The sequence below is a fragment of the Setaria viridis genome, chromosome 5 (genome assembly GCF_005286985.2).
Source record: "Setaria viridis chromosome 5, Setaria_viridis_v4.0, whole genome shotgun sequence".
Classification (NCBI taxonomy): Eukaryota; Viridiplantae; Streptophyta; class Magnoliopsida; order Poales; family Poaceae; genus Setaria; species Setaria viridis.
In genome coordinates, this window is record NC_048267.2 from 8,436,622 (window position 1) to 8,506,802 (window position 70,181).

The 70,181-nt window shown below is 46.7% G+C and overlaps 7 protein-coding genes and 1 pseudogene across 7 annotated transcripts; 7 read left to right on the top strand and 1 right to left on the bottom strand.

Annotated features, from left to right (window-relative positions):
- Positions 1-2,839: 2,839 nt before the first annotated feature.
- Positions 2,840-2,928, top strand: LOC117859392 (small nucleolar RNA Z247; annotated as a pseudogene).
- A 9,568-nt stretch (positions 2,929-12,496) lies between these two features.
- Positions 12,497-16,418, top strand: LOC117858815 (phosphatidylinositol/phosphatidylcholine transfer protein SFH12). The gene is made up of 14 exons (XM_034741949.2): positions 12,497-12,542; positions 12,811-13,090; positions 13,174-13,273; positions 13,398-13,664; positions 13,742-13,819; positions 13,931-14,032; positions 14,127-14,176; positions 14,260-14,353; positions 14,462-14,560; positions 14,661-14,798; positions 15,002-15,110; positions 15,211-15,590; positions 15,798-15,869; positions 16,157-16,418. Exons 1-14 carry the CDS (start codon positions 12,497-12,499, stop codon positions 16,172-16,174), a joined length of 1,833 nt encoding a protein of 610 aa, XP_034597840.1. The 3' UTR covers positions 16,175-16,418.
- Positions 16,419-23,748: 7,330 nt separating this feature from the next.
- On the top strand, positions 23,749-29,277 carry LOC117855452 (phosphatidylinositol/phosphatidylcholine transfer protein SFH3). The gene is made up of 15 exons (XM_034737809.2): positions 23,749-23,902; positions 25,277-25,343; positions 25,611-25,890; positions 25,974-26,073; positions 26,196-26,462; positions 26,541-26,618; positions 26,731-26,832; positions 26,927-26,976; positions 27,060-27,153; positions 27,263-27,352; positions 27,478-27,615; positions 27,795-27,903; positions 28,000-28,382; positions 28,585-28,659; positions 28,917-29,277. The coding sequence occupies exons 2-15, from the start codon at positions 25,298-25,300 to the stop codon at positions 28,932-28,934; spliced, it is 1,830 nt and encodes a 609-aa protein (XP_034593700.1). The 5' UTR covers positions 23,749-23,902; positions 25,277-25,297; the 3' UTR covers positions 28,935-29,277.
- A 2,691-nt stretch (positions 29,278-31,968) lies between these two features.
- LOC140222943 (uncharacterized) lies at positions 31,969-32,908 on the top strand. The gene has a single exon (XM_072294144.1). The coding sequence runs from the start codon at positions 32,037-32,039 to the stop codon at positions 32,625-32,627; it is 591 nt and encodes a 196-aa protein (XP_072150245.1). The 5' UTR covers positions 31,969-32,036; the 3' UTR covers positions 32,628-32,908.
- A 2,756-nt stretch (positions 32,909-35,664) lies between these two features.
- LOC140222770 (uncharacterized) lies at positions 35,665-36,431 on the bottom strand. Its single transcript, XM_072293906.1, has one exon. The coding sequence runs from the start codon at positions 36,320-36,322 to the stop codon at positions 35,708-35,710; it is 615 nt and encodes a 204-aa protein (XP_072150007.1). The 5' UTR covers positions 36,323-36,431; the 3' UTR covers positions 35,665-35,707.
- Positions 36,432-36,666: 235 nt separating this feature from the next.
- On the top strand, positions 36,667-37,277 carry LOC140222771 (uncharacterized). The gene has a single exon (XM_072293907.1). The coding sequence runs from the start codon at positions 36,667-36,669 to the stop codon at positions 37,216-37,218; it is 552 nt and encodes a 183-aa protein (XP_072150008.1). The 3' UTR covers positions 37,219-37,277.
- Positions 37,278-41,684: 4,407 nt separating this feature from the next.
- Positions 41,685-49,381, top strand: LOC117855537 (uncharacterized). Its single transcript, XM_034737916.2, has 6 exons — positions 41,685-41,895; positions 41,979-42,098; positions 44,882-45,535; positions 45,623-45,701; positions 48,237-48,922; positions 49,033-49,381. Exons 3-6 carry the CDS (start codon positions 44,906-44,908, stop codon positions 49,108-49,110), a joined length of 1,473 nt encoding a protein of 490 aa, XP_034593807.2. The 5' UTR covers positions 41,685-41,895; positions 41,979-42,098; positions 44,882-44,905; the 3' UTR covers positions 49,111-49,381.
- Positions 49,382-64,676: 15,295 nt separating this feature from the next.
- Positions 64,677-66,180, top strand: LOC117858643 (uncharacterized). Its single transcript, XM_034741752.2, has 2 exons — positions 64,677-65,513; positions 65,630-66,180. The coding sequence occupies exons 1-2, from the start codon at positions 64,965-64,967 to the stop codon at positions 65,753-65,755; spliced, it is 675 nt and encodes a 224-aa protein (XP_034597643.1). The 5' UTR covers positions 64,677-64,964; the 3' UTR covers positions 65,756-66,180.
- Positions 66,181-70,181: the final 4,001 nt, after the last annotated feature.

A 70,181-nucleotide genomic window follows, 5' to 3' on the forward strand; every position in this document is an offset into this window, starting at 1 on the left:
CCGAAGTCCTGCTCCACCGCCCTCGTCGCTCAATCGCCGCCCAGGCAGAGCACTCCATTGCTTCTTCCCCGGCCTTCGCGCCGCTCCCCTTCTCACTCCCGCGCCGCTTCCCTTCTCCCTTCCCAGCCGCTATAAAAGGGAATGCGCGAACCCCGCCAGAGTTCCCTTCGCCATTGCTGCCTTTCCGCCTTTCCGCTTGCTCCCTGCTCGAGCTCCCAGCGCCACACACTAAGTTCCTGAGGAACTCTCCTCTCCGCTCCACTCCGTTTTCCCCAAGCCATCCAGCCGCTTGCTCCTCCGTGCTGCGTAAGAGCTCACTTCTGATCCACAAGAAGCACTGCCGCCGCCGGAGTACTGCAGGACCTAGCCGTTGTTCAAAACCTTAGCCCCTCCGCCCAGGCCTGTTTCTTCCCGACCCCAAGCTTTCCTTGTAGGAAGAAGGTAAGCTGCCGACCCCTGGTCCGCCTCGTCCGACCCTTGTCCGCTTCGCCCGACCCCTCTTATCCGCCCGACCCCGGTTCCGTCTCACCCGACCCTGTCTGTTCCGCCGACCCTTCTCCGCCTCGCCCGAGGGCTCGGCTGTAACCTTTTTCTTCAAACCGAGGGTGCATGTGTAAAACTTGGGAACCCTTCAGCGTTGAGTTTGAGGATCCCTAGCACACCAACCCTCTAGTTTAAGGGTCAGATCACAAGTTCCTTTCCTCGGACCCTTACCTCTTGATCTCCACCAGCTCCCTTGAACCTTCCCACCCTCCTGCTTTTTGTCACGAGTTTCTGGGCTCAGACTTGCAAGTGTTGCTGTTGAAATAACCGTCTATGCTAACTAATGCATTGCATTCGTGTAGAGCTGCGCCTCGCCGACGGCTTCTACGAGCTGCACCCGGCGCCAGAAGACGACGGTGTAGCTGAGCTCCTGCCCTCTGAATCCGAAGCCGCCCCAGAAGTCGAGCAGTTCTCTTCCTCCTTGCTCGAAGGCAAGCCCCGGTTGCATGAAAACCCTGTGTTGTTTTACCAAACTTGCGCATGCCTTCTTTAACATGCTTGTGCATTTACGTATAGGAGTTGTTTGGAACCCTAGACGCATATCGTAGCTTCCCTGATCTGAACACTAGCTGTTGGACCGAGTAGCTGCTTGCTTAAATAGGAAGCGGTAAAAGTCGAGTGATTTCCTGTCACTCGCGAGTTGTAGGAGTTGGTTGTCTACCCTTCTGTTACAACTGTAAGGACGATGGACGCGGCAGGGTTTGGGTAACTCTTTGGTGGTCGGTTGATCGCCCCATCTATCTATGAAACTTGACTAAGGCCCGACAGTGGTGGTGTTCGTGATCAAGTGTTTGAAAGTACTAACCTCATACTTAGTATGGGATGAGGAAGCCTAGTACCGGATTGAACCTAAACGTGAGCGGTCGCCCCATTGTTCTTGGAACAGAGTTTCCCCTGCTGGATGTCGCACGTGGTGGCATGCGTGGTCACAGAACGGCAGAGGCCGGGTCTGTGGAACCTTGCACCAAAGGAAATGGGCCCGACACGGGTTAGGGGATTGATGGGGAAGGCCGACACAGGAAGCGACCTCCGGGTGCACGGATGTCGTGAGGTTAGGTTCACCATGCATGGTTAAAGAACTCGAATCGATTCGTCTGCCTCTCATAGTTTGAGACTGCTTGATCGCTATGTCACCCTGAGTAAATGAGGAATCTGATGATGACATGGTTTTGTTGATATATATACATACCTTGGTTGGTTCTATGATTGTTTAGCATAGTTGCAAAACCTAGACCGGATAATGAACTTAGAACCTGAGCTAAAACTTGAAACTAAAGTTCTATTTAGTGCTTTTGGCAAACAAAACCTTCAGCCAAAAAGCCTTGCATGTCTAGAAGTGTGGAGTAGCTTTACTCCTGTCGGTTAAGTCTTGTTGAGCTTAGTAGCTCAGCCTACTTGTGGCTCCTGTTTTTCAGGTGAATTTGCTGCTCCTGACTCTTCTCCCGCTGGCACTTGGCCGCCCCAGCTCCCTCCGGGTTGGACGGTCGAGTGGGATCCCTCCTCGGACGGCGAGGAGAGGGATCAGTGATGTCCCGGCTGGCCTCACCAGGGACGTCCGACCCCGACGTTTTGCTTCCGCTAGTGGTTTTATCTTCTGTTGTCTTTCTTGAAAACCTTGTAAAACTCTGATGTTTATTTCCTAACCAAAATAAGTGGTTAAGTTGTTAACTCGGCGGACTTGTTGTATTCTCTAGAACCGCTCACCTTCGTGTGGGTCTGCTAAAATGGTCCTGTTCAAGTGGTTAAATCGGAGGAAATCCGATGGCACTTCGTGTTTACTCGGCTTAGGCATGAGCGTCGCGTATCAGGCGGCTAAATCATGTTTAACCAAGTAGATTCGAAGTGGATCCGCCACACTCCTGTTGCGGAGAAGTTTACACGGGAGAACTACGTCTTATGGAAGGCACAATTCCTTCCTGCTGTGCGTGGTGCGTAGCTCTTGGGGATCTTAGATGGATCCATCAAGGAGCCGGCCAAGACCATGGAATTGGTGAAGGCCGACGACAAGAAAGAAATAGTTGCCAACTCGGAGTATGATCTATTGGTGGCCAAGGATCAACAATTGCTAAGCTACCTACTCAACTCTATCATCAAAGAAGTCCTGGCGCAAGTGGCAGCTGAGACGACTTCGGCAGGAGGATGGAGTGCACTACAGACTATGTTTGCAGCCCAGTCAAGAGCTCGTGTGACGAATTTATGCATGCGGCTATCTACTCTCAAGAAGGGTAACATGTCCTCGTCAACTTACTTCACAAAGATGGTGGCCATCAAGGATGAATTGGCCGCAGTTGGAATACTCATCGATGATGGTGAGATGGCATCTCATATTCTCAATGGGCTTGATTTTGAATATAATCCTTTTGTCTCATCGATGCTTGGTCGATCGGATCCCCTTCCTCTCTCCGAGCTATACTCTCTCTCACTTGATGTCTTACAAGATGCATCTTGAGGCTTACAACGAAGGGGGTCAGTATACGTCTTCAGCAAATTCAGCATATCGTGGAGGATTTCGAGGATGAGGCAATGGAGGCCGCAGTCATGGGCGCAATAATGGTGGCCGTGGTGGACAGAACCATGGCAACACCAATCAGCCAAATCATCCCAAGAAAACTGTGTGCCAGATTTGCAAGAAAATCGGTCATGAAGCACTGAGATGCTGGTATAGATACGAGGACGATGATCAAGAAAACACCAAGATGGCCGGTGCTACAGCCACTGGTTTTGGTTATGATACTAATTGGTATGCGGACAGTGGCGCCACCGACCACATCACTGCAGAGCTTGACAAGCTGACTGTCAAAGACAAGTACAATGGCCGAGAACAAGTCCAAACTGCCAACATATTAGGTATGAAAATTAGTAATATTGGTCATTCAACTTTACATGACCCTAGTAGAAAATTGCATCTCAAAAATATTCTCCATGTTCCTAGTGGTCACAAGAATCTTGTTTCGGTCCATAAACTAGCATTAGACAATAATACCTTTCTTGAATTTCATCCTAAATTCTTCTTTATTAAGGATCAGGAAACGAGGAAAATCCTTCATCAAGGTAGATGCAAAGGAGGTCTTTATCCGCTTGAGTCTATCTCTTCAGATGAGACCAGCAGCAAGGAAGCTTATAGCGCCATTAAACCATCCACCTCTAAGTGGCATAGTCTGTGCAGTTATAGATCTTATCTAGGTTTGCCTACCTCTCAGCATCAACCACATCCCTAGGAACCCAAATAGAAATGTCTTCCTCATCTGAATCAGACCTGTATAGAAATGCAATGCATACAACAACAAGAGCAGCAGCTTGAGAAGCCATCCTGGCACGGTACTAATGCAAGTCCATCTACATCATTGCATGGAAATAAATAAATTTTTGAACTTGTTTACTGAAACAGAACTGAAGACATCCTACGATGTGGCAGTATACACAAACATGGCAACAAAAGGATCATTGCCTTGGCTGCTACCAAAGTTGCCTCCCGGAGCCTCCTCCTGAACACATCATCGACCAAGAACCACCCAACAAACAAGTCCACAAGTCCAACAGGTATCACTACCATGGCTGCTACCAAAGTAGCCTCCCAAGGCTCCTCCTCAACACGTTATGGATAAAAACAGCCAACATACAAATAAACTTAACCAACAGGTATCATTGCCACAGCTGCTACAAAAAGTAGCCTCCCAAAGGTTCCTTCTCAACATCATCCAACAAAGAAAATCTCATAACAGCGTCATTGCCATGGCTGCTACCCAAGGTAGCCTCCAAGAGGCTCAATAGGCATCACACAACAACTATATTAGTCACTTCATGCGCCGCCTCAGCCACCGGGCCGCCTCCTCATCGACCGTGGCCCACCGCGGGCGACGTCCTCAACTGCCGCGTAGCGCCGGCGCAAGTGGTCACCGAGCCGCCTCCTCGCTGGGCCGTGGCCCTCGCGCGCGATGTCCTCAACCGCCGCGCCACTCCGACGCCGGCCAACACTTTGCCACACGCGTGCACAGGACGCCCGCCGCCCCGCCGAGCCAGCAAAGCGCCACCTTCCTTGTCGAAGTCGCCAAGCCCCCCCCCCCCCCCCAAACACCCCGTCGGCAGCTGCTCCGCGTAGATCCGGCCTCGGGGGCATCGAATCCGGTCCCCAGAATGCCGGATTTGCCGCCCCGGGCCGCCGCCGTCGCCTCCATAGCCGGTGCTGCCGCATCGTTGACCAAGGGCGGAAGCGGCCCGGGCCGACGGTAGGAGCCCTGCCGCCGCCTTCCTAGTAGACACACAGGCTTTCGGTGCCCTGCTCCGGCGGCGGCGAGGTGGAGAGGGGGGCCGTGAGGGGGTGGCGGTGGCGGAGGGTGGGGCGCCGCCCGAGTCGCCCCTAGGGAATTGCAAATCCATAGCCAGTTCGATTATTTCAAAAAAATGATAGCCAGTTCTCTTCAGAAAACACCATCATTTCAGAACGGACCTTTCACAAAACTGACGAGCAAAACGAATCAGAGAGTGCTTGCTGAACAGTCTACATGACCCTAAGCTGCTGAACAGGAGATCGCCTTGAACAGATTAAGAAGCTTCAGCACACCGTGAGAATTACATTTGCATCATGCATCAGAATTCTGAATCAAACTGAAGTTCAGAAGAAGCAGAGATCCCTACGAGCTATGAATCTGACTGATCAATCCTGAGCTTGTCTATACTAGTACCATGTATACTCCAGCCAAAACTTGGAATTTCAAATCAACTCATAAGAACTGTGGGTACTGGTAACCAAAATCTGACCCAGAGGGTTTATCTGAAATCTGAACAAAATAATAGCCTGTTTTCTTCGGAAAATATCTTCATTCAGAACGGTCGTTTCACAGAGCTGACCATCAAAACGAATAAGAGAATGCATGTACAGACAAAGATGATGTTTGGAAACAAAAAAAAAATGACACAAGTATACAGCTATTCTGCGTTAGCCTACGCTGTTGAACCGGTGATCGACTAGAACAGATTAAGAAGATCCCTACAAACTGAATTCTGCGTTGCTGAACAAACTGACAAAATCGTTTGCATCTGAATTCTGAATGAAACTAAAGTTCAGAAGAAGAGGTGATTCCCTACAAACTATCTAATGGATCAATCCTGAGCTTAGCTCACTTATTTTACCGTTCATGGCAATCAACAGAGCACATGTTCATCCGCAGCAGAAAACGAAACTCTGACGACGCTCAGAAACATTCGATCGACAAAGCTACAAGGTCAGATATGAGTTGAGACTTATCGAGTTGGCTGTTCGCCACTTCGCCCTCGCAGCGCGTGCTTCGAGACGCCACTCGCCTAGACATCCTCTTCGGCAACCAGACTCCTCGCCTCGCCGTGCTCCACCGAGATGGCCAAGCCCATCTTGCTCGCCTCCCCCTCCGCCGCCGCGACCTCGATCCTGGCGTAGCACGCGAGCTGCTCCGCCGCGAGCATCGACGTGATCCAGCCAGCGCTCATGCGAGGGTACGCGGCGGCCCTGTCGACGGCCCTGACGCTCGCCTTGAACAGCTCCAGGGCGTGACGCAGCCGCTGGATGGCCTCGGCCACGTGCGCGGCGGTGGCGTCGTGGCACATGCGCCACGCCTCCCACCACGGCGAGCTCCTCCGGAGGTTCGGGCAGCGCACGGCGCCGTAGAGGAAGAGGACGGTGGCGGCCCCGGCGTGGACCCCGGCCGCGTACGCCAGGCTGTGGAGGGCGCCCTGGAGGTACACGCCGGCGCTGATCCCCACCGTGCGCACGTCGATCTCGGCGAGGTCTATCTGGTCGGGCGGAACCCCGTCGAGGAGCCTGCGCAGCACTAGCCTGAGCGTGAGGAGCCTCCGTTGGGCGTCGCCGATGCGGAACCGGATGACCGTCGTGTGGCGGACCGCCGCGAGGGCGTGCTGCGCGAACAGCGCCGCCTGCCTCGACGACGGGTCCATTGGCGTCCGCGCGCCGAGGCTCCCGAGGAGTTCCAGCGCGATCTGCCTCCACGGATCCATTGCGGCTCGAGCGCTCTCTCTTTCTCTCCCTCTTGCCTCGGTCCCTCCCTCCCTCGCTCGCTCGCTCTCTGGTTTGTTGGCGAACGCGTGACGGGGTCGATGAACTTACGAAGAAGACGAAGACGGGGAGGGATTTTATAGGGCGTGGCGTGGGAGGTGTGACGGTAAGAAATGCGGGTTTTTACCGTGGCTTGTGGGAGAAGCCGCAAGGATTCACCCGCTTGCCTCTCTCGCTGGCCACATGTATCGTGCTGTTCTACCGCAGGGTCACACCATTTCCACTGAATAGTTCGTTACGCCCTTGGGGTCCACTTTCTCGGGGATCCAGGCTGGCTTATTCACGGCACGCCTCGTTGCGATGCCAAGCCCAAGCCTTCTTTCAGAATGCTCTGAGCTCGTGGGTATCTGGAAGGTTCTGAATCGTTAAGCGTGTGGTATCTCTGTTCGTCTCTGCAGCACTTTGAATTCAAATCGATCGGATGTGCTGCTAGTGTGACGCATTTCAGTGGAATTGTTGGGATCTCAATTGAAGGTTCTTTTCACCAATTTGGTGGCGCATGCCTCTGCTCTTCTTCTAGAACTTGATTAGCTTAGTCTGAATTCTGTGTGATTAGCAATCGCTTTCAAACAGTTTAGGCTGAACATGGAATTCCATCAATTTTATGTTGAACGAGAGTTGAACAGCACCAACAAGCATACGACTATCTGAATGTGACACGTTTGAGGAGTTGAGCGTCCTCGAACTTCATTCCAGGTGTTGGGAACAGATGAATGGCTACTGAAATTTCCTGCGTGGTGGTTATGCAGTAATGCAGGTCATCATCTTGCCAGGAAAAGCAACAAGTTCAGTCGCTGAATGCAGTCTCGGCAGCAAATGAACTGAACGAGCCCATATGAAGGCATCTGGTTCAACGTTGCTGCTCATGAAGGCCTGGCCCATATGACGATGTTGCTGCAAGCACAAGGAGTAGTGAGTGGGCCAGCGTTGTGGGTTGGGCCACGCAATACTTATGGGCGGTTGATCTCGGCCGCTGAGCATGGATCGGACGGGCCTCAGAGCTACCCAGGGGGGCGGACGGTAAATGAAATACCGTCCACCCCGGACGGTGAATCAAATACCGACCGCCCCCGCCTGGGCCCTGGGGTCGTGGCGCGCCGCCGCAGAGAGCCCGGACGCGGTGACCGCCGAGGGGAGCTGCATGAGCTGCATGCCCTCTACAGTATAGCAGCGGCGCCGCCACCAAGCGGGCAGAGAGGTGGATCAACTCCGGGTCCGGCGCCGGGGTCGATCCACTACGCGGCGAGGACAGGTAGCAGAGGCAACGCAGAGCGCGTCGGCCGCCATGGTCGACAGCGCCGCCTTGCTGGCCTGTGGATGGCGCGTGGCGGGTCCTCTTCGACGATCGAGGAGCTCGACCGCATCCATGCTGGTTGCTGTACGCACACATGGCCAGGTCGCTGGACGCGTCCTCAAGCTTGCCCTCCGCGAGCGTGATTCGGCTGACCCCGCCCTTTGCGACGCCCGCCCTTACCTTTTCCCGCTGACCTGCCGCAGTTGAAACAGAAGAGATCTTCTTGCCCGGTGGCTTCCCGTGCAAACTACCCACGCATCCAGGCACCCTACCAATCCTCACCTGCCTTCTTCCACACCACGTAGGATCAAAACCCCGCGCGCGACCAGCCATGGCCAATTGGCCAGTGTGTACTCTCGCCTGCTACAAGGATACAACCCGAAGAAGCGAGGGAGGGAGAAGTTCTCGGAGCCGTGGAGGCAGCTGGCGCGCACGGCTCCCGGCACCCTCCGCGCGTGGTCACCACGGAGTGGCAGGGAGTCAGCAAGTGCCTCAAGTCCACTCACTCCGCGGCTACAGCGTACGTCGCCGACATGCATGCTCTGGACGAGAGACGTTGGGAACCGGTTCCGAACCCCACGCGGCGGGACCCTCGACGCGACGCCTCCCAGCGCAAAGTCAACCGCCTCCCGCCTCGTCGCGCTCCACGACACGCCGCGCGCCTCGGTCTGCCCACGGCGGCAGCAGGTGTAGCGACGCCGACGCCGGGGCGCGGAGGCAGGCGTGGGAGGAGCGCCGCCCCATCGCCGCCCGCCGCGCCGACGAGGCGCTGCGGGGGACTGAGCTCCGCCCTAACGGACCTCACGGCGAGCGTGCGTATCCTTCACGTGGTCTCTGGGAAGCCGCCGGGGTTCTGGGCCAGGGTGGCGTGGGCGTCGGAGGACGACCGGCTCGTGCGGCGCGCCACGAACGAGGTCGCCGCGGTGTGGCGGATGCGCCGTGCCGTCGTGCTGGTCTGCTGGTCTGTCCGGATCTTTTTTTTCAAAAAATGGGCAAGGTGGTGTGGTAACGATGTCTTAAAAAAAAGCTAGCTGCACGTAAAACGTAAAAAAGAAAAGTTCAGGTGATTCAGTGAATGTCGTCGTAGCTGGTCTCCAATTGTTACGTGACCATGCATAATGTTGGACCAACCACCAGTCGTCAACTCGTCATCAGTGTGCATGCGATGGGTTCAAAGGTGGCCTGTTGTTTTAGTTCTTTTGCCATGAGATCATCAGTTGCCTTGACTGCAACGGGCTCCATCCCTACTGTACGGAAGACAGAAGGGATCGGAGTTACTGTGCAGGACCAGGCCACGCCTGTTTCTGCTCAGGCTCGGCCACGCGCTGCGCGACACGTCGCGGGCGTTGGGGCCGACGCGGCATCTCGCTTTCGCTCCGTCGATCGCTCGCACTGCAGCTGCGTGGCCGGCTACATAAGCAGGTCCAGGGAGCAGCGAGTTCTTTCTGCTCTGCAATTGCTCAAGCCTAGCTACAGCTCTCTATCCCCATCGGAATATTCTTAGAAAAAAATAGCATCTAAATGTTAAATACAACTAGTCCACCAACCCGTGCTCCCACACGGGCTAATGTTTTTAGAAACTATTGTATTTAAAAATTATTTAGAAATTGTTTAACTCTCTCATTTTTTTAATACTTCAACATAATACTTATATAGATATATACCTATCTTTGTCTAGTTGTGATTATTTTTAATTAATAATTACTCTATGAACTTTTTCATCCATATTCATACTTTTTTTCATTTTGTATTGCACCTGCAATCCTCCATACATTATGTTTAGCATACAAATCAATATTTTTCATCGATTTCTCACATACATGTATAAATGGTCTACATGGTGGGATTCATCATGTGTATATACTTTAACTTATTATTTTTATATTAACAATGATATAAATAAGTAATTTAGAATCATATATTAATTTACTTTTGGACATATGATGCACATGTTTAGGTTATTTTTAATAACGACGTATATGGGTAACATAGATAAAATTTTAGAATGACATTTTAAGTTATGCTTTATAATGATTTATAATGATAAGTATTAGTAAATTGGATGAAGATTATGGGGTTACTTTAGATTATTTTTTATAATAGCTGAGCTCGATAATTTAGATATAGGTTTAGAGCTCATTTTTTAATATTTTCACAATGATAGTGGTGGGTAATTTTTTAGAAAATGTAATAGATCAATGGCTATGATTATTAGAGTTTACAGGATTGGTGTTTGATGTTTTTAATTTTTATGGCAATTTGTCTCTTTTTTCTAGCTTGTCTCATGGGAACTAATAGGGAGCCTCCAATGGAAAAAAATGAGACTACATTGCTACAAAACTATTACCATAAGCTACCTCTCGTTTGTTAAATATTCGAACACAATACTTATATAGATATATACTTGATATCTTCATCCAATTGTAATAGATTTTAGTTAGTAATTACTCTATAATATTTCATCCACATTTATAATCTTTAACTTTTCACTTTGCATCGCAGGTATGCGCTTGAATTTGTTTAATGAACCCTAAGTTTAAGATACAATTTTAACATAGAAATCTATATTCACATCACTTTAGATCTTTATAAATGGTGACACACATCATGCATATAGACCTTAATTATTATATCGTATACCAATAGTGCAAGATATATATGATTTAGAATCATATATTGATGTGTATTTTTAATTAAGGTTATTTGATTCAAATATAGGGTTACCTTATGTTATTTTTAATAATAGCATGCGTGGGTAATATAGATGCAAATTTAGGGGTTCCTTTAAGTTTTTTAAGTAATAGTGGTGGGCAATTCAGTTGCAAATTAGGGGGTTATTTTAAATATTGTTTATAATGGCATAAGTGGGTAATTTTGAGGAAGATTAGGGGTTGCTTTAGTTTATTTTATATAATGGCATAGGTGGGTAATTTATATATAGATTTAGGGGGTTACTTTAGGCTATTTTCATAATGGTATAGGTGGGTAATTTTTTAGAAAATATAATAGATCCAATGGCTATGATGATTTGAATCTATCAATTGATGGTCAGATGTTTTGCTTTTTTGTGAGAATTTCTAGGATTTCTCTCTTTTTCTAGAGTGTCCACCTAGGAATCTTAGGTGGCTTCACCTGGAGGCTTCAAAAGGAGCCTCCAATTAGTAATAGTAAGATAAGATGTTGCAACCATAGTTTAGTTTGGATACTCGGTTCGGTACTTATGGCCTTTTTTAGATTCAAGCATTCTTGCATGCGGGTGATATCATAAACTTCTTTTACTGCATGCATGCATGCATCAATGCATGTATCGGGCTTTCTCATCTTTCCCATCCACCGTAAACTGCTTGGATGGTTAGGCCCGAATGATGCGGTCCAAAAAACTATTTCTGGCTTTCTTCAGGGGACAACATAATTTTCCATGGCATTCGGTGACTTGCAAGTGCGCCCAAGAAGTTGGGCTAACAATCGGCATAGACGCTGCGGTCCGAAGGTCTACGGAGCTCATGCACAAGGAAGGCCCAGAACTTAGACTTGTGCAAATTGAACCGAAATACCGGCGACTGTCTATGTTTGGTGGGTGCACGTGGCCTCACCAAAGCCAAAAAAGAAACAATCGGGTTCAAACCACCCATACAACCATTGTCCAGCAGCTATCTGTCACCAGCTAGGTGCCGTGCATGCCTCTCAAAATTTTAGCCCCCTTCCTCGCGAGACCGCGATGAGCGCGCCCCCACCCCTGCCTCTATTTTTTAAGCACCATCGTAGCCATCTGCTCCATTTCTCTCCAGCACCGCCCCCTCCTCCACCTCAAGGCTCTCCTCTCGGAGGTACGTGGGCTCATCCTTCCTCCTCTTCATCCACCTCCTCCATTGATGCATGCCATCTTCTCGTACTGTTCATGTGTGTCCCATCTAATTTGGTGTTGTACACCAGGGGAAAGAGATCACCAAAGATTAGTTGATGGATTAGCTTTGGTACATTGGCTGCCAGCCGCTAATTGCATTATTTTTCGTTCTTTGTGCTCTGCTCCTTCTAGGATTGTAGCTAGCAGGCGTTCTATCATGTAGCCATTGAGATGTTGTACATGTGTGCATGTATAATGTCTGAATATCTGATAAATACCTATTGATTCATTTTTATCTATTCTTGTAACACAAAAACACTTAGAGTACTAGCCAAGAAACAATCGTGTGATATTTAAGATAACTTCCATATTTTCTTTGATTGAGTACAAGAAGCTGGATTTTTGGCAATATCATCAATACGTGGACATTTGGATACAAAGATGATTAGGAGCACAATGCTCTAATCGAATTATTATGGAGCAATATACTTTTTCATAAAATAAGGGAATGCTTGTCTTGTGCTAACAATTACTACTGCACGCTCAAAGTAAAACTATCCCTGAAATATGAAGATTTTTTATCCTAAATTTTAATTGTATCAGATTGTTTAAGGCTTACCATCACCTCATTGAAGTATTTACTACATTGGCGTTCAGTTTTGATTGTACTTCACACATAGCATTGATCTGAGAGCAAGGAATAATACTTTTGTGCTTTTTGTTCAGAGACCTCTTCTTTCTTTATCAGCTCTGATAGGGTGACCCATTAATGGCAGATGTCCTGTCACGACCTCATGAGCACCGTCTAAGCTCTGGTGAGTATGCATGTAATTGAATGCCATAAGCATGTTATTGTTCACTGAACCGGAATATTATACAGTAGTATTATCTTCCGTTGTCCTAATAAAGAACTTATTCTATTGTATTTCATAATATCAGAATGTGCACAGAGTGATGTTTGATTGAAATTTACTTTTATGGCGAATAAACTTTTCCATTGCCTAAGCATAATCTGATATAATTCTTGAAACTTTTCGTTTTACTTGTATGCAGAATTGACTTTTGTAGAAACTGTGTTTGCAGCCTTAGATGGACACTATGACGAGAAGAGAAAATCCAATGTGGAATACTCAGAGGATGAAAAGAAAGCAATGATCGCGTCTCTGAAGAAGAAAGCGATGAGCGCTTCACAAAACATGAGGCATTCCATGAAGAGGGGGCGGAAGAGCAGCAAGGTCATGTCCGTCTCAATATTGGATGAGCGCGACCCTGAGGAGGTGCAGGCTGTGGATGCCTTCCGCCAGCTTCTCATACTTGAAGAGATGCTACCATCACAGCATGATGACTACCACATGATGCTGAGGTGTGTGATATAGTAATAGCGCATCCTAATGTATGATTGCATTTTAATGTGGATCACTATTGCTGAAAGTTGTGATGACAAAGGTTTCTGAAGGCAAGAAAGTTTGATATTGAGAAGGCAAAGCAAATGTGGTCTGATACGCTGAAATGGAGAAAGGAGTTTGGCGCAGATACCATTCTCAAGGTAGTTAGAACTCCCGTAGACTTTGTTAAAACTAACATCACTTGGATAAATACTTTCTCATCAATACTTAGAGGTTAGTTCATAAACTGTTGTCACATTTTCTTTTTCTATAATGCCATCTTAGGAATTTAAATTCGAAGAAGCTGATAAGGTGGCACAATGCTACCCTCAAGGTTACCATGGGGTTGATAAGGAAGGCAGGCCTGTCTACATTGAACGGCTTGGACAGATTGATGTGAATAGGCTAATGCAGGTCACCACAATGGATCGTTTTGTCAAGAACCATGTCAAGGAGTTTGAGAAGAACTTTGCTGTTAAGTTCCCAGCTTGTTCAATCGCTGCGAAGCGTCATATTGATCAAAGCACAACAATTCTTGATGTGAAAGGAGTGGTATGCATCTACAAATTGGCGGGGAGTTTACCAAGTGGTTGCAATATTATAGTGAGTAACCTTAACACATTTTCCAGGGGATGAAGCAATTCAGCAAAGCTGCAAGGGACCTCATAGGCATGCTTCAGAAGATTGACGGTGACAACTATCCAGAGGTAATTCCTTTGATATATGATATTATGAACCATACTTGCGCATACATTTTGTGCTGAATTTTGCAAACAGTAGCATTCTTACCACATCAGTAATGATTTTTTTTGTCCCAGTCGCTGTGCCGCATGTTCATCATTAATGCAGGCCAGGGATTCCGGCTTCTATGGAGCACAGTCAAGAGCTTCCTTGACCCGAAGACCACTGCAAAGATTCATGTATTTTTTTTCCAATTACTTTATGGTTTTATTCTGTAGCTATGATTCTAGAGCTCAATTAAATGATTGTTTCATGAATTATGCATTTCTGTAGGTTCTAGGTAACAAGTACCAAAGCAAGCTTCTTGAGGTGATAGATGCCAGGTAACAACCAATGCTCTAATTGGCTCGTAAGCTACTTCTATGACACACTTGCAACCTTAAATGTACACGTTTCTGTTATTTAGCGAGCTGCCAGAATTTTTTGGTGGAACTTGCCAGTGCGAAGGTGGATGCATGAAGGCTGACAAAGGCCCTTGGAAGGATCCCGAAATCATGAAGGTGAGTAATCGGACCTGGTGCTTTGTTCTCAATCTTGTCATCATTATTGTATATCACCAAAATCACAAAGGCACTAACTCAGTATCCCTACGCCACTTTGATGTTAAGATGGTTCAAAGTGGAGTTGGGAGGTGTGGCTCACGCAGGTCAGCCTCTTCTGAGGTTGAGGATAAAATGATTTGTGAAGATGACATTATATATCCGAAGGTAAAAATAACAGAAACATTTTCATGTTGTCATAGTTGTTGCATTGATGTCTTTTATACTATTATTTATGCCTCTCTTTTTTTATTTTTCTAAAATAAAGAAACAATCTTCATCCGATGGGGAGGCACAATTAGTTGGAGATGGTCAACCCACTCTGTCACGGAAAATTTCTCGCGTCCAAATTGAATATCCTCAATTATCACCTGTCCATGAGGAACTTATTCCTACTTTATATCCTGTAAGGCACTCTCTATCATTGATTATTCAGTTACCAGCAAATGACATAGTTCATTGATTAAGAGTTTGCTTTGAAGTTTGAACGTCAGCATACAAGCTAAGATGTTCTGCTTGTCGAAAAATCCTAAGCTTAAACCTCAATAATCGCAACACATGCTATGTATATATCTGTTACACTTCTCATTCCTCCGTGAACTTTTTCAGACCCCTGGTTCACCCTATTCTTGTGATGTTCCAATGGTTGAAAAGGCCATAGATGCAATCTGCAAGAGCCAGGGAACTCTGCCGGATGAGAAACTCGCCATCACCAAAGGTTAATGAGTACCACCCTTACGACCCATCAAATTTCAACAAAGTATTATTACCTAAGTTTCCTTCCATTAGTAGACTGACCAAACACTGTCCTTCATCAGCTGTTGTAACTGCCTCTAATGGATCCAACCCCCCACTCTTTGGTGGCATCATAGCACTCGTGATGAGCATTGCAACGATGCTCCGGTTGACGCGCAACATGCCTGTGAAGGTACTTGGCGCTGCCATAGGTGATGCTAAACCTACTACCCCCACGAAAAGTAAATCAAAAATCCAAGCGCGGCAGCGATCCAAGCTATCACCAGAGGCTGTGAAGGCCGCTGAAGATGTCGTATCTACGAAGCGCCTCGCCGAGCTTGAGGAAAAGATCCTTGCACTCCTAACAAAACCTGCAACAATGCCGGCCGATAAGGAGGAGATGTTGCAAGCTGCTGTCAGCCGCATCAGTGCACTAGAAGAGGAGCTTGCAGCTACAAAGAAGGTATCATTTGCTCCTTGCAGGAAAACCTAGTTCTTGCCGTACTATAACCAACTAAACCAAGTACTGAGTAATTTGTGATTTGTTACGTTAATTTTGTATCTTTGTGTATTAGTGAATGACCTGAAACACCTACAAGTACATGGTATTTTGCATAACTCTAAACATATTTATTCTACTTACAAACTTGCTTCCATATGATTTTTGCAGGCCTTGCAGAAGACTCTTGAGTGTCAAGGGGAGATCATTGTGTACATTGAGAAAAAGAAGAAGAAAAGCAAGGTAACCAACTTGATGAAAAAACACATAACGAAACAAAAGTATGTCTAAATAAGTAGTACGTACAATTGTTATCAATTCTTCTTCTTAAAAAAATAATGCTGATCACTTTAACATAGTGTTATAGTCTTGTCATCCTAATCCAATGATCTTACTAGTTATTGTTTCAAAATTAATCTAGATTTAAAACACTCAAATTATATGCTACGAAACTATATTTCATCCACTGCGCCGATTCACATGCTCTCATTTCATGAGATTAACGCTGGCCTTTGTAATTTTGCTTGCAGCGTTTATTTCGTTGGTAGAAGCGAAATGCACATAATGTTCACGTCCAGGAGAAGATATTTTATGTGCGATGGAAGGAAGTGAGCTGATGTTTGCATCTACTGTGATTCTGATTGTAACATATAATGTTCTTTTGTTCTTCTTCTTTTTCCCTATGTTGCTGCAAATTATTGTCCAAGTCTCACATTGTTTGTACCTTGTCATGTGGATGTGCTGCCAAATTGTCAATCCTGCCATTGCTATGGCCAATTATGGATGGATGGATTGCTGAGTACTGCCAATATAAATATATTTATTACTAAATGATGAGAATATGCTCTCTCTAAATGCACATGTTGCATGCTTTATCTATCCATTTACACTTTGATGAACTTTTACGTTAATTTTGATTTGCTAAATGAGTTATTACCATTTTAGATGCAAATGCGCCTAATCAGTTCCTAAGATTAGATAATCAATGCTAATTAAGGTTAGTTTGATGATAATCCTAAGTAATTAAAGTTGAATTAGATCTCAATGTGGTTCATTAATGCCTAACTTAGCAAACCCAAACCAAATTGCAGCTCAAGTTTGTTGAGAGTTGAAAGAGACGGAAAGAATGAATCTAAGGATTCTCTTTATTGATTAAATAAATAGTCTGGTTACATATTTATACAAGGAAAAAGGACATGCCCAAAGGGCATCATGTCCCTTGAGAGTTGGCCCCTTCATGAAAGGTCCACACCCTTTCATGAAAGATCCTCTAAAATTATCTATAATATTAATTGACCACTAATAATGTGTTTCACAACACTCCCCCTTGATTAATTAGCTTCTTGTAAGCTTCATGTAATTCTTGTTCAATCATCTTTGATTATCATATGGAAAAACTCCTCCAAAAACCCTATGGGAAAAATATTGAGGAGAAACCAATTTGTATGTCCATATATGCCATTAAAACAAAACTCCTTTAAAACCTAGTGGGAAAATATAAGGAGAAAATGATATGGCATATTTATATTATTGTCCCATTGCAAACTCATATAAAAAAACCTTGAAAAGGAAAACTCATAAGTAAGTTTGGAGATCAATATTATTATGATCTGAGGATCATATTCAAATCACCTTCCCCAAAATCCAATGAAAAATATGAGAAGGAATTGTATATCTTTTATACCTTCTTAAAAGCTCTTGTAAAAAAAACAGAAGATATGACATATAATATTTCTCGAATACCACCTTGAAAAACCTCGGTGGGGAAAACAGGTGATATGACATATATCTTGTATTGATATTACCTCATTAAAACCTTTTATGAGAAATCTTTATGAGGAAAAACTCATATAGGTAAAAGAGTATAATATGATGTTTGGATAGATTAGAATTTCAGGAGAGTCTCCCCCTGAGCCTTGCAAAATTTAAAGTTGTTACTCACCACTTACCATGAACACCATTCTACGATGTAGTGGTGGATAAGTACATTAGTGAGTATATTTTGCAAGATGTTTATTCCCTCACTTTGTAAAAATAAGGATAAAACATTTTGAAAAATAATTTAATGATATTGCTCATATGTAATATGGTTTCATCCAAGCAATACAAGTTGCATTATCATTTATGGATAATGTTTAGTGATTAGATGGAATCATATTTTATAATTCGCTAAAGTTATACATATACATGTGATGCTTCATAATAACATTTAAAAGTTGTTATTAGAGTCTATTTTGATGACTCACATGAAAGCTTTATCATCTGTATCAATCTATGATATGGCAATATGGGGATCAGTTAGCCAGTATCTTGATATCCCACTTTGTCATGTCTTGAAATAAATTAAGACCTTTTGGTGCCATTTAGATATATGTGGATATCCTCTTTGACTCCCACCAGTATAGTGTTTGTTGGAGTTGTGCTAATTTGAGCTATAGCAATGTATCTACAAATGCAGTATTAGGCCTGTTGCAATTTGTATGATACACTAGCACTTGGCACTAGGTTTATCATCCTAGGGTCTAAATGGATATCACTCCATCTTTAGAAATTGAATGACCACAAGTGTTGATGGATATGCTTGTCCAAGATTATTTAAATATTGTTATATAATATCAATTGAATATTGATAAACTGATATATATGCATAAGTTGTAAACTTAAGCATTGTTTGGTTTTACCCAAATTTTCATCTCGAATTCCATCATAAAAGGATTGCTTATTTGTTTATGTGTATTGAGATGATGGAAAATCCAATTTATGATTTATTTGTGAACACACATATGCAATCCTTATGATTGGAGTAATCCTTTTATGGAAGATACTCACTTAGTCAGTTGTACCACAATCAAATTGATTGTTTCAAGTCATGGAGTGACTTGAGTAATACACAATATATGTTGCGATTTATATTTAGATTTAGAATGTGAAGTCAGTCGAAGATGACTTGTATATCCAAATATATCAAGTTATTTGACCTGCCATAATTAAATATGGGAATATAATTTTCACATATACCACGAGGGTATGTTGCTTGGTCTCTGCATGAAACCATTGCTACAATCTCTCATTTACTCACCACCTTGCTTTCATAAAGAATACATTTGTGAGAAGATATTACTATTGTAAATACTTCTCACTAGTGAACGAGAGAAATTTTCCATAATCGCCACCTTTGCTTTGACCCAATTTGAGTGTTGATACACTCTGCTTAGGACTTTTGGTCTGGATCCAGCTTAAGGTGTATAGCAATTTTTGAGGAGCATATGTCAACAATTTGTAGTCTTTGTATAATTGATTAAATGGAACCAATATAGCATGTGAAATATTAACTCTTTAGAACTCATATCTCATTTCCCATGATGATAGAGAAGTTAGGGTGTTCCAATGACCCAGTGCCTGAATTTATGTGCACATGTACTGAGCTTTTGAATGCTGAACATTCATAGGCTTTGGATTTTCAATATCCATAAAGTGTCTAACAACATGCATGATGTTAATTTGCATTTACTATCTTGGAGGATGTCTCCCCCTATTCCCGCGGATGCATGTAATAAGCTATATCCCTAGTGACCATACTTTTCCCCCTCTTATTTTAATTTGGGAGTTGAGTAATCTTATTAGATCATCACTCTTTCTGGCACACTAATGGTAGGGATTGGATAAGATGACACTTTTATAAGGAAATGCATTTGGCAGGCTATTTGTAATGTGTTGCAAATATAAGATATTCTAAACTGGTTGTTCAGATATTCTTTGTTATGTACGTGGATGTGATGACTGAATATGTGTAACATTCATTTTGTATTCCTAGCATTCTATGTGTGGTATTAATCTCCCCCTAATGCCTGGAATTATCCTCAAACTATGATCGATATACGGGCTGTGTATAAATCCCCATAAGAGACCTAAAGTATTATATAAATGACGGATAATAATACCTTTTGTGTGGGCCCCTAATACCCATGATGTATGCTGAGGTGGTAATATCGATATGTGGAAAACATAACCGACACGCAGATGGGAAATATTTTGGTTGTGGCCATGTTTCCACGTACTAACTGCAACGGAGGGAGTTGTATGATTGCGGTTTTATAAATTTAGATTATAAGGTGGGTAAGTCCGCATATTACCAACTTGATGTTGATAAATTCAATTTTATTTGGATGGTCATACAAATGAGTTATCTCGATAAGAGATTCAATTAAGCCATAATTGGTATAAACATAGGGACTTAGTAATTTAGTTCCCAAAACCAAATAATTCCATATGAATGGATTTGATCCTGTGTTAGGAAAATTTGCTCTAAGTTGAAAAATTAGAGCAATGAATTTGGTAAAATTGTGATACCTTATGATCAGGAAGGAACACAAGTGAGACTATTTGCAAATTCATGCATAAGCACTTTAGAGTGCCTAGATAGTCCATAAATGGCTGAATATGGCCAACTTATCTTGAATGTGTTCAAGAAATTTAGTGGCTCATTAATTGGATTTTAAGGTAAGAGGGCCTTAAAATTAATTCCCTTGTGACACATGCGGTGCACAAAATCTGAGCATTTTGAGAATGTATGCTATGACCAATAGAATTGATAATAATTTTTCTTATCCTCCATGAGTCAGAAGGACCAAGGCTATCATACCAATTCATGATATGATCAATATTGAAAAATTATTTTGTACGCAACATGTCATACGGATTGATGTATGTGCATATAACATATCCCAGATGATATGAAAGGAATTTATGAATATTTAATTTCCATGTCCATTGTACCAAGTTGAGTGCGGATAGCATTTTTCTTAGTAATAGGTTTTGATATGAAACCATACAAATGAATGTCATGAAAATATATTGGGGTATTTTTAGAATACATGAGTGCATCTACTATTAATAATTGAATATTCATGTATATATGTCCCACAATTGTGATAAAAGTCACTGCACATGTTCTGGACTCCACTGTTGTGAGAATAGATGATCTAATGATCATTGCCAAAACATAGTCTCTGTATATAGAAGATGGTAACCAAAATATGTTGCACTCTTTCTGCTATTTATCTAAGCAAAAGTTGATGCCTAAATTTTGAATTCAAGATGAGTCTTGAATTATTCGATGCAAAATCTTGTACATTCAAAATGCGATTTGAATTATAAGTAGTATGAACCTCATATATGATACACGATGAAATCGTTGCTATTATCGAGTGTGACTCGATCATCATTAACTAGTGAGTTAACTCATCAAAAGATAATCACCGTGTTGGCATTATGATTATGCAAAACTAGTGAAGGTAAGATGATTCTTGCAACAAAATAATGTATATATGTCAATGGGTAGTGCAACTGCTGTAAATGTATTATTTATACTCTTGTGAGAATTAATGACTTGATAGTCATATTGAATACAAATTTTCCATTGTATGAAATTTGGGATATACACGTTGACGGTAATCATCATAGGATGTAGACTTTTTAGTGATGAGCAAATTTGCTGCCTAAAAGCATGATCTCTGGGCAAATAAATTCTTAGATAAGAACTTATCGCAGCAGTGCCTAGGTCGCATCACCTTGTGTTGTTCCAAAATCATATTTATATGCCTAAATTATAATTTTGCATCATCTTCTATGTGATGTAGAATATTAATTAAGTATTTAAGTATGCATATGTAAAGATTGTTGTAAAACCAATGAAAGATCTGCGGATCATGATGATGCTCAATTACTGTAGTAAATTTGACATCCTTATTACATGGGTGCTAATACCTGATGATATATCTAACAATGTGCATGACAACACATATTTACACAAGAATCTAGGGACTAAAGAATAGAATATTTTGAACATGTAAATGAACAGAAGCCTGGAGGCTTTATTCAAATTTTGGGCAGGAAAATCAGGTTAGGCCAAAATGTTGAAGGTAGCCTGGCCGGGCTTAGCTTCGGCCTGCCCTGCGGGCGCTAGACCCTATGGCCTTGCGAGACCACTTTCGGCCATTCAAGACGCAGAGGAGAAACCCAGCGCTGCTAGGCTCCACGTGCTGCGCCGGATGCCCGGGCGGCGGTCAACGACCGTGACGCGGCCGAGTCGGCTGAGTGCCATGGGCCCCACTACCTTGGCCATGACCGTGTCTGCCGCTACAGACGCGCCATCGGAGTACGTGAACCCCCGTCAGGCGTGCAGGCAAGTAAGCACCGCTTGCCACATGCACGTGGGTAGAGCCAGCTGTGGTGTCCTCTGCCGCTTTCTGATAGTGGTCATGGCAAGTGCTATGCAATTGATAAAAAATCTGCATGATCAATGGAGACTAGAGCCTCCACCATGGCCATGCAGCAGAAGAACAGGAAGCACACGGACCAAGGGTTTGGTGCAGAGAAAAATTAAAGAACTCTAGTTCCAGGAAGAACACATCATGAATGCGTACAATTTTGATGTATGATCCTTTTTCTCGCTCCTTCCTGTTCGGTGAAAAAATTGTCCGTAATAAAGATGGTCGTGCAGCGTTGTTCCTTCATCTTCACGCGGAAGACGCTGGTGATAGAGATCAACGTACAGCCGGTAGGCACTGCGCGTCAAGCGAGGCAGAAATTTCTTGTGTTCTTGCCAATGTCGTCGTAGTGGCCGATTAGCCTTAGATGGAGAGCAAAGTAACTGATAACGTGTTGAGAGTTGAAAGAGAGACAGAAAGAATGAATACGAGGATTCTCTTTATTGATGGAATGAATAGTCTGGTTACATATTTATAAAGGGGAAATGACATGCTCAAAGGGCATCATGTACTTGAGAGTTGGCCCCTTCATGAAAGGTCCACACCCTTTCATGAAAGATCCTCTACAATTATCTATAATATTAATTGATCACTAATAATATGTTTCATAACAAAGTTCATATTTTACTTAAGAGCTCAAATTAGGGTTTCACTGTTTCCATGAATTATCCCCAAATTAATGAAATTTTGTGCAATTAGTACTTGATTCATGAAATCATCGCTCCTCAGCAACGAGAAGGAGGGGAATTGGGCAGATAAAGAGAAATTATTGAAAAGCCCCAAATTTATTGAGGAAATCCCCAAAATTTGAGAAAAAATTCCCCAAATTGGAACCCTAATCCTAAGCCTAAGACTGAGAAAACTCAAATAGTCAATTAGTCATGTGTGGCATGAGAATACCATTGCGCAGGGCCTTGTCGAGCCATCCCCAAAGATGTCTTGATGCATTTATTTGATAAGGTACATGAGAGAATACCAAGTTTATAGAAAAACGCTAGCATTTACCACACCAAATTAGTTTAATTGGATCCACCAATAAATATGTCTTGATAGTGCATTTATATAGTATACATGTTATTATATTTTTATACCCTTTGTTAAAATTAGACAAGTTTGACTTAAAAAAAAATTGGGAAGGAGGGAGTAATACCAAACCGTACAGAGGAAAAGTGAATCCATGTCATGTTCATTCTAGGCTTCTAGCAGACTTCCATGCTGCTTCTGGGTAGTGTGCTGCTTAGAAGCAAATAGGAAGTGACGAACCATTGACATCTCATCACTTGCCGGTTGAAGACGTGGGCCACCCGATTTAGTCATCAGAGGTTGTGGATCCTTGTAAGTTGCAACACCGGCCCACCTGATTCCCTGAGCATAATCCTGAATTAGCACGTATTGTATATTGCCACTGGGCAAAGAAGCCTTCCAAATTGCCAATACTTTTCCTAGCCGACGACCTCGCGCACGAGCAACAAAATATACCCCAACTCCACTAGAATCTCCTACGTGCAACGCAAGTGCTGGTAATACACGTTTTTTCTTTACTTATATTGTAGGGTTAGGACTAGTAATTGCTTTTCAGAATGCTTGTGCGAAGAAGTTCCAGAAATGCCGTTATGAATCGGAACAGCTTGCAGTACATGAAAAAACAAAACCAAGCGAATCCTCTGCGTGGCCTCCACGATCGGCAACACAGAAGAAAAAGGTTGCCAACATGCGGGGATGAACTTTGCCGGCCGATCGGCCTGGTCAACCCGCCGAGGCGCCGAGCACGCGCGGGGGTCAAGCCCAAGCGGGGTAATGCTACGTGCGCCGACGAACGCGTGCGCACACGTCGTGTTCTGTGTGTGTTCTGTGCGTGCCAGGGCCCCGCGTGTCAGGGGCGGTTAGCGGCGGTTGGGCGCCGGCTTCCTCGGCTGCTTATTATGCCGCCGCTCGCCTCGCCTTTGGGGGCTCCTCCTCCTTCTCCTCCTCCTCCGCGTCGTCTTCTCTCGCCCACCTCCAAAGCAGGTATGTACCGCGCCTCCCTCCCTCGCTCGCCCTCTTCTCTCCCCACCATTCCTTCCTTTCCTTGCGTCGTTCCTTCCCCACCACGTGTTCGACGAAACGCCGCAGCCGCGCGCGGAAGGTCAGAGCTCGTTTGCTGCTTTCGTGTCTGCTCCGCCGCCACGCGCGCGCTTCTCGTCCGGCGACGTAGGGAGCGGTGCTCTTGCTTGCATTGGTCGGAGTGTTGGCTACTAGCTCGTTCGAGGAATTAAGGCCGTTTCTTCTTGGCTACAGAATAATTAAGGTCCTTTGCCGCACATAATAATTAAGGTCCCTTGCTGCACATAGTTTGTTCAAACAGCTAGCTGCTGATGGCTTTCTAAATTTTAATTTTTGTCCCCGTAGCTTTTCAATTACCTTGGTATAGTCTACGAGTGATGGACCTGTCAACAAAGAATCCCGTTGTTTGGGGTTGACGCCAAGCAATTGGGAAAGGTGGTGCTTGTGTGTCCCAGTTCGGCTGTTCATAGCCACGGAGCTAGAGCTTTGCAAGAATTATTAGGTTGTCTTTTCGTTGAGGGGGACTACACCACCACTAATCTTTGAGGGAAAGCTGAGGAACATAGATACTGAAAGAATATGTGGAATAATAGATTAGATTGATTGAGAGATAGGGGTTACAATATATAAGGGTGAGGAGATCGTAGCTAGGCTTATAGAAACAGAGCCAGATACGATCTCCTCATATCTCTAAGCAATCCAAATCAGGGCCGGCTGGGCTCTAGGCCCAAGGCGCAGGGCCCTATACGCATACACCACAAATACAATCTAACAGAAAATTGCACTTCCCCTAATTCTTGCACTTCTTAAGTAAAAAAATACTTTACTCCTGTTAACAGAAAATTATTTTATTTTCTCATTATTTGGTAAGCTTATATTGCCAAAGATTTTGCTTGCTGTGTAAAAGTACATGACACTGGTTGGCGTTCAACATTGTTGTAGCTGAGTGTTTTGTTTTTTCCACTGTTTCAAAGACTATATCAGCAGTACAGGAAGCTTGATTTTTTTCTATATCATCAGAGCACATCCGTTTTCTAGATGGATATTCTGATACAAACATGATTAGGAGCACAATACTGTAATTACTACACTTTTTCGTGAAACAAGTGAAAGGTGCTGACAAGCACTGCTGCAGTCACAAAGTAAAGCTATCCCCTAAATATGAAGATCTTTGATCTTATCTTTTCGTGTTGCATTATATTGTTTTGGGCTTATCATCACCTCATTTAGGTGCATTGTCATTCAGTTTTGATTGTACTTCCCATCATAGCATTGACCTAAGCAAGCAATAATTGTCATTTAGTTTTATGTTCAGAGATCTCTTCTTTCTTTTATCAGGTACGATAGGGCGACCCAGTAATGGCAGAAGCCCTATTAGGACCTCATGAGCACCGTCTGAGCTCTGGTAAGTATTCACATAATTAAGTGCCATAAGAATTTTCTTGTTGAATGAACTGGAATATTATATCACAATATTATCTTTCTTTGTCCTAATAAAGAACTTATGATATTTCGTAATATATGAATGTGTACACTGTAAAATTTACGATTATGGCAAGTAGACTTTTCTTTTGCCAATCAAAAGCACAATCCAACGTAATTCTTAAAAGTCAAATTTTGTCCATGCAATGAAACTGTGCAGAATTGACTTCTGTCAAAACATTCTTTGCAGCCTTAGATGGACACTATGATGAGAAGAGGAAATCCAATGTGGAATACTCGGAGGATGAAAAGAAAGCAATGATCGCGTCTCTTAAGAAGAAGGCGATGAGCGCCTCACAAAAGTTGAGGCACTCCATGAAGAGGGGGAGGAAGAGTAGCAAGGTTATGTCCATCTCAATCTTGGATGAGCGCGACCCTGAGGAGGTGCAGGCTGTGGATGCCTTCCGCCAGCTTCTTGTACTTGAAGAGCTGCTACCATCGCAGCATGATGACTATCACATGATGTTGAGGTGTGTGATATAGTAATGGTGCATCCTAATGTATGATTGTATCTCAATGTGGATCAGTATTGATGAAAGTTGTGATGATAAAGGTTTTTGAAGGCAAGAAAGTTTGATATTGAGAAGGCAAAACAAATGTGGTCTGATATGCTGAAGTGGAGAAAGGAGTTTGGTGCGGATACCATTCTTGAGGTAGTTACAGCTCACAGAGTTTTATAAAACTAACATCACTTGGATTAATACTTTCCCATCAGTACTTACAGGTTAGTTCATAAATTGTTGTCACATTTTCTTTTTCTATATCTGCATCATAGGAATTTGAATTCGAAGAAGCTGATAAGGTGGCACAATGCTACCCTCAAGGTTACCATGGGGTTGATAAGGAAGGCAGGCCTGTCTACATTGAACGACTTGGACAAATTGATGTCAATAGGCTCATGCAGGTCACCACAATGGATCGCTTTGTCAAGAACCATGTCAAGGAGTTTGAGAAGAACTTTGCTGTTAAGTTCCCGGCTTGCTCAATTGCTGCGAAGCGCCATATTGATCAAAGCACAACAATTCTTGATGTGCAAGGAGTGGTATGCATCTACCAATTGTTGGAAAGTTTACTCACTGGTTGCAATATTACAGTGAGTAACCTAGAACACATTTTTCAGGGGATGAAGCAATTCAGCAAAGCTGCAAGGGAACTCATCGGCATGCTTCAGAAGATTGACGGTGACAACTATCCGGAGGTAAATCCTTTGATATATAAAATTATGAACCATATTTGCGCACACATTTTGAGCTGAATTTTGTAAACAATAATGTTCTTATCTCATCAGTAATGATTTTGTTTGGTCTCAGACGCTATGCCGGATGTTCATCATTAATGCAGGCCAGGGATTCCGTCTTCTATGGAGCACAGTGAAGAGCTTCCTTGACCCAAAGACTACTGCAAAGATTCATGTATTTTTTTTTCATGTTCTTTACAGTTTTATTCTATAGCCATGATTCTAGAGCTCAGTTAGAAGATTGTTTCATGAATTATGCATTTCTATAGGTTCTAGGTAACAAGTATCAAAGCAAGCTTCTTGAGGTGATTGATGCCAGGTAAGAATCAATGCTCTAATTTGCTTGTAAGCTACTTCTATGACACTCTTGCCAACTTAAATATACACATTTATTTTATTCAGCGAGTTGCCAGAATTTTTCGGCGGAACTTGCCAGTGCGAAGGTGGTTGCATGAAGGCTGACAAAGGCCCTTGGAAAGATCCGGAAATCATGAAGGTGAGTAATCCAATATAATGCTTTAATCTCATCCTTGTCGTCATCTTTACTACAGATAACCAAAGTCACAGGGCACTAACTCAGTATTCCTACCCACTTTTATGTGAAGATGGTTCAAAGTGGTGCTGGGCAGTGCGTCTCACTCATCTCGGAGGCTGAGGATAAAGTGATTTGTGAAGATGACATCATATATCCTAAGGTAAAAATAATATAAACATTGCCATGTTATAATAGTTGTTGATGTCTTTAGCACTATTATTTTAATACTACTATTTCTCTCTCTCTCTCTCTCTCTCTCTCTCTCTCTAATTATCTAAATTAAAGATACAAGCTTCATTCAACGGGGAGGCACAATTAGCTGGAGATGGTCAGCCCACTTTGTCAAGGAAAATTTCCCGCAGCCGAATTGAACATCCTCAGTTATCACCTGTCCATGAGGATCTTATTCCTACTTCATATCCTGTAAGACATTCTCTATCATTGATTATTCAATGACCAGCAATGACATAATTCATATCGCAATGTTTGTAGTTAAGAGTTTGCTCTAAGTTTGTTCAGCATACAAGCTTAAACCTCAATAATCGCAACACATGCTATGTATATATATGTCCTACTTCTCATTCCTCCGCAAACTTTTTCAGACCCCTGGTTCACCATATTCTTGTGATGTCCCAATGGTTGAAAAGGCCATAGATGCTATTTGCAAGAGTCAGGGAACACTACCAGATGAGAAGCTTGCCATCACCAAAGGTTAGTACCACCTTTACAACTCAAAAAAGTTCAGCAGAGTATTACTACTCATGTTTCCTCCCACTAGTAGGCTGACCAAACATTGTTCGTCATCAGCTGTTGTAAATGCCTCTAATGGATCCAACCCTCCACTCTTTGGTGGCATCATAGCACTTGTGATGAGCATTGCAACGATGCTCCGTGTGACCCGCAACATGCCTGGGAAGGTACTTGGTGCTACCATTGGTGGTGATGCTAAATCTGCTACCCTCACAAAAAGTAAATCAAAAGTCCAAGCCCGTCAGCGATCCAAGCTATCACCTGAGGCTGTGAAGGCAGCTGAAGATGTCATATCTATGAAGCGCCTCGCCGAGCTTGAGGAGAAGATCAAGGCACTCCTAACAAAATCTGCAACAATGCCTGCTGATAAGGAGGAGATGCTGCAGGCTGCTGTCACTCGCATCAGTACACTAGAAGAGGAGCTTGCAGCTACAAAGAAGGTATGATCTGCACCTTGTTGGGAAATGTAGTTGTTACCACATTGTAACCAACTAAACCAAAACTGAGTAATAGAAAAGATATTTTTGTATCTTTCTATATCAGTGAATGACCTTAAACACTTAGAAGTACATGATATTTTGCATATTTCTATTCTTTACCAATGAATCTGTTTACAAAACTACTTTGATGTGGGTTTTGTAGGCCTTGCAGAAGACTCTTGAGTGTCAAGGGGAGATCATTGCGTACATTGAGAAGAAAAAGAAGAAGAAAAGCAAGGTAACTAACTTGAGAAAAAAAATAATGAATTAAAATATGTCTAAATTAGTACATACAATTGTTGTCAGTTCTTCTTCCTCAAAAATAGTGATGTTCACTTAACCATAGTGGTATAATGCTATGATTCTAATCCAATGATTTTGCTGGAATTTGTTTCCAAATTAATCTGGATTTAAAACTATGTTCCGTCCACTACAACGAGTTACATCCCCTCATTTCATGAGATTAACATTGCCTTTTTGAAATTATGCTTGCAGCGTTTATTTCGTTGGTAGAAGTGAAACATGTTGAATTGTTCATGTCTGGGAGAAGAGCTTTTGTGTGCGATGGAAGAGAGTGAGTTGGTGTTTGCATCTACTGTGATTCTAATTGTAACATATAATGTTCTTTTATTCTTCTTTTTGTAGCATATGATGTTCTTTTATTCTTTTTTTCCCCAACATTGCTGCAAATTATTTGTCCAAGACACATATTCGTTTACCTCACCATGTGGATGTGATGCCAAATTGTCAATCCCGCCATTGCTATGGACAATTATGGATGGATGGACTGCTGAGTATATATTGCCAATATAAGTATATTAATTATAAATTTGTGAGAATATACTCTCTTTGCACATGTTGCATGCTTTATCTGTACATTTACTCTTTTTTATCCTAGAATCAATTATGTCAAACTTGTTAAAGATCAGCTACTAAAATGTTTATAATCAATGGTACTAAATTGTCTTTGAAATGGCATACATAAAGTATAACACTTTAGTATTTCTTGCCATATATAGAACAAATTTAGTCGACTTTGCATCTTGGAGGTAATGAAAAATGCAACTTGTCAAAGAATTGAGATTGTGTGCGTGTGTTTGTAGTGACGAGTGTGCGTACGTATATGTGAGCGTCTGCATCTGTCCTATGTGATTTGCAAAAAAAGAATTGAGATTATGCTGTTTTGAAACCTTGTCACACCTAGTTTTAAGGATAAATAGAACTCGGTCTTTATGCACTTCTTATGACATCAGGATTTATATGCACTTCTTATGACATCGGGATTTAAAGACAAACCGAACGTTAACTTTATGGATGGCCAAGATCATTTTTTATGCATACATTGCCTTGATTAGTGAACAACAAAACAATCTTCATTACATAGCATAGAATTGATTACAAAATGATTTGAGGGTCTTAAAGAAAAAGAATTACATTTTGTTAAACTATCGCAACAGAGTAGGCACTAATTTTCATATGAAGTCAACGGAGGGCATGCCATCCTAGAACTCAAGTCTTCTCGGACCTCACTATCTTCTTATCTTCTTAAGCAGCATCATGAAGATTAGAACATCTCGAGACGTGCATTCTAGAAGTCTGAGAAAATTATGACATGAGGGCTTATGCGTAAGGATAGCTTTCTTTGGTGTATTGCAAGATCATATTTTAGTTGGCCAAATTTTTACTAAGCACCTAAAAAATTTAGTATTATAAGATCTCCCATACCATTAATACCATAACTACTTTAATGTTTACCAAAAAGAACAACTCCCAAACCAACTAACCATGTAGGGTTGTCCAGGTCGCTCTTATCCGTGCTGTTATAACAACTCTTAACACTCTATAAAAGTTATACAACTTTACCCACGAGTCATGATATTTGTCACAAGGATTTCTTTTTGATGTTGTGAGCCCCTTCACAATACGTCGATGAGATGTGTTGGCATGAAATCATTACAAAACCTTTACACAGGTCAACCGGCATGTATAAACCATATGTATACCATCATTGAGCCTACCAGACTCTCGGGGTCTGCCATCTAAAGCCCAAACAGCCTAAAACAGTCCGCTTGGTTACCCTACTTAATCAGTCAAAATCATAGCCCATCTAGTTCTCGTGATCGTATGGATAATTTCTGAGTAACTTTCCATCATAAAATTAGAGGTTGCTACATAGTCCCTACATAAGTTTTATATGTCAGCATTTACATAAGCTGTTACTCACTATCTGCAAAAGGAAGGTTATCTCTTAGTCTGTAAATAAGATAGGGTACAGGCCGCATCACAGTGGTCCTTAAAGTAATTGGGCCTTTCACCTAGTCCAGCAGCACTTCCACGTCACCCTTTCAACGGATAGAATCCTGACTGTGGCCTCCCGATTCAATCAATGGTTAAAAAACACTCCAGGCGGGATCGGTAAATGAAATACCGACCACCCCGAGCCTCCATCCGTGCGCTCTCGCTATCGTCGTGCTTGCGCGCTTGGCATCCCGCGTTCGTGACATCACAATTCACAACTCGCATGCGCCCTTTACCACTTGCCTCCACTGGCCTACGACAACCAACATCTCCTATCGATCCCATCGCCATCGTCTTGCTCGCGGCCGACACCACCGGAACAACACCGCCAAAAGCGCCAAGCCCCGTCGTGGGCATTTCCTCCGCTAGCAACTTAGCCACTTCGAGGTGTTCCAGAACCCTGGGGTCAGCCATCGCCTCTTGGAGTTGGAGTTGGAAGGCCTCAACGATGCATGCTAGGCTTATCATGCGGACCCGTTAGCAACGCTTCAACAGGTCAATCTCCGATAGCAACTACTGGAACCGCTCTTTCCTACGACCAATCTCAGCACCGCATGCACTTTCTCCTCCCTCCCATTCTCATTTTAAAACAAAAAATATATATATGAAAGAGTTTTATATCAAAGATCAGAAAACGAAACTTGGGAAAAAAATAAAAAAACCATTCACGAGCAAAAATTTGAAACAAAAAATATGGAAATTAAAAAAAGCCCAAGACAAATTTGAAAGAAAAATTGGAAGAATTTTTTTTAAAAAAAAATGAGAAATTAACAATCAGGAACAAAATTTCGAAACAACATTTCAAAAAAAACCTCAGACACAGAAGATTGAAATAAAAAAATTCCAAAATAAAATTTGAAAGCAATTAACAGGAATGTAAATTCCCAAAACAAGAAAGTTAAAAATCTAAAAATTCTCAAAACAGAAAGTTAGAACAATTTTTTTTTTAAAAAAAAGAGTGAGGCTCCAAGCACACTTGGCAGTGGGGCCATCATGCCGCTACCTCATGGCTGGCATGGCGGTAGGCTCCACCGGAACTTAGATCCGCCTAAGAGGAAAAAGTTTAAGAAAAAGTGAAGGGAAAAAAAGGAAGGAGAAAATGATGTGCGTCATGGAAGATCACGCAGTAATGACGTTGTCACATGTGGACCCCACACGCGGGAGAGCAAGTCGGCCGTGAGCAAGTGAGATATCACCCGTTCTACACGTAACGGATGACGGTAGAACTAGCTTTCCTCTGAAGCCGCATTTCTCTCCGCACCCTCCCATAAATTCCGTGCCACTCTTCTTGTCCAATTCTCCACCCACACCGGCGCAATGGAGCACTGGAGGGAGCTGGCGCGGACGGTGCCGGGAACCCTCGTGCTCGTCATCGACAGCATCACGACCGGATTGCTCTCGCTCTTCGACCGTGCCCACGGCAAGCTCCAGCAGGTCATCAACATGGTGCTCAGTCTCCGGAGGGGCCTAACGGTGCACCCCAGACCTAGTGCCGAGCAGTGCCCCAGCGAGGACCTCGAGGAGGCCTGCCGCGAGCTCGATCGCCTAGGCACGCTCCACACCGCGGCCGGGCACCTCTTCGTCCTCTGCTGCGCGTACCTCAGCCTCTGGGGTTGCCCGCTGTGGCAGACCTGGGAAGGCCGCCGCACCGCCGCGATCGACCACGCCGCCGAGGCGCGGCGGTGGCTGCGCTCCGCCGCCGCGCATGCCCGGGCGGCGAGCGCCGCCGACCGCATGGCCGACTCGTTTCGTCGCCCGTCGCCTGGCTGGGACGCGTGGGTCCTCGCGTCCCTCAAGCACGCGCGCTGCACCATCTGGATGGAGATGATGGCGCAGTCCGAGGTGCGCCGGATGCGCCACGCTGTTATCCTGGAGTTCTTCGACGCGTGGATGATTCTGAATCAATGAATCTCAATAAGTCTCTGTTCGTTCCTGCAGACTGCTTTGCAGATCCATCTATCAGTTAATGTTGCTGAGCAGCTGGGCTCGCTGTGCTGTGAGCTCCTGGCTAGTGTGTGTGTCAGTGAACATGTGGTCAGTTGGTCAGGTGTTGATCTGATGGCATGGCATCACGCACTGCCTGATTCTTCCCTGAAATGCTACTGTCAACCTGTGTGAATTACACTGAATGTCTGAATGCCTGAAATGTCTGTTTACAAATGGAATCTATCTTCTGAGTGGTACTGAAATTTGTTGTCTCTAGCTCCTGGGAATCACATTCCTGTACTACAGCCACAATCTCCTGTGAATTGGTGTGGTTACTGATTACTTCGTGACGTTCCATGCTCCTCCAGCATAATCTTATGCCGCCTGATCATTAGTTGTGTCATCTGACAGAGGTGCTGTACTGTTGTTGGTTAGGTGTTACAGTCGCACGCTGAGCAATTGAAGCACAGTACTCTGTATTCTGATTTCTGAATACTGCATGTCTGAATTTTCTGAATCTTGACAAGCAAGGGCCCAGGATACTTGTGTGTCCAAGTCCAAGTACACATACGTTGCATCTAAAGGCACACAGGCCCAGCGGCAAGCCTGGTGCAGCCGCACAACATTGCCTGAGCGCTGCTTTTCGCATACCCCGCGCCCTTCCTTCCGTCTGCCGCCGTTCGGGTCGTCTGTCCGTGAAGCCCAGCGGCCAGCGCTCGTCAGTCTGACCGTCTGTCGTCGTCCGCTCCAGCAACCAAAGCTCGTCCGCTCCGCACTTGGATCTGGTGATTAGCAGCAGTAAGCTGTACTATGTCACATCGGATGTTCGGATGTTAATTAAGAGGACTAAACATGAGTTAATTACAAAACTAATTGTAGAACTCCTAGGCTAAATTGTGAGACGAATCTATTAAACCTAATTAATCTATCATTAGTGAATGGTTACTGTAGCACCACATTGTCAAATCATGAACTAATTTGGCTTAATAGATTCATCTCGTGATTTAGCCTAGGGGGTTGTGCAATTAGTTTTGTAATTAATCTATATTTAATACTCCTAATTAGTGTCAAACATTCGATGTGACAGGGGTTAAAATTTAGCCTAGTGGAGCCAAACACCCCTGAGAACTCCAACATCCCATCGGCCAGTTAATCTATTATTGTTACTTCTTTGCTTAGCAGGTTTCTATGTTAAATTTCTAGGATTTTAACTTTCTAATTCTAATATATATGCTCCTTCTTCGTTTCAAAAAAAAAGATATATATATATGCTCCTTCATAATTTGGGTGTTAATTTTTCAAAATTACAAATGAAAAGGAAATATTTTAATCTGAAGGGCCTATTGTTTCCCGCTTGCCCAAAGGCCATCAAAATCATAGAGCCGGCCCTGAGAACACGAAACAACATAGGTCATACATGTTCATCTCGATCAAGCAAACGGAGCCCTACAGGCATCTCAGTTCACGCCGCCTAACACATGCACCATCCAGTGACCTGCGGGCGGTGTTGGCGAGCGTGGCGCTCACTCCGGCGAGAAGCTGCGTGGCCTGGAGGTTGACGTGGGCGGCGAGGAGCTCGGTGCCGACAAAGCTGTCGACGGCGGGGAGACCCTGGTGTTCCAGCAGGATTTTTAGGCCGTGCACAGGCGCTCTCAGCACCGCCCCAGGGAGCCGCACGTGTCCCCGGCGCAAACTCTGGCTGTCTGGAGCAGGCCCAGGGCAAGCCGCACGTAGCGGTAGCCGTCGGGGATCTGGTCGACGGAAGCCAGAGGCGCCGTCGGGTTGGCCGCGGCGCGCGAGGAGATCGGCCTCGTCCATGGCCGACGCGGCGAAGGCGAGCTCGGTGGACGCGTCGATCGAGCGCGGGTGCGCCCGCCCTCCGCGTCGGCGACGAGCATTGGCGATTCGAGGCCCGCCGCCGCCTCAACCAGCTGCCCGCCGGCGCGGACGCGGAGTTGTGTGACAGCGCAGCGAGCTCTGAAATAGCCACCGTGGCGGGGTGGAACCCACGGCCGTAACTGAAATTGGAATAAATTGGAATGACTTGTGGTAGAAATTCCCATTTCTCGCACACGCCCATCCCATAATCCTCCCCTTCTTCTCCAGTTTTCACCCACACGGCCACACGCCCACACCGGCACACGCTCGAGCTCGGCGCGCGGCAATGGAGGAGTGGTGGAGGGGGCGGGCGCGGACGGTGCTGGGATAGGTTGGATGGGTCGCCCCCGAGTCGCTCCTGAGAGCGACGCGGGGGTCCGGGGCGCTTCGCGAACTTGCACCTGTGGAACAAACTCCTACCTATGATTGTCAATTGTTAATTTGGTGCCACCGTATTGCGCAGCATTGCCTGATTCTTAACTGAAAATGTTACCATCGACTTGTGTGAAATACTGAAATGTCTGTTTCTGAATGGAATTCATTTTCTGAATGGTGCTGGTCTGCTGGATTCTGGTATTTTCTGTTCATCCAGGGAAAGGTACTAGATTCTGGTCTTACCCTGGCACTCATTTTCTGGGGGGGAAAAAAACTAGTGTCCACATGCTGGTAGTAATGCAAATTAATTCTTGATCCGTTAGGAACAGCATGTCTTCTTCAACAACTTCACCCAATGTGATGCGGTTGATTAGGTTCTGAATGTGTTTTGAACACTGTGATGGTCGATATGCATATTTGATGTGCTCTGAATCAACGTTTTCTGATGATCAACGCACAACAATGGAATGATCAATCAAGTTCCACAATGCCCAAGTTTCAACCGAAATCTAAACTGGTCGAAAGTGAACACAAACCACACAGCATCAGCAAACAGTTCAGATGCCAAATTCAGTAGGCAAATCAAGTAACTGGAGAAGGTACAGACATGCATCGCCAAATTGATCAAGATTCAACTACACTTTCGATCCCATATTCCACCGAAATGACAGACCAACTAATCACTAATTCACATGTTCATCTACAAGAACAAGCTTTCGCACTAGTAGCCTCTTGCGGCAAACAGCTGATGGGTAAAATCTGGGGAAACCAACATCCATCCTGGCCTGCAGGGACGAACAGAGGGGCTTTCATCCATTCAGAACCATGCGGGCGGCGACGTACTCCAGGATAACAGCGTTGCGCATCAGGAGCACCATGTCCCGCGCCGTGGAGACCTCAAAGACGGTGCGGCGCATGAAACTCTGGGCCTCCGATACCCACGCGACCCAGGCCGGTGACCGGTAAGGGAGCGATATGGCCATGGCCATGGCGTCCGCCGCCGCCTGGTAACTCGCGGCGGCGTTGCGCAGCCTCTGCAGCGCCCCCTCCGCCCACTGGATGGCGTTGGCGTGGTGGCCTTCCCAAGGCTGCCACAGCGGGTCGCCCTGGAGGAGACCGTGGCGCGCGCGGTAGAGGGCGACGATGTGGCCGGCCATGGCGTGCTCCCACCTGAGGGCTTCGAACTGAAGGCGGGCGCGCTCGGTGAGGTACATGGGGCTGTATCCGTTGGGCGGTGGCATGGGGATGGCGCTGACCTCGAGCATCGTGGCGCCCATCTGAATCCTGCGCAAGACGTAGGCCTGCGTGGCGAGCTTCATGACAGCGGCGTTGACGAGCCAGAGGAAGTCGGCGGCCCTCGTGCCGCAAACGAAGAACACGAGGGTGCTCTCCACCCTGTACGCCAGCACCCTCCACTCCTCCATCGCCGCCGCCGCGCCGCTCTCTCTCTCTCTCCCCGCTTGGCTGGGTTGCGCGAGCGTTTCTGCTGTGCCGGTGTAGATGTGGAAGGAAGGAGAGGAGGAAATTTATAGGGCGAGGCTTTTACAGCATCTCGTCCGAGGACGGCAAGAATTTACCGACAAACAAAGTGACCCCCATCATTTCTACTCCGGGGTGAGGTGAATAGTCCGTTGCGGCTGTGGGGTCCACGCCGCCGCCAGGGTGGCTATTTCAGAGCACGCCGCTGCGACACGACGTCTACCAGAAGCAAAACAATCATCAACCACCCCTTCGGTCGAACAGCCACCGAGACTCGAGAAGTAGAGAGATGGCGGCGGCGCCATGGACGGTGCGAGTCCGGAAGCGGGCGGTCGAGGCGGAGCGTCGCAGCCGCCACGCCCGTGGGATGCTCCGCGACGCGGTGCCGCTCCTCGCGTCGCCGATGCACGTCGCCGACGTTCCGGGGGCGCGCGCGGGGGCCCAGTCCGTGCTCGCCGCGCTCGACGACGCGCACAGCGGCCTCGCCTTCACCGCGGCCACGACGGCGGCGGCCGAGCTCCTCGCGCTCCGCGGCGCCGCGGCCGACCCGACGGCCCCGCTGCCCTCCGTCGACTACATCCCCGACGCCCACCCGAACGAACGGGCCGCTCTGGGCTTGCTCCGGGAAGCCAGGGTCAACGCCGAGGCCGCGTACGACAACGTCGGGTGGTGCTGCGAACGCCTGATGACGGCCTGCAACCTGCTGGAGCACCCGGGCCTCCCCGGCGTGGACGGCCTCGTCGACGCCGAGCGTGCCGCCGCCCACGGTTACCTCGTGGTCGCGGAGGATCTCGCGAGGGTGAGCGCCACGAACGCCCACGCCGCCCTCCTCTTCTTGTAGTTTGCCTGTGTTCCTGAATGTTCATGGGGATCTTGCGTACTAGGTTTTTCTGCTTTTTTTTTTTTCTCTTAATTCAATGATTGGTTCTCCGTTGGCGAATGCATGCCTTCACTGTTGATCTATTTGAGTTGTTCTGACCGGATTACTAGTCCCATCAGGTGAAATTGTACAAACCATGCAGGAATTAACGCTGTTGGTTTTTCCTCGTGTTAACTGGATGCAGTTGTATGTTGGTGTTAACCGGATTACTAGTTCCATCAGGTGCAATTTTGGTTCGCCCTGTTCGTTCATCTCTGAGCTGTCGTAGCTTGACTTCTACCACAAAATTAGACTGAGATGATGACTAGTCCCATCAGGTGCAATCTGTCTAAGTTGGATACTTAGATTCTATAGTTAAGGAAATTAAATGAGCGTCTAGTCCAGAATTAGACTGTTTTTGTTTCTAGCTGTGGTGCACAAGGGAATCAGATCACCAGAATACCGTTAATCTTTCATTTGCGTGCATGAGTCCCAGAAATGGGACCAACTCAGCTTATTTCTGATAATGCAGTCAGCTGCAGAACTAGTTGCATCCCTAGTGAGATGATGACTAGAATTAACCTCCCAGCCATTGCAATGTTCAGGTGGACGCATTTCTGACCTGGTTGTGTGACCTTAGCAAATTTGAACGGGGTGAAATATGGTGATTTCGCATTCCGACTGAGAATATTGCGTTCTGACAATATTCAGAAACTGACACCATTCAGTTTCTGAATTCTGGCGCGTGCTGCTCTAGCAGCATGTTGTTTGCTGATGATGATGTGTGGTTTGCGGCATTACCTTTCGATCAGTTTACAGAGAACGAACATTTAACTGATACGCCATCAAGAAAACGAATTTGCTAGCAGCAACAAGATCATGTCGGACTTACTTAATGGCTGATGGTACAGAATTCAGTGAGTTGAGCACCCTTTAACAGAAATGTGCTGCGAACAGGTAGAATAGCAAGTTCTGGTCATTCCCAGTTTCCCAAACATGCTGAGCATCCTACTGTATTCCCGCTATGTTTATCTCCATTGATCCTTTTGCTCATGCAGCGTTGTATTACCAAACTCAGTAGCACCGATGGTTTCCTTGCTGAAGTCCGAGACTGTCCTCACCGATGTTTTCCTCGGCAAGAAGGCTGCTCCCGGCGATGCTTGAAGCCTATCAGCTTATACTCTTGCGGCTGTTATGAAACATGGAGATTGATTAGATTGAGCTGTCTAGCTTAATTTAGTTGGCCTTTTTGTCATGCTTGTATTACTACTGCGGCAGCATCGTTTGGCTGTTCTGAACTTCCGATGCTTGTAGAGTTGGTGTAGCTGCTTATTAGCAGTATTGCTGGTCTGCTGCTAGTTGTTCGATCAGTATTCCCATCCTACGAACTTCCAGCACGCATCTTTCAGTTTGTTCAGTCTTGCATCTGCGAACAGACATTTGAAGCAACATTTCAGATGGCACGGCGGGTCGTCCCCCCAGCAGCATGCCGTGGCGCGGCGCGCGAATGGCGAGTACGTGGCCGGCGGCGGCGTGGGCGCAGGTGGCGATCTCGCGGCGAGAGGTCTCCATCCACGACCTGGGGCTGCGCTGCGGCTCGCTCTCACCAAGCTCCCGGCCGCCAGAGCATGCGCGCCGTGAACACAGGTGCCTGCCGTCGGGGCGCTCGATGCCGCGATGCCGTAGGCAGAGCCACCTAGGAGGTGGACGCGCTGGTCGCCGGCGCTGGCGTCAGCAAAGACAGGCACGAACTGGATTGCATTCGATCTAACCCAGGGTCATCCTCTCGAGGAAGGCAATGCCGGGAAAGTTCGCGAGAGATTTGTGGCGATGCGGTTGCCGGAGGGGCCGCCACCGTTGGCTGCGCGACGCCCGCCGCCGTGTCGCCTGCTTTGACACTTTATAGATTGGTCCTTATCTATATCTGCTAGTGTTCAAACTGCCCCCTAATCTGGATCGCGATTATTAATGGCGATCCAATATTTTTCAAAATTACCCCTAGTTTGGATCGCGGTTAATAGTCGCGATCCAATATTTTGCATATGGACCCTCGTAAGTTTATAAATAGACCCTCATCTGGCTTGTTGTTCCCCCTGCCTCTCGGCGATCCGGCTGCGATGTACGCGGCGTTGCGAGACGGATTCCCTCCGCTATTTCTTCAACCTCGGCAAGCTCCGGTTCGCGAATGGTGGCCACGTCTTTGTCCTCTGCGCCGCGGCACGCCGCACGCGCCTCGACCTCCGGCGACCCGCCGTGGCAGAACTCTGGGAAGGCCTCACCGTGGCGCCGCCCTCGACCACGCGGAAGCGGAGGCGCTGCAGAGGTGCCGAGCGCAGCCTCGCGTTCCCGGGCGAGCTTGGACGCCGCGCGCGGCCAAGTCGTTTCCTCGTGGTCTCCAAGACTGAACCTCGCGCGCCGCGCCATCTCTGGGGCTCTTGGCGCGGTGCTCTGTGCTCTGTGCTCACGGTGCGCCGGATGAGCCACGCCGTTGCCTGGGAGCATACGATTCTGAATCACCAAGGGCCCAGGGGTGTTCATCTCTGCAGGTCTGCAGCTCAAGATCCGATCGATGTTGCAGCTAATTGCTAGGATTGCCGTTTTATGCTTAGCACTCTCGCGACAGTCTCGTTTGTTCATGAACACATGCATGTCATTAACTGAGATCAAAGCACCTTTGATCAATTTGATGCTGCGTCTCTCTTCTCGATCCTTAACACATGATTTTGGTACTGAATATTGCTTTCTGACAATATTCAGAAACCGACACCATTCAGTTTCTGAATTCTGGCGCGTGCTGCTCTAGCAGCAAGTTGTTTGCTGATGATGTGTGCTTTGCGCCATTACCTTCCGATCAGTTTACAAAGAACAAGCATTTTACTGATACGCCATCAAGATTATCTGGGACTTCATGGCTGAATGCTACAGAATTCAGTGAGTTGAGCGACCCAGTACTTTGACTCGTGCAGCAAGACTAGAACCGGCAGACACAGCAGGCTGCCGCACTGAACTTGAGTGTTCCATCCATAGGCGCAGGAGTACACAGGACACAGGCCTACGAACTACTCAGTTCCTCAACAGGCAGAGAGACTCTCGCCGGCTCGCCGCGATCTCATCTGCCCAGCGACATTATCCGATTCACCTGGGGACCGGCGGGGCCTTGAAAGTTATTCACCAGGGCGTCCCGTGTTCCGCGCCGCCGGCTGCCGCTTCGAGACGCGGCGGCGTGCGTAGGCGCACCTCCAGCCTCCGCAACTACCTCGTCGCCGTGACCGACAGCGTCGGCGCGGTGCCAAGTCATGGACACCGGTGACGGTGAGCGGAGGGCAGCCCGACCTCTGTAGTGCGACCTCGCCACCATCCGGCTGATGGGTAGTAGCCACGGCCCACGGGGATGGGGCGGTGCTCTCGCGAGGCGCCAGGCCTGGCAGGAGCCGCAGGATGCCGGAAGCAGACGAGCGGCCGCAAGGGGTGGACGGACCCCTTGGTCTCTGGATGCCGTCAGATCGGACGTGGACGGCCCGGATTCGTAAGGATAGCCCTCTGACTAGGTCGTTTCCTGCCTCGACGCTGCGACGCGCTGCTGGAGAACGCCGGCAGTCTCGCCGCCGGCTTCAGGGGCATCGGCGGCGCCGGCGGCGGCAGGCGATTCCAACAAGGCCGCTGCTCGTTCGGTGCTTACGACCTCCCGGCCGGCATTTCGAGCGACCGTCTCGTCGATGTCGCTGAGGAAATCGAGCAGCGCCGAGTGCTAGGGGCCGAACGCGCGCAGCTGAGGCATATGTCTGCGTTGTTCACCCGGCGGGTTGCAGAAACTCGAGCCGAGCAGGATCATGTCCGTCGACGCGTACCACGCCCCAGATAGGTCTCCAAGACTGAAAGCAGTGTGATCTGTAGGAGATACTTCTGACTTCTGAGCAACGTGCAGAAGAAGATAAGGACCCTGACGAGTTGGTTCCTCTCTGAAGAAGCTGCGGCTCGCTCTCACCAAGCTCCAGGACGCCAGAGCGTGCGCGCCTTGAACAGGCTCAACGCCATGAACCCAGGTGGCCTGAATCGCCAAGCGCGCTGGGGTGTTCATCTCTGCAGCTCAACATTTGATCGATCAGATGCTACTGCTAATTGCTATGCTTGCTGTTACATGCTACAGTACGCACTTATCTTGCGACAGTCTCGTTTGTTTCATGAACATATGTCATCAGCTGAGATCCAAGTACCGTTGATCAATTTGGTGCTGAACATGATTTGCTTACTGATACTGCTTCTGAATTCTGGCGCACGCTGAATATCCACTACCGACGCTTGCACGAGCAGACAAAAATCGAGCAGTGTTTTGTGACAAGATGTTTGAAGCACTGAATTCAACGCAACGCTGTGGATGTCAGCAATGGCGTGGCTGTGGATGTCAAGCGCCCATCGCATCGACCTGTCTCTTCACTCGTCCCATCGCGTGCCCTGTGCGAGTCGTCAGCCACGCCATTGCTGTCCTTGCGCGCAGCCGACTCATGCCGCCCTGAGCCTCGGCCATGTCCGAACCACGCCACCGTTCCGAACCTCTCTGGCTTCTCTGCTACAAAAGGGAACCCCCCCTCCCCCGGGTCTGATCCTCTGTCGTTTGCAACCTTCGGCCGTGACCTTCGCCGTCGTCGATCTCCCAACCTGGTGAGCTTCCTCGCCCAATCCCTACACCGGCATGATCGCCATCTCTCACGTTCTAACCCGTGCTCGTGTTTCCACTTCCTCAGAGGCGCCAGGGAGCAAGCGCCTCCTTTGTGTGCCGCCCGGTTCGCGCAGCCGCCGACGTCCTCGACGACTCCTCCGGCCTCTCTCACCACCGGCAAAGCTCGTCCTCCCGCGACCCCTTGGTGAGCATCGTCATGACCTCTCGCATAGCCGCATCGATTCCAAGCCTCATCTCGTTCTCTTAGGCACTATGACAATTGACACCTTACACCGCACGGGCCGGGCATGGAGCTTCCGTTGCCGTTGATCTCGCCGCTAGCCACCCTCCAGTGTCCTAGCGGGTTGACTTTGCCTCGTCCTAGCGGTGCTTGCCGCGCGCCTCCTTTTGAGGCCGCATCGCCGAGCCGGCGTCCTCCTCGGTTCGGCTGTCCACCACCGCCATGATCTGTGAATGCTCCTCTCTCTATCTCTCGGTTCCCTCCTGCTGCCGACATCCAGCGCAGACAAGCGTCCCCGGACGATTCAATCCCGGGTGTTCGCATCGTGCTCTGCGCCGTGCACGCTCGCCCAATTCGACCGTCCGCGGCCCAGTGCCCCAGAGCGTCAGTTCGTCACCGAAGCCGGTGCCGTCTGCCTCGCAACTCCACACACTACCGTTTCCTCCGGTTTCCGGCCATCCCCATTCCCCGGCGCCCCCCTTGTGCTGCGGCCATGGCAAGCAGGAGCGAGAGTCACCCGTCTCTCTCTCTCTCTCTCTCTCTCTCTCTCTCTCTCTCTCTCTTCACTTGGGGCAAATGCCCATGTGCTGTCCTTTTTCCTTGAAACCACCAAGTCCTTTTTCCTTTTCCTTAATTAACCCATGATCAAATAAAGGATCACCTTTGACCATTAACCCGTCACCACTCTTGTTGACTTTGACAGTGGGCCCTGGACCCACATATCTATTTCTAGACCCTTTTTCAATTTATATAATCCATAAAAATATTGCTTCCCGTTTACCCTTTTCAAAATTAACATTTTACTAGTCCATCAACCCATGCTCCTACACGGGCTAATGTTTTTAGAAGCTATTGTATTTAAAAATTATTTAAAAATTAAACTCCTAACTAATAATCAAAATTGATTACCAACTACTCTCTTTTTTTTTCAATACGTCAACATAATACTTATATATCTATGTACCTATCTTTGTCCAGTTGTGATTGATTTTTAATTAATAATTACTCTATGCACTTTTTCATCCATATTCATACTTTTTTCATTTTGTATCGCACCTCCAATCCTCCGTACATTATGTTTAGCATACAAATCAATATTTTTCATCGATTCCTCACATACATGTATAAATGGTCTAAATGGTGACACTCATCATGTGTATATACTTTAACTTAGTATTTTTTATATTAACAATGATATAAATAGGTAATTTAGAATCATATATTAGTTTACTTTTTGATATTTCTGTATGATGCACATGAAGATAATTAGATTAAGATTTAGGTGTTTAATTTAGGTTATTTTTAATAACAACATACGTGGGTAATATAGATAAAAATTTTAGAATGATATTTTAAGTTATGCTTTTATAATAATATGCATTAGTAAATTGGATGAAGATTATGGGGTTACTTTAGGTTATTTTTTATAATAGCTGAGCTCGGTAATTTAGATATAGGTTTAGATCTCATTTTTGAATATTTTCATAATGATAGTAGTGGGTAACTTTTTAGAAAATATAATAGATCAATGGCTATGATTATTAGAGTTTACAGGATTGTTGTTTGATGTTTTTGATTTTTATGAGAATTTGTCTCTTTTTTCTAGCTTGTCTCGTGGGAACTAATGCGGAGTCTCCAATAAAAAAAATGAGACTACATTGCTAAAAAATATTACCATAAGCTACCTCTCATTTGTTAAATATTCGAACACAATACTTATATAGATATATACTTATTATCTTCATCCAATTGTGATATTGGTTAGTAATTACTCTATAATATTTTCATCCACATTTATAACCTTTAATTTTTCACTTTGCATCGCAGGTATGCGCTTGAATTTGTTTAATGAACCCTAAGTTTGTGATACAATTTTAATATAGAAATCTATATTCTCATCACTTCCTCTATATCTTTATAAATAGTGACACACATCATGCATATAGACCTTAATTATTATATCATATACCAATAGTGCAAGATATAGACGATTTAGAATTGCTGTATATTTTAATTAAGGTTATTTGATTCAAACATAGGGTTATCATGTTATTTTTAATAATGGCATGTGTGGGTAATATAGATGCAAACGGGTTATTTTAAGTTTTTAAGTAATATTGGTGGGCAATTCGGTTGCAAATTAGGGGGTTATTTTAAATATTGTTTATAATGGTATAAGTGGGTAATTTTGATGAATATTAGGGGGTTACTTTAGTTTATTTTATATAATGGCAGAGGTGGGTAATTTATATATAGATTTAGTGAGTTACTTTAGGCTATTTTCATAATGACATAGGCGGGTAATTTTTTAGAAAACATAATAGATCCAATGGCTATGATGATTTGAATCTATCGATTGTGGTCGGATGTTTTGCTTTTTTGTGAGAATTTCTAGGATTTGTCTCTTTTTCTAGAGTATCCACCTAGGAATCGTAGGTGGCTTCACCTGGAGGCTTCAAAAGGAGCCTCCAATTAGTAATAGTAAGATAGATAACCATATTTGACATGAGTTTAGTATCATTGTGTTCGTAGAATCATATTTGAAATACGTTCTTCTGATCACTCTTTTATTATCAAAAGCAATGAAATGTGAAGTACATTCCTGTAGTTTAGAAGGTCAGAAGGATAAAAACGGATTCATTTTGTTGTCTTTGACATGAGTTAGTTGGTTCATACATACATCTTGTATGTAAACATGTGATGAATTGGCAGTTGGATCGATGTGCTAAATCAAATTCTTGTTGAAGGAATCGCCCGAGTGATCTCCGAGAATGTCGACCACCACCAGCACCCTTAAGATGAAGCTCCTTATCGACACCAAGGCAAACCGTGTGCTGTTCGCGGAGGTAGATAAGGACGTCGTGGACTTCCTCTTCTCCCTGCTCGCGCTGCCAGTCGCCACGATCGTCAAGATGCTCGGCAAGGGATCCATGTTCGGAAGCTTTGGCAACCTCTACCGCAGCGTGGAGAAGCTCGATGACACCTACGTCCTGCCCGGTGCCGACAAGGAAGCAGTTCTCCAGCCTAAGGTCGTGCCATCGGCCGCGAGGTCGCTCCTCTTGCCGGCCCCGTCATCTGCGCAGGCAATGAGTTTCTTCAGATGCAGCTACCCCGCCTTTACCAGCTGCTACAACAACGTGACGGACGCGAGGGGTACCAAGTGTCCGAGCTGCTGCAGCAACAAGATGAATACTGCACTCAAGTTTGTAGCTCCAGTAGCTGAAGGCTCCTCCACGGGAGCAGGCAAAGGGCTTGTGAAGGGAGTGGTGACGTACACGGTGAGGGACGACCTCACGGTGACGCCCATGTCCACCATCTCCAGCATGACAATGCTCAACACCGCGGCGGTGACTGACTTCACCGCGCTCCAGGAGAAGACCGTGCGGCTTGGCTACACCGAGGTGCACGATCAGCAATCTTACCTTGTGCGCATCATCGATCACTGGCTCGCACACTTTGTTTACTTGTCCATTGCGCGTGTTTTGCAGGGTCTGCAGATTGTCAAGGCGTCGCTGCAGTCCAAGACCGTGCTCACCGACGTCTTCCTCGGCAACAAGCGTCCCCGCGGTGCTGCTTGAGCCTTGAAGTTGAAGGCTTGAAGCTCTTGCCTGTCCACGTGCGGCTGAGCAGCTCATATTCTGTGATGACCCGTTAGACTCTTGCGCGAGTTGTAGTCGTGTTGGCAATCCTGTGTGTTCTAAAAGCTTTGTAATTGTAGGCGATGACTCTCGTGGGTTGAGCAATAATCGAGTGCTTGTTTCTGTTTCAGTCTTTCTCTTTTTTCAAATGAAATCATGCCGTGTAGCATTGTTCGGGCAAGGAAAAATTGAGGAAGGAGGAAACCAAAACCAGTCAATTTTGAGAACAAGAGATGACAGAGTAATTCGAATGACAACTAAAACTGAAGGACAAGTAGGCGCAGCGTGGATGGACGCCATGTTGCTGCCCGTAGTGCGGAAGAGCGTGACAGCGGCGAGCTGAGTTCCGGCAGCGAGTTCCAAGACCGGGATGGCATCGAGCGCCTCTTCCTATCCTCCTGGTAACCCGCGGTACGGGCGCGCGGCCATGACGAAAGGCGACAAGCCAAAACTGGGTTGATGCGTGCACCAAGGCGGCGCCACCCGCCCCTGCGGCCGCCGGCGCTCGCCCGGACGCGCCCTCGTTCTCTTTCCCTTGGGCCAAATGCCACTCTAAGAAATCCAGCCCATCGTTTCATGGTCAGCTTTTTGGTCAACGAGAACCTTGCTGGCCGTGGGCCTCGGACCCACATGATCTGATCTGGCCTCCGCAACTACCTCGTCGGCGTGCCGGAAGAACATCCCCTAGCAGCAGGCCGTCGTGCAGATAGCGATCTCGCGGCGTGAGACCTGCATCGATGGCCTGGAGCTGCGGCTCGCTCTCACCAAGCTCCAAGACGCCAGAGCGTGCGCGCCGTGAACAGGCTCAGCGCCATGAACGAACCCAGGTGGCCCGGGCAGGCGGGCACATTGGCCGCGGCAAGGTGCAGCTGGATCGTCCGGGGCGTCCCCAGACCTGGAGACCGCGTCGATCGCAAGAATAACACCGCGGCCGTCGGCGAGCTCCGAGGCCGCGATGCCGCAGGCGGAGCCGCGCAGGAGGTGGACGCGCCGGTCGGCGCCGCTCGCGAGGGTCGCAGCGCCGGCGTCCACAAAGACAGGCACAAGCCGCCAAGCCGGATCGGATTCGACCCAACCCAAGTTTGTTCTTCGGATGCTGACAGCTCCGGGCACCATACGAACAAAGGCCTCCACGGGAGCAGCCAAAGGGTTTGTTCAGGAGGGGGTGGTGAGGGACGACCTCACCGTGACGCCCATGTCCACCATCTCCAGCATCATTTTATGCATCATCATCACTTCATCGATCGCCGGCTCTTTGTCCTGAAGCACTGTTTGCTTACTCATCCATTTTACGTGTGTTTTGCAGGGCGTGGAGATTGTTAAGGCGTCGCTGTAGCCTAGGGGTGTTTGGATATCATGTGCTAAACTTTAGCAGGGTCATATCGGATGTTCGGATGCTAATTAGAGAACTAAACATGAGCTAATTATAAAACTAATTGCACAAATGGAGTCTAATTCGCGAGACAAATCTATTAAGGCTAATTAATCCATCATTAGCAAATAGCTACTGTAGCATCACATTGTCAAATTATGAACTAATTAGGCTTAATAGATTCGTCTCGCGAATGAGACTCCATCTGTGCAATTAGTTTTGTAATTAGACTATGTTTAATATTCCTAATTAATATCTGCTAAAGTTTACCAGAGTATCAAATACCCCCTAAGACTGTCCTCATTGACGTTTTCCTCGGCAAGAAACAGAACCGCAGTTGTGATGGCCAGTTGGACACTTGTGCGGGTTAGTAGTGCTGGCAATGTTTGCCTGCTGGCCGTTCTGCTGGAATTTTGTTCAATTCCTTTGCCTAAAAACTTTGTTGGCGATGATGACTCGTCATCTGCAATTAGTAGTTTTTCCACTGACTCGTGTGGTGATGGATGCTGCTGCTTATACGATGGACTGTATTGCCTTTTTTCCGTTTCATAAACCTGCTCCGTCCGTCGTCGCGGTCCAGCCCGATAAAGGCCCAAAATGATGAGCGCCGGTGTTGCTCCCCTGCTACTCGATCGAGCTCCAAGATGCGGTGCACGGGGTGTTTCTTTGCACTCCATCTGCCATGATGATGAGATTTGGTCATTTTAATTTTGTTCCAAATCGAATTTCTCCATCTTTGACTAGCATATTAACATTTACAGCACCAATTAGATATACTAATGAGACATTTTTAATGGTAGATTTACTGAAAATAATTTTATATTGTAGAGCTGATGCATTTTTCTATGAGTTTGGTTAACACTAGAGAAATTTAACTTAGGGCAAAAACTAAAATGGTTTACGAAGTACTCCACATTCAGAGTGAGACAACCCTCATGTTCTATTGTCCTTTTCTTTTCCCCTTCAACTTGTTTGTCTCCTTTTTCATCTTCACTTGCAACTCTCCGATCTCTGGATTGTTTTTTTATAAAAAAAAATTCAGCGGTAGTTGTGTTAAATTTTCTCTCTCTTCAATGGATTCCATGGTGGTAGCAAGTCCATTTCCCTTGATCGTGTGTGGGACTGTGGGCACTACCAAGAAGTGTGCAGGTGAAGGCGTGAAGCCGCCTTGCCTGTGGACAGCAAGGCAGGCCGCAGGCGCGTCCCCACAAGAGCTCTTCTGTTCTGCTTCTGCCACACTGCCCCCTCGGCCCTCGCTGGCCCGACACCGGCACGCCGAGACAAGAAGCCTTTTCGCTCGCGCAGCACCGCGTCCGTCCAAACAAGTTCCTACTCCTGCCATTTCTCCTGCCACCTCATCCTCCGTCCTCCTCATGCCGTCGTCGTCGTTCGAGCCGTCGAGGGTCTTCTTCAGGTGCCACTACAACTACAGCAGCTGCGGCAACCGCGGCGGCAGGAACTGCGGCTCGTACATGACGGACGTGCGAGGCACGCGCTACCCCAACTGCGCCAACGACATGACGGCGGCGCTCCACTACGTGTCGCCGGCGTGGTCCGGCCGCGCCAATCCCAGCCAGGTTCTAGCCAAGAGCACCTCCAGCGAAGGATCCACGACACAGGCGGCAGCGGAGGCGGCGACCTACATGGTGCTGGACGACCTCACCGTCACGCCGCACGCTCCCATGTCCGCCAACTCCACCGTCGCGCTGCTCGGCACCTTCGGCGTCACGGACCTCGGCGCGGTCCAGGAGATGACCGTGCGGCTCCGCTACAACGAGGTGAGTCGCGGCGGATCTCCATCAATCCTAATCCTATCCCACGCACATCATCATAGATTGTTCGGGTTGTGATTTGTGAAACATGCTTGGCTGGATGGATTCTGCTGCAGGGTCTGGGGATCCTCAGAGCGTCGCTGCACTCAAGGACCGTGCTCACTGATGTTTTCCTCGGCGAGGTCCGTGCTTGAAGGGCGCTGCTCCTCGCGCCGCGGACCTGATGAACATGGGCTAAGCAATTTGGGTCAGGTTGGAATCTTGTGATGCTTCAGGTAGTAGCAGTTAGTTTGCCGTCGATCGACTCTCCTGTATTTGTTTGGGTAGTAATCTGGTAGCATTAGTAGTGAGCAGCAGCAGTTAGCGCACTGCCTTTTGGTTCACCATGGGCCTTCTTCCGACCTCCCTAATGCCTTGGTAAAAACTCTGTTTCATCGATGGCAATCTAATCTCCTTGATTTTGAAGGATGTGTAACGTATGCAAGGCGCAGTTCATCGGCTGCACGAAGGAACCGCAAAATGCTAAGCTTTGGAAAACTTGAGCGCCGTCAAAGTGTAAATTCTTTGCATGGTTTGTTACCTAAGATCGAATATGAACTTCCGACAGGCTAGCTCGCAGAGGATGGGATCACTCACCATCATGTCCACTTTGCCGACGCACCATGGAATCGGCCCATCACCTGCTGGCTAAATGCAGATACACGAGGTGAATATGGCGCCTTACCGTGGAATGGACGAGGCAGCTGACAATACAACCCCAACAGTGGCACCCAAGAAGAACGTGGCCCAATGGCACATATCAAGGAAATGCAATGCGTAGCCTAGCCCTTCAAAATATGGAAAGAGCGGAACGTGATGATTTTTAGGCACCAGGAAACCTCTTCGACGGTCCTAATGGCAAAAATCAAAGGCTCGTTCGGTAGTGCTGGCTGCAGTTGCTGCAGCCAGACACCAGCCTGAGCAGCGACTGCAACCAGATAGTAGCATGAACAACAATTGCAGCCAATCAATTTAGTGCAACAGCTGCTTGGTAAGCTGTAGCCGAATGGCTGGCTGTACAGCAGCAGCTCAAGCAGCTGCAATAATCACAACCGAACATAGCTAAAGATGAGGCGCCAGCATGGGCCACGGCGGGCGCAAAGGACTTGCGATCTTAATTTTGCGTCTGTAATCTTCTCTTTTTTCACCGGCTGCCAATGATATAGGCACACTCTCGTGCCAAATCGTTTTAAAAAAACTTTTAATAGTCTTTCCCCCAAACACCGCTTTATTTCTGCATTTCCATATGGTCCAACAGACTGCCGCGAAACCAAAATGAAACACTGCATCACCCCCTGGCAACATGATTTTAATCCAAGCTTTGAATTGAGGAATGTTGATTGGAATAGTGTTTGTGCCCAAACAACAGCCCAAAATACCCCCAAAACACTTTGCAACTGGGCATTGAAAGAAAGGTGGATCGAACCGATTATTTGGTTAACCGAGGCATATATAGGTGAAATAACCGGACTATTTTGGTTAGTGACAAGTCAAGACTAATTTAGACCCGAAATTTTCTGTTTCGGTCTCGGACCGTTCGATTTGGTCCCTCTGCGGCTCTGCCTCAGTTTTTCTCAAACCCCTATTAACTAATGATTGGAAACAATGATAAACACCAATGGTACGGAACAGTGTCAGCAAGGTGCGTTCATTGTGATCGTCTACGTTGCTCGAGCACAATATGTGATTCAAATAGGGCACGCTTGAGGTTTGCTTTCAAAATTAATCGTTGGCATGCATAGTGTCGCAACCCCGAGGCCACTGGCGGTGAGGACCGGGACGTGAGGAAGATAACAAGCTCTCACCGGATAAATTCTCCCGTGGCTGCCGACGAGATCGCCGTGACGTGAGATGGAATCGCCATCGCCGCCACTGAGGACGAACAAGTAAGGGAATTAGCTTCTATTTTATTTCTTCGTTCCCTTCTCTCTAGCAGCTGTTGGTTTTTACGACTTCCCTCCCATTATCTTACACGTGGGCCTTGCTATTCATAGACCGAGTCCATGGATGTTACACTTCCGCCGCCTCAAAAAGTTGCTTGTCTTCGAGCAACCCCATAGCCCACTCTTTGCTTAGTCTTTACCGTCCAACTTCTCTGAAGAACTCAGGTCATCAGTCATAACTAGATTCATTTAAGCTGCAGCCCCGGCTCATTCTCTCACCATGTCTGTGCAAGCAAAGCAGTCATGACTCATTACTGAACTTATCTAAGCTGATTTATGAATGCCCGGATCCCAAATCCTTCCATTTAGCTCACATCTACCTTGGGAGCCCATTGATGAGGTACAAACACCTGCTACTTTTCCACCATGCTTCCGCTCTGATATTGCCTCAAGCACTGTTTGGTTGACTCTACTCTATGGATTTAAACCATTTTGCTTCCATGAAGATATTTTGTCAAAAATTGAATAATCTGTTTTCATGTGATAGTTTCCTTTGTTGAAAGTAGAGTAAAGTACATGGCCGGTCCTTAAACTTGTCTAGCTGTGTCACTTAGATCCCTGTACTCTCAAAATGCATACCTGGCTCCCTAAACTTGGACTCGGGTGTCATTTAGGTCCCTGTACTCTCAACATGCAGATCTTACTCCCAAACTTGGCTTCAGGTGTCATATAGGTTCCTAAACTCTTGAAATGCATTGTCATCCCACTAATAGAACATGATAAGATCAAAATTTATGCTTTCAAGTAAGCCATTATTTTCATTGGCACATTTCCAAACTTGTTTTATTGCCACGTCAGTTTCATCCGATATTTGTGTTGGGGGAAAATATTAACGATCTCCTAAATACCGCTTAAAGGAACAAACATGAAGGCCCAGGCCCATCCAGGATAATGAAATCGCCATCAAGCCCAACATGAGTGGGACTCCGCCTCGCCCGACCGCGGTCCCGGGGTCAGGAGCGTCCGACCTCCCGCCGTGAGGCTCCGCCTCGTCCGACCGCGACCCCAGGGTCGGGGGCGCCCGACCCCTCGCCACAAGGTTCCGCCTCGCCCGACCCTGGGCACGGGGGTCGGACTCACTGGGGCCCCCAGCACGGATATCCCCCTCGGGCACGGACCGGGTGATCAAGGTAACGATCCCGTGGGTCCCCCTTGTCGACCTCGTCATAAATGCGCCGCAGGCCTGGCAGGAAGAAGGATGACCGCGCTCCTCACGCAACCCGCTGCAAGTACCCATGCACGACCACACTGTACAAAGCTACAGTGCCGGCGGCTTCCTTCCATTCGCCGCAGGGTACTCATGGCCTGCGCCGTCCTGAGCAGAGGGAAGACCAGCCCGTTCTCGGGCCCCGCGTGCCCGGCTGTAGGGATGTGACGTCTGCTCTCCGTGAGCCATCATCAGGACGACGGCATCCGCCGTCCCTCCCAACGGACACCAGAGTGGCGACGAAACGCCCTCATCATGACCTGGCGCCTACGGACACCGAAGGGGCTATCCGTAGGCCGCGACGACAGTTGGCGCACGGCCGCCCTCCTCCTCCAGCATACGCGCCGGCAGACACCGAAGGCCGGCGAGGGCGCCGGGCGCCTAGGAACTTGGTTCCTCCCTTCGTGTTGTATTTTTACTGTGCTACGTTTAAACTCTTTACTGCCCTCATCACCCGATCTCTCCTGTAGCCCCGACTGTCCCCTTGCGATATAAAAGGGGCATCGGGAGCCAGAGACGGGGGATCAGATTCTTCTCCCTCAAGCCAACAGCACATTGCTACTTTCCCTTAGAGCACAAGCACACAAGAGACTTGGGACCAGTCCCTCTCTCGTCGATCTGTAACCCCTACTACAGAACCCCGTGTGGGAAACACGAGCAGCCTCGATACTGGACGTAGGGCTTCCCTTGCCCGAACCAGTCTAAACCCGTGTCTCCCACGCCACCATTTGAAGCCTTACGCGCATAAAAGTAATTTACTAGTCTAAGTCTTGATCCGCCTATCTTGACGACGACAATTTGATCAGTAATTCATCTTATAAGCCCCTGATTTTAGTTTAGTAAGTACAATGAGTTATTTAAATTTGAACAATCTTATAGGTATAACAGAGCATGAAGTTAACATATTACCTCCAAAGTAAAAGATCATCAATCTCTCTGGGTTCACCACGCATCAAAATTCTCCACACATGTTGAACTGAAATTCACTTTATTTGACTACAATTAAATTATATCCATGTAAAATTAAGTTTTTATCAATTTAATTGAGATGACAATACTTTTTGAGAGTATATGGACCTAGATGACACCCAAAGCCAGGTTTAGGGGGTTAGATCTGCATTCTAAGAGTATAGGGATCTAAATAATACCCGAGGCTAAGTTTAGGGAGCCAGATATGCATTTTGAGAGTACAGGGATCCAAGTGACATAGCGAGACAAGTTTGAGGACTGGCCATATACTTTACTCTTGAAAGTATTTTGACACTATGGTGGCATTTCAGAAATTACATAACGAGCACTCCCTTTTTCTGCCATGCACCCTGCAGAGGACAACACCATACCAAAACCAGCTCCATGATCTTTCAGATGCAAATTGCCATTGGCTTTGAGGGCTATTTCATTGTGTAATTTTTCACCATCCACCACGCTGAGCTCACTTTGTCCTGGACTAAAACTACCATACCTCCATGCTGTCATTTTCTCAAGCACATGTCTATTGACATTATTGCACTGACTGAAATCTCCCAACCACGATAAGTTCCAAGCAGTGAGTGAGCAGTATCAATTTCACACTTCTCAAAGCTGTAGACACTTGCTCCTTTCATTTCTTCACAATTGACCAAGTTCTTAATGCCAAGGTTCAGCTCCTGGACAGCAAGCACATCAAATATGTCATTTGCTATGACCACGTCATGCTGTAAAAACAATGGTAAATCACCAACTTCAGTAAGGAAATCACTGTCTCCATGTCCCTGCTTAACATCAGCAAATTGCTCTAAAAGATTGATGTGCATGTCAAGGTTGTGTGGCATATCCTCACATTCCTGGTGACCTGCACAGCAACCAAACTGTTTTCCTCACACCCTGCTAGCTTTGATGTAGCACATGCTACTTGCAGATCCTGCAACCATGGAACCGCTTCACCTTCTTCTCTATCATTGCCATCAGACCAACCATTCACACAAGGCAAGCCATCTAGTGCCTGGTCTGCACTTACTTCCTGTGACATTCCCACAAACACCTGATGGGGCATCAGGTACAACAAAATCCTGTTGCAGCAAGTAACTGCTATCACCACTCGCCATAATCTCCTCACGACTCTGAGTCAGGTAAACCGTCGAACAGCTGGTGGGTATGCCTCCTGCCACAGCACACATCACGTTTTCCTCCCCCGGCCTCAAGTTCCATGGCACCGTTGGTGTCCCCAATATCAAGCACCCTTTGCTACGTTTAGGAGGACTCACCTCCAATCCATCCATCGGCCTCAATCTCGGAGAGGAAGCAAGCCTTGCCACAGCCTGGAGAATAGTCTCCAATTGCTTCGCCATGACTTGTTGACCTCTCCTCACCTGATCCAGCGTCGTGGATGCCAGGGTGAACTGTGTCGCCATGCACTGCTGTGTGGTGTCGATGGATTCGATGCGGGTGTGAAGCCGATTCAACCCCTCCTGTAGCCGTGACCACCGCGCCTCCCGGTTCACGTCCGCATCAAACATCGACATGCTGGTTACCGTAGTTGGAGCAGCCCGGTTCGCCGCTGCCGCCGCACGCTGCAGAACCCCCATGGATCTACCGCCGCCACAACACCGCCGATATGCTGCCGCAGATGCAGAGCAATGACCGGAATACCCACGCCGAGAAAAAGCTAGCTCTCAATACCAATTGTCGCAACCCCGAGGCCACCGGCGGTGAGGATCGGGACGTGAGGAAGATAACAAGCTCTCACTGGATAAATTCTCCCGTAGCTGCCGACGAGATCGCCATGACGTGAGATGGAATCGCCGCCGCTGCTGCCACCGAGGACAAACAAGCAAGGGAAGGGAATAAGCTTCTATTTGATTTCTTGGTTCCCTTCTCTCTAGCTGCTATTGGTTTTTATAACTTCCCTCACATTATCTTACATGTAAGCCCTGCTATTCATAGGCAGAGTTCAGGGTGTTACACTGACCCTGCTGTTTATAGTACCGAGTCCACGAGTATTACACATAGTACGCTTTTTTTTATTAGTCCTTTTTGGCAAACAATGTCTAACAGGCCACTAGCAAAACAATTTCACAAGGTCCTCCTCGAGGGGGGGAGGGGGGGGGGGGGGCGCCCATATGGCCCCTCAACAAAATGTCCACGTTTGGAATATACTAGCTACTTCTATATTCTTATATACCGTTTCAATATTTTTACACAAAATTTAAAAATCATAATCCAATAAACATGATTAATTACATAATCTTTTTCTCAACATGGTGGCTGCCCTTCTAGTTCTTCTACCTCTGCATCTAAGCTCCTCCTAGAAGTGACCTGACCCTCCCCACGAACAAAAAGTTTCAACTGCACCCTCACTCCACTGCTGCAGCTTCCTAGTGAAATTTACGATTAATAAACACGACAATAATGCCACAATGTCATGCTAATGTAGTTCAATATAGTTTTATTGATGATGAAGAGAGATAAAAGAGGGACTAATGCCATGCAATGTCTGGTTTGAGGAATTGAACCACCTATGGAAGTCATGTGTTCGATCACAGTGTCAGCAGAACACGTACAAAGACAGGATGCATGTTGAATGCAAACGGTTGATCGGCTTAATGGCTTATGAGCTAGCGATCAAATTAACGAACAGACATAGAAAGAACTCATATGTGGGACCTAGCTAGTTGACACGTATGTACTGGCGGGCGGTGATGACCAGCATCTCGCTCTCCACCGCGGACGCCAGCGCGTCCTCGAGGACGCGGTGGGCGGCGGTGCGCTCGGCCACGACGAAGCCGAGCACACCAGGGAGACCCGGGTGGTCCAGCAGGTACAAGGCCGCACGCAGGTGGCCGCGGCACCGCTCCACGGAGCCGTGCGCGTCCTCGGCGAGGCCCCGGGCGCTCCGGAGCGCGCCCAGGGCGTGCCGCTCGCGGCCGTGGATGGAGAGCATCGGGCTGACCGCGGCGCCGCGGAGCGCGACGAGCTCCGCCGCCGCCACGGCCGACGCGGCGAGGGAGAGCTCGCCGGACACTCCGGCGAGATCGCCGAGGACGAGCCGGATCCTGTGGCGCAGGCCCCGCCGCGCGCCGCGGGCGAAGACGTGCGCCGGCGGCGCGAGGCGCGCCACCGCGTCGAGGAGCCGCCAGCGGGCGCTGTCGAAGCGGCATCCCGCCTCCGTCACCCGCTCCAGGGCCTGCGCCTTCCATATGTTCCCTGCCATCTCGATGTCTCTTACCTCCCTCCGTAGAAGTGCAGGTGGCTCACATAAAATAGGGTCTTTGAATTGTGGGTGATGTGTGCTCACGGAACGAACAAGTTCACGCTCAGGCTTGTACAATACGGTGATCGCCGCCGTCGTGCCTGAGTCAAGCAGACGACAACTCGGCCAGGCCGCAGGCCAGCGGGGAATTGACAAGACCTAATCCTTGCGAGAGAAGCCTCAGGCAGGCCTGTCTCAACGCGCATGCCTGTGTTGCGTACTGCGTGTGCAGAGGAGCGGGCTGCGTGTTCATAACACTGGGGATACCTTTCACTGCAAGGCTATACAATACCTTATACTATACTGTAACCAAGGCCTGCCGTGGCACTAGCTGCTCCTGACCTTCATGTACGGGCATGCCCCATCGCTCGCAGAGACTGCGGCTGCCCAGTCTAAAAGAAGAAACCCAATTGCTTGCGGTCTGCCATCGACAATACGTTCGGCCACAAGACCTCAATCACAAGATCCATCGGCATCGGCAAAGAGCCGTCAAGGCTCAAGTTCGGTCCTTGGTAACACCTTGACAGCGAGCGACGACGATCGAGAAGACGAGAACCCAAGGGTATCAGCAGGTGGCTTGGCCCGGAAGCCGAGAGCTCGCTACTGTAAAATTGAGCATTCGTCCAACGCATCGGACGTCTTTTCATCCGGTAGCGTTGTATCGGTCGTTACACATACTACCACCGGAGCTCTGTAGTACCGGTTTCGAGCCTCAGCCGGTACTAAATGACATATGGGGATCGGGTGGCCAACGGCTAGATTCCTCTAGAAGCCATTTAGTACCAGCTGGTAGCTTCAACCAATACTAAATGGTGCTCACGCATGTGTGTACCGCTGTTAGCTTCAACCAATACTAAATGGTGCTCACGCATGTGTGTACCGCTGTTAGCTTCAGCCAGTACTAAATGTTACAATTTAGTACTGGCTAGAGCCCACTACTACAAAAATCGCCTCTAGTACCGGTCCCAAACCCCCTTTAGTACCAGTTGCAACCGGTACTAGCCATCCAACCGGTACCAGAGGGTGTTAAAAAATTAAAAATACGAAAATGCTCCCACCCCCGCCGCTCCTCCTCGCCGGCCCCACCCCTCCACCCTCGCTGGCGGCCTCCCGCCGGCCCCGACCTCCCTCCGTCCCTCCACCCCCGCTCCCTCCGCCGCCAACCCGCAGCCTCGCCCCCTCCGCCGCCACCCCACCGCCCCGCCCCCTCCGCCACCGCCACTCCTCTACCCCTTCTCCGGATCTACCCCCTCCACCCCCGCTGCCCCTCCTCCTCCGCCTCCACCCCACCCCCGCCCCCGCCCCCTCCTCTGCCACCGCCGCTGGCCTCCTTCGCCCTCCACCGGATCCACCACACATCCGCCTCGTCCCGCTCGCCTGAAGCCCTCCTACGCCGCTGCAGCCCGATGACCCCGCCACCACTCCACCCTCCTACGCCACCCCGATTAAAAATGACTCGCCACCAGCTCACCTTGCCCCGCCGTCGCTCCTCGCCGCCAGTGAGGAGCGGCGGAGGGGGAGGGGAGGGGAGGCAGAGGAAGGGGCTGGCCGGCTAGTGAGGTGAGGGAAGGAGGAGGAAGGGAGAGAAAGGAGAGAGAGGAGTGAGGAGATAGAGGAGATGAGGAGATAGAGACGAGAGGCGAAGCGAATGAGGACGCATAAAAAATCTATGAGGGAGACAGACGGCGTGGGAAAAAAAGGAGGAGGAGATAGGCGGTGGGAAAAAAAAGAGGAGCCCCTCTAGTACCGGATGTGGGCTCCATCCGGTACTAGAGGTCACCCTCTAGTACCGGTTGGAGCCCTCTAGTAGCGGATGGAGCCCACATCCGGTACTAGAGGGCCTCCGGCTGATCCCAAATGTAACCGGTACTAATGTTAGGGATGAGAGGTCATATTTCTAGTAATGACCACCAAATGGTACTAATGTACAAACTATAAAATAAGCTCCTTCCTCCACCCCGAGTCCGAGCTCAACCATTTGACCATGAGCTCGGGCTTCTTCACTCCCATGGCGATCTAGGGGAGGTGCTGCCCATTTTTCCCATGATTTAGGGGATTTCACTCTTCCAACTGTTCTAAAGCTCCCCTCCTCTCATAATTTGTATTCTATGTTTTATGCTTTGTAGCTAGAGAAATTTGTGCTTTTTTAGAGTGAGAATGAATGGAGAGTTTTTCAATTTATATATGCATGTAGAATGTAGAAACTTTACTTATGAAAGTCTATTCGATGTTGATAAATTCGTATTGGATGTTGACAAATATATATTGTGTTAATTACTTTTGTCGCTTTACATCAATAATATAAGTACAATGTTGAAACAAAAATAATCAACTAATTTTGTTGCTTTACATAAATAACATAGTTGAGCTCAAGCTAACGACAATTTGGGACAAAGGTAGTTGCTGCCGAAATTCTCCACAAAATCTGTAGGGTTTTAATTTGCTCATCGAAAGTGGTCTATATATAAAAGGTTAGTAGTATTTTTCAGAAAGTATTTTTTTACATTTGTTGATTTACAAATGGAGAAGTAAATTAAAAACTTTTTATAGATGGACCGGTAATGGATGTACGATGACAGTGCTCCATGCCGTTCATTAATGGCCTAAAGACTTTTCTCGAACCGGCAAAGGCCAACAAGTCACCGAGGGGTTTCATGTGTTGTCCATGCAGAATGTGCAAAAATAGTAAGGATCACTCTAATAGAAAAACTCTACATGACCACATATTCGTTAGGGTTTCATGAATAACTATATTCTTTGGATCAAGCACGGCGAAAGATGAGTTGTAATGGAAGACGGTGAAGAAGAAGATGATGATAACAACATTCCAGCTGACTGGGTTGAAGGTGGTGCCTTTGCAGATTTTTAAATGGGCAAGACTGGAGAAGATTTTGCAGAAGATGAACCAACTGGCAAACTAGGTCAGGTGTTGCTAGATGCAAAGAAAGACTCCGAAAATGCGAAGGAGATAAAGAAATTTTAGAAGATGTTGGAGGATCACAAAAAGTTGTGGTACTCCGATTGCAAATAGGGCCACAAAAAGTTAGGTAGCACACTGGAATTGATGCAGTGGAAGAGAGCAAATGGTGTGACCAATAAGGAATTTGAGGAGCTATTGAGAATCATAAAGAACATGCTTCCCGAGGGTAACGAACTGCCCTTAACCACATATGAAGAAAAAAGGTTGTTTGCCCTCTAGGATTGGATGTATAGAAGATACACGCATGTCCTAATGATTGTATCCTTTATCGCGATGAGAAATATGAGACATTGGATGCTTGTTTTGTTTGCAAGGCATTGCGGTATAAGATCAGGTGAAATGACCTTAGTGATGTTGATGGGCAGCCTATCAAGAAGAGAGTTCCAGCAAAGGTGATGTGGTATTTCCCTGTAATACAACGTTTGAAGCACTTGTTCAGAAAAAAGGCGCACGCTAAGTTGATGTGATGGCATAAAGAAGAACGTAAGCAAGATGAGAAGCTAAGACACCCCGTAGATAGTTCCCAGTGGAGAAATGTTGATAGAGAATTTTTAGACTTTGAGAAGGATGTAAGGAACATAAGGTTTGGTTTAAGCACTGATGGAATGAATCCATTTGGTGAGTTTGGTAGTGCTCATAGTACATGACCTATGATCCTATGTATCTTCAACCTTTCTTCTTGGTTGTACATGAGGCGCAAGTTCATCATGATGTCAGTCCTTATCCAAGGCCCAAAACAACCTAGCAACGACATTGACATGTACCTAAGACCATTGGTTGATGAACTTTTACTGCTCTGAAAGGAATAAAGTGTACCTGTGTGGAATGAGGACAAACAAGAGACTTTCATTCTCAGAGCATTGCCTTTTTTAACTGTCAATGATTGACCTGCACTTAGTAACCTATCAGGACAGACGAACAAGGGATATCGGGCATGCACCCACTATCTAGATGAAACCGATAGTATGTCTTTGAAACACTGTCGAAAGGTGGTGTATATGGGCCATCGTCGATTTATTCATGCGAATCACCCTTTAAGAAAGAAAGGAAAACATTTTAAAGGGGAGCCCAACACTTGTGCTAAGCCTTTGTACCATAATGGAAAGCGTGTATTTTCTATGATAAAGGATGTGAAGGTAGTCTTTGGTAAGGGTTCTGGTAGCCAACCTGTTCCAAATGACGATAACGGCGTGCAACCATTTTGAAGAAGAAGTCTATATTCTAGTAGCTACTTTATTGGGAAGTTCTAGAGGTCTGCAACGCAATTGACATGATGTACCTGACGAAGAATCTTTGCGTGAACCTGCTAGGCTTCCTTAGTGTTCATGGGGCACCAAAGGATACATTGGAAGCAAAGCAGGACTTGAAACGTACAGGACAACCAGAGGACCTACATCTGGAAAAGAGAGAATGGACAACACTACTTATGTTTGCCAGCTACACTCTCAGCAAAGAGGAGAAAGAAAGCATGTTTGTTTGCTTGAATAGTATAAAGGTCCCATCCGCGTACTCCTCTAATGTACAGGGAATAATAAATGTGGAAGAGAAGAAATTCACAAATCTAAAGTCACATGACTATCACATCCTGATGACACAGTTGTTTCCGATTGCACTAAGGGGTATTCTACCAGAGAATGTGAGATTAACAATCGTAAAGCTATGTGCGTTCATCAATGAAATTTCGCAGAAGGCAATCGATCCAAACAATCTAATAAAACTATAGAATGACGTGGTACAGTATCTTGTCAGTTTTAAGATGGTCTTTCCACCTTCCTTCTTTAATATTATAACTCATCTCTTGAATCACCTTGTTAAAGAGATAACCATTCTAGGTCTAGTGTACCTGCACAATATGTGACCTGTTGAGAGGTTAATGTCGGTCCTAAAGAAGTACACTCGCAATCGTGCCCGTCCAGAAGGAAGCATCGCTAAGGGATACGGAACAGAGGAGGTATCATGTTCGCTGCTCGGGTTCAAGATCGTGATTACTTTTGAGGGCCAGATGACATATGGATTGAGTTTGAAAGTCTATGTTACTTGTACCATCAAGACGCCCTTGACAAGTCCCTCGTTAGTGCATCAGTTCTGTAAGTGTTTGCTCTAATATCTACATCCTAGCTCCTACATTAATTGTGCACCATCTCATCCCCTCTTTTATTTTGTATCATACAGAATGGAGATTCAACATTGCCGGAGAAAACAATACTATCATGTCGGCTTCATAGACCCGCATGTTATTAACGAGGGATGCTTAATGCAATGGCCAAATCGTACTATGAAGACTATTTTCAACTTTCTGGATAAACAACATCACATGCAATACATACTTTTATTGTACAACTTTTAGTGAGTCATTCATCCTTTTTTTCATCATCCGTTCAAGTTAATAATAAGTATATCTAACATTGCGTGTGTATATGAACAGGTTCCACTGGATACTGCTTGTTATCGAGATTGATCAAAGCCACATCACAGTGCTGGACCGGAGAGGAAACAAAAAGTAGAGTACCAAAGCCTCATAAACGCGCTTTACAGGGTATGGGCTCACTTCATAAAAAAACACCCAGGACCATTCAAGGAAGAACTTCGTATCAAAGATAACTTTCTAGTATGATTTCAATTTGGACATCTAGTGCATGTCACCTCTTTAAAAACCACGACTGCTTGAATATTTCATAACTCCTTTTTTCACATTTAGTGTTTGAGGCAGGAGGATAGAAACAACTTATGTGGATACTACTGTTGTGAGTTCATCCACGACATTGTAGACCCCAAGAAAGGCAGAGACCGTCAACACCAAGTACGTAAACACAATTCATATCAATTTTCAATATTTTTCAATCTGCACATATAATGATGATGTTAATTTGCACGTGACATATTGCTGAAATGAGAGAAGATCTCATCACCCCAGAACGACTCAAGACAATTCAAGAGCAACTATGTGGATTCCTTTTGAAGGAGGTCGTAAATTCAAAGGGAGAATTCTATTACGATGGAACAAGTGTGAGTCAACTTTATCCAATCAGGGACTCGGATGACAACGTGTAGTGCATAGTCGGAAAACTTGTAATATTTAAAGTGTATGTAAATTGTATAAATATAATATATGTAAACTTTACTATATGCTAGATCAATATATATATATATATATATATATATATATATATTACACTAATACGAATACTAACCAACCCACAAATTGAAACGAAAGGAAAAAAAAGAATAACCTGATTGGTAACACTAACCGGTACTAAACTGCCGTCCGCTACAGCGCGACGTGTCTTGTAGTTTAGTACCGATCCGTACTAAATAGTGTGTCATTAGTACCAAACAAACGATAATGGTCAGGATAATGGTCAGGTAGCCGGCAGGGGGACTACTCACCTGTACCGAAGGTCGGTTCTCAGGAAGTGGCCAGTTCCACCGCATCGATCTGCCGTTCTTGTTTCTGTTTCTCACTACACCCCTGCAGCTCCATCTCCTGCCTGCCGTACTTGCCTCCCCGCCGGCCAGCACGGGCTTTGCCAGCACGTCTGTCCAAGTCAAAGCAGTCAAGTCAAGCGCTGTCATGGAAAAACTAGCAGCTTCGTCCTCCTGTCCTCGTGGAGCATTGCCGAAGAGGCGTTGCTGCGCGCAGCTGCACTGAAGAATCTAGCAACAGGGAAGGGGGCCGGGATGGTGTCAAAAATTAACGACGAAAAGTAATTAGCTCATGTAACAACACCAAATTTACCATTACCACTACATACGTGTACCACAGTGTCTCTTTTATTTTTTGGAAAAAAAAGTATAGGTACGTCCTACCACAGTGTCTGCAGGTGCTACGTTCACGGTTTTTGTGAGGGGAGACTGGAGAGGCAGGCTTTTCCATTTCTCGCTTGCAGTTGCAGGCCACGGGGTGTTTAGTTCCCTTTGCTTATTTTTAGCACGTGTCACATCAAATATTTAGATACTAATTAGGAGTATTAAATGTAGACTATTTACAAAACCCATAACATTAGTGGAGGCTAAACGGCGAGATGAATCTATTAAGCCTAATTAATCCATCATTAGCAAATGTTTACTGTAGCAACACATTGTCAAATCATGAACTAATTAGGCTTAATAGATTCGTCTCGCCGTTTAACCTTCACTTATGTAATGATTTTGTAAATAGTCTACGTTTAATACTTCTAATTAGTATCTAAACATTCGATATGACGGGTGATAGCACATGTAACCAAACCAAGCCATAACTGCAGCAGCATGTAGGAGTACGTAGCTTGCGCTGCAGCCAGCAGGAGCCGATCGAGCACCGCAGCTTCCTTCCATGCACAGTCACATCATCCTGCTCCGGTGCTCCCCATCGCCAGTGCACAGTGGACCGGATGGTGTGAACTGATGGCCTTGTTTACTTCGCCAAATTGGGAGGTGCCAAATTACTATAGCAACACTGTAGCGTTTCGTTTGTATTTGTGAATTATTATCCAAACATTGACTAATTAGGCTCAAAAGATTCATCTCGCAAAGTACAACAAAACTGTGCAATTAGTTTTTAATTTCATCTACATTTAGTACTCCATACATGTACCGCAAGTTTGATGTGACGGGGAATCTTCTTTTTGCATAGTGCCAAAGTTAGGAGTTGGGAGTGAGGTAAACAAGCCCTAAACTCTACGGCCTGAGCTGTCGCATTGCATGCACTGCCACTGATGCACAACCAAATCTCTCGCTTCATTGGAAGAGAAGAATGAAGAGCCAAAAGATCACACTCTGTAACGAGGATCACACACTTTGGAACGAGGCAAGTCTTTATAAATTCGCAAAACAAAAAGGAAGGGACACAAGCCATAGACGCTGCACCCATGCGTGCTCTACACTGCCCGTGTTCCATATGCATGGACGTCCCTCCATCAAGCGGTCACTATCCTGCTCTACGGTGCAAGCGCACATCTGTCAGTCCGCGCCTCCTCCGCGTCAAATGTCAAGGCCTTCGTCGTCCTTCTTTGTTCTTTCCTTGCTGCACCTGGGATCGGTCAGTCATCGGGTGGCCATGGAGACGCGGCAAACCTGCCCATTCCTGTTCCAGAGTTCCTCTGGCAGTGCAAAAATTTAACACTACAGTATCAGTATCTGTACCGCCTGACTGTAGGCTGTTGGACGCTTGGAGCCTGAAGGTCAGGGTGATGGATTGATGGGAACTGGGGAGCAGCTGCCAACATGTAGCAGCACTGCAGGAGGGCATGGATGATCATGGAGCTTTCGCGTGGGCCCCAGTATTTACCCCAGTAGTACGTACGAGTAGCATGTACAGCTGACCGACCCATCCGATATCCATGGACATGGCCTGCTGCAGCTGCTGCTCCCTTTGCCTGCCTCCATCACCTTGAAGCGTCCAACAGGCAAACACATTGGGAAGTGCAAACCGACGCGTGGGCCCGCTGGCGCCGCTCCAGTGACCGGAGTCAGAAGAACTGTTCCATGCGTGAACCTTCGACACCAAGCAAGCTGGTATCTTGCTCGCACAGACCCTTTCCTTGCGCGCTTCCCATCAGCGCAGCCCGGCGATCGGCGATTCGGCGTTCGTACGCTCTTTATATGCCCGTGCAGCCGCGCGGGGGCGTTCCTGGCAAAGGGAAAGCTACCGGGGGAACTAGCAGTCTCCGAGAATGGCCACCGCCACCGCCGCCGCCGCGTTCAGCCTGAAGCTCTTCATCGACACCAAGGCTCCTCGGGTGCTGTTCGCGGAGGCCAGCCGGGACGCCGTCAGCTTCCTCCACTCCCTCCTCGTCTCGCACCTCGACTCGCTCCCGCTCGACTCGCGCACGCGGCCTCCTGCAGCTGCCGCCGCTGCCCGCCTCCGCCGCCGCCCCCGCCTGGGCAGCAAGCGGAAGAAGCGCTTCTTCGTGTGCGGCGACAAGCGCGGCGCCGGCTGCGGCAAGTACGTGGCGGACAGGAGCGGCGCGACGTGCCCGTCCTGCGGGGGCACTATGGCGGCGGAGGTGCCGCCCGGCGCGCCCGGGGCCGGCGGTTCCGAGCAGCAGGAGGCGGCGGCGGCGGCGCCGGCCCTGGTGTGCATGCTCAAGGACAACCTCACCGTCGTGCCCGCGACCGGCACCTTCCTCGCGCTGGCCGGCAACATCATGAGGGGCGTCGTCACCGGGTTCCAGGAGGCGGCGGCGTTCCAGGTGGCGACGGTGCGGCTCGGCCACAACGAGGTAAGTGTACGCCATCGCAGCTGCCTCTTTTCATGTCATCTGCTCCTTGTTCCTCCTCCTAGAGAGCTGACGACCGAAACATGATAATCGATCCGAAACATTGGGTTTTGCTGTAGGGTTTGAAGATCCTCGAGGCATCGCTGCGGTCAAGCACTGTCCTCACCGACGTTTTCCTCCGCGACAAGGCCGTGGCGCTCGAATTTGACCCGAGCCCTCCCTCGCCGGATCTTGGATGGATGTAGATACGGCACCCACATGCGCATAGATAGATGCATAATAGCGTGCGCGCGATCATCTTTTGCTGATGTTTCTGCTCATCCAGCGTTGGATGATGCTCCGGCCTAGAGAATAGTGAGAGGCCATCTTTTGTTATGCTTGTACCAGTCCAATGTTTGGATGCACCTGGAGCATAGGGCTAGGTACTCGCTCCGATCTGTCGTTGCTAGAAAAGTTAAAAGGACCTTCAATTTGAATTAGGGAGTAGCTGTTTACTACTACTGAATGTTGCTTTTGCTAATAATGACTAACCTCGCAATGACAAGTACAAGTATAATCCGCATGCCTCGCCCGCGCAATTGTGATGCGTTGATGCTTCAACACAGTTTCCTGCGGGCGCACTCTTCAGCAGCCACAAGAGTCAAGTCGCTTGGGTTTATCGTGGTGGAACTTACCGTCTAAAAAAGATCATCAGTGTAAGGACATCTCCTTGCAGAGTCAGTCGCAATCTCAATGTAGCGGTGCCTGTACACCTTTTTTTTTTTTTCCATGTTTAGTTACCTCCCAACTTACAACTTTGACATTATGCAAAAAGAAGATTCTCCATCACATCAAACTTGCGGTACATGCATGGAGTACTAAATGTAGACGAAATTAAAAACTAATTGCACAGTATTGTTGTACTTTGCGAGACGAATCTTTTGAGCCTAATTAGTCAATATTTGGATAATAATTCATAAATACAAACGAAACGCTACAGTGTGCTACAGTGCTGGTACAGTAATTTTGCATCTTCCAATTTGGCCAACAGGCCAATTAGCGTGCGCTAAAAATCGACGAATGAAAACCCAAACTGGAGCCAATTAGCGTTACGCAATGCCACATAACTAACAGCCTTGAAAAGGCTCGGCGATACAGACGTCTGTCCAAACAATTTACTGCGGCTCCAACGGTCAATCGGGCGGTCAATGCATAGAGTCAAGCTGACCGGGCTCTGTTCTTGCACAGTCGAAAGACGCTCGTCAGACGGTGAGTGTCGGGGGCACACAAGGGACGTTTGGACGTTTGAGCTGAAGTGTAAGTTTACGTCACATCGAAGGAGATTAATAGGAGTAGTAAATATGAGCTAAGGGAGCGTGTTTGGATCTTGACTAAAGTTTAGCCCTTGTCACATCGAATGTTCAGATGCTAATTAGAAGATTAAATATGAGCTAATTATAAAACTAATTGCAGATGTCCTGGGCTAATTCGCGAGACGAATCTATTAAGCCTAATTAATCTATCATTAGCAAATAGTTACTGTAGCACCACATTATCAAATCATGGATTAATTAGGCTTAATAGATTCATCTCGCGAATTAGCCTTCATCTATGCAATTAGTTTTGCAATTAGTCTATATTTAATACTCCTAATTAGTATCCAAACATCTGATGTGATAGGGGCTAAAGTTTAGCCCCTAGGAAACAAACACCCCCTAATTATAAAACTAATTATACAGATGGAGGCTAATTCGCAAAATGAATTTATTAAACATAATTAATCTATCATTAGCACATGTTTACTGTAGCATCACATTGTCGAATTATGGACTAATTAGGTTTAATAGATTCGTCTTGTAAATTAGTCTCCATCTGCGCAATTGGTTTCGTAATTAGTCTATATTTAATATTCCTAATTAGTATCTAAACATTCGATACGAGAGAAATTTAGGAGGGACTAAGAATCAAACGGGTCTTATCTTGTGTTCGTTTCTTCTTCGGCCGGTCTTCCCTGTTCAAAGCAGCAGCTAAACCCTGGCTCTACTCTCCCTAGTCCGGTAGTCCCACACTTTCCGGTAGACCATGGTCAATGGCCGCGCATGGAGACGTGGCAGGCAAGCCCATTCCTCTTCGAGCACTGTGCACGGAGTCTATCTGTTGAGACATTTTTGTGCCGTCTGATCAGCACGGAAACCACCGTCGCGCTGAAAACTTGCGGCGCCGCACTTTCTCCCGCACTACGCGTGTTGGACTGAAAACGGGAAGAATATTCAACAAGGGACGTCGCCGATGTTTTTCTTACCGGGCAATGCAAAAATGGCTACCCATCCGTGAGCACGGTAGCCGCTTGACCTCCAACTCCAGGGCCTCTGTTTACCTTTGGCTGGTGACCGAGCAGTGACGCTAGCAGCGGCTGCAGCCTCTGGGCAATCAGCAGTGGATGATGCAAGATGCAACACACACACCCTGGGCGGTGAATGATGCAATCGTCCGGTTCTTCTGGCTCGGTCATATATATCGATCGAGCCAGAAGAATTGAATGAGCAGGCGTGTCAGCGTTGCGCGTGCCGGACAGCCGGCTAGTTAGGGGATGTTTGATACAAGTTGCTAAACTTTAGTAGGATCGTATCTGATTTTCAGAGGTTAATTAAGAGGACTAAATATGAGCTAATTACAAAACTAATTGCACAGATGGAGTCTAATTCATGAGACGAATTTATTAAGACTAATTATTCAAACTTAATTAGTTCATGATTTGATAATGTGGTGGATTAGACTTAATAAGTTTGAATAATTAGTCTTAATAAATTTGTCTCATGAATTAGACTCCATCTGTGCAATTAATTTTGTAATTAAACTATATTTAATACTCCTAATTAGTATCCAAACATCCAATGTGAGAGGTGCTAAAATTTAGCAGGCGTATCCAAACACCACACCACCGTAGCCGCGCTATGAAGGCTGACGGCATGACGGCGCTCGGCGAGAGGGAGCAACTAGCAGATGCACGGCCGGCCCTAGTTTTCAGCAGAAAGGAAGCTAAATACAGAAACGCTATTAACGTTGACCTAAATACTAGTACATCGGTGAAACTTGAGCTGCAGATGCATGGCGTGTTCTCCTTTCACTAACCCTTGCTTTGCTTCTTACCCCAACTCGATCGGTTTGCCCTTGTTTGCCTGTCTCTGGTTTCTGAATTTCACCAAGTTGTCCTCTGGCCGCCGCGCGTCACCACGGGCCTCGTCTCGTCCTCGCGGCAGGCCAAGCGAAAGCAACGCAGCAAAGCCAAATTACCTGCCGGCTGCCCGCCATGCTATATGCCTAGTATATTGTCTTGTCCAGATGTCCATTGTCCACTCGCGCGGTTCCTGGTTCCATGTGCTTTGACAATTTTTCCGATGGGAGGCGCAGGCTCGCAGCAGCAGGGCTTTTCAAGAGCTGCTAGGGCAAAGGGCAATCATGAGATCACTGCACTGCTTCACGGGCTCACGGCACGTCTCCTTGCCTGCCTGCCAGAGGCCCGGAGCGATATAAATGCGCAGGCCTATACAACAGGCACCGGTGCACAGTGACACGGCAGCTGCTTCCTTCCGGTCCCTCTGGTCAGGACTCAGGAGTGCAGCAGATCCTATCGCTTCTGCTGGTTCCTTCCTCGCAAAGCCTCACCGCCAGGCGCCAGCAGCAGGTCCTAGGCTCCTAGGAGCTAGGGTGGAAGAGCGTTTAGATCCATGGACTAAGAAGGGTGCTTGTTTGGTCCCTCCTAAAATTCCTATAAATATTTAAAGAAGGGTGCTTGTTTGGTCCCTCCTAAAATTCCTATAAATATTTAGATACTAATTAAGAGTATTAAATATAGATTAATTACAAAATCAATTGCACAGATGAAGACTAATTTGCGAGATGAATCTATTAAGCCTAATTAGTTCATGATTTGATAATATGATGCTATAGTAAACATGTGCTAATGATGGATTAATTAGGCTTAATAGATTCGTCTCATGAATTAGCCTCCATCTGTGTAATTAGTTTTATAATTAGCTCATGTTTAGTCCTCCTAATTAACCTCCGAATATTCGATGTGACATAAATTTTAGTCTGGACTAAAGATCCAAACATCCCTTAATTTTTAGTTCGGGACATATCGAATGTTTGGATACCTATTAAAATACTAAATGTGAACTAATTATAAAACTAATTGCATAAGTCGTGTCTAATTCGCGAGACAAATCTATTAAGCCTAATTAATACATAATTAGCATATATTTACCGTAGCATCACATGGTCAAATCATGGACTAATTAGGCTTAATAGATTCGTCTCGCAACTTAGCCTTCATTTATACAATTGGTTTTGTAATTAGTTTATATTTAATACCTCTAATTAGTATCTAAATATTCGATGTGACAAGAACTAAATTTTAGTCCCGTGAACCAAACACCAAACAGACCCTAAGCAAATCTTTTGCTCGCGGTTCGCCTCAAGCGTTGTTTGTCAGTCCGGTGCAGGAGGTTGACGACGAGCTTGCTTGATCGATCTGCATCCTGAATTCCTGATAGCCCAAATATTACGTCCATTGAGAAGCCTGGAAGAAGAAGATACTAGTACTAGCCTATGCATATGCTTACGATCTCCATGGCCAATTAGGGTGTTCAGATTCTCAATGATAACAAGCACGCAGCGGCATGGCCAATT

Excerpts from the sequence above, each read along its gene's own strand:
- LOC117858643 (XM_034741752.2), top strand. The coding sequence starts at position 64,965 with ATGGCCACCGCCACCGCCGCCGCCGCGTTCAGCCTGAAGCTCTTCATC. Across the intron at positions 65,514-65,629 it reads TGCGGCTCGGCCACAACGAG|GGTTTGAAGATCCTCGAGGC; the intron begins GTAAGTGTACGC and ends GTTTTGCTGTAG.
- LOC117855452 (XM_034737809.2), top strand. The coding sequence starts at position 25,298 with ATGGCAGAAGCCCTATTAGGACCTCATGAGCACCGTCTGAGCTCTG. Across the intron at positions 26,619-26,730 it reads ACGGTGACAACTATCCGGAG|ACGCTATGCCGGATGTTCAT; the intron begins GTAAATCCTTTG and ends GTTTGGTCTCAG. Across the intron at positions 27,904-27,999 it reads GAAGCTTGCCATCACCAAAG|CTGTTGTAAATGCCTCTAAT; the intron begins GTTAGTACCACC and ends GTTCGTCATCAG.
- LOC140222770 (XM_072293906.1), bottom strand. The coding sequence starts at position 36,322 with ATGGAGGAGTGGAGGGTGCTGGCGTACAGGGTGGAGAGCACCCTCGTG.
- LOC117858815 (XM_034741949.2), top strand. The coding sequence starts at position 12,497 with ATGGCAGATGTCCTGTCACGACCTCATGAGCACCGTCTAAGCTCTG. Across the intron at positions 12,543-12,810 it reads TGAGCACCGTCTAAGCTCTG|CCTTAGATGGACACTATGAC; the intron begins GTGAGTATGCAT and ends CTGTGTTTGCAG. Across the intron at positions 14,177-14,259 it reads CTTGAGGTGATAGATGCCAG|CGAGCTGCCAGAATTTTTTG; the intron begins GTAACAACCAAT and ends TCTGTTATTTAG.
- LOC117855537 (XM_034737916.2), top strand. The coding sequence starts at position 44,906 with ATGTCGACCACCACCAGCACCCTTAAGATGAAGCTCCTTATCGACACC. Across the intron at positions 45,536-45,622 it reads TGCGGCTTGGCTACACCGAG|GGTCTGCAGATTGTCAAGGC; the intron begins GTGCACGATCAG and ends CGTGTTTTGCAG. Across the intron at positions 45,702-48,236 it reads CGGCAACAAGCGTCCCCGCG|CAAGTCCATTTCCCTTGATC; the intron begins GTGCTGCTTGAG and ends CCATGGTGGTAG.
- LOC140222943 (XM_072294144.1), top strand. The coding sequence starts at position 32,037 with ATGGAGCACTGGAGGGAGCTGGCGCGGACGGTGCCGGGAACCCTCGTG.
- LOC140222771 (XM_072293907.1), top strand. The coding sequence starts at position 36,667 with ATGGCGGCGGCGCCATGGACGGTGCGAGTCCGGAAGCGGGCGGTCGAG.